The sequence below is a fragment of the Malaclemys terrapin genome, chromosome 24 (assembly GCF_027887155.1).
Source record: "Malaclemys terrapin pileata isolate rMalTer1 chromosome 24, rMalTer1.hap1, whole genome shotgun sequence".
NCBI lineage: Eukaryota > Metazoa > Chordata > Testudines > Emydidae > Malaclemys > Malaclemys terrapin.
The window spans coordinates 11,326,280-11,397,089 of NC_071528.1; the positions used below are offsets into that span (position 1 = coordinate 11,326,280).

The window sequence follows — 70,810 nt, forward strand, 5'->3', positions numbered from 1 at the left end:
GCCTGCGCCCACGCGTAGCCCCTGCTCTGATCGCTGCTTCATTCCTGCCTTGTTGCTGCGTTACCGGATTGTCCCGAGCATGAAAAATAAACTCTCCGCTGCGTTTCAGAGTCCTTCTCTGGTCCGAGTCTCATTGCCTGGGGGTTTCTGGACATTGCTCGGAGAACGTGAGACGAAGCGATTAGTTCCAGACCCGGGAATCGCTCGGAGTCTCATTCACAGCTAGAAAGTTTGGGGCTTAGTTTACACGACAAAATTTGGCCAGCAGCTGTAAATGGGCTAGGAGCATGAAAAGAATGACACCGCCAACGGGCAGCAAGGCTGGTAACTACATCCCTACCCCATTATAACGCTGTCCTCGGGAGCCAAAAAATCTCACCGCGTTATAGGTGAAACTGCGTTGTATCGAACTTGCTTTGATCCGCCGGAGTGCACAGCCCCGCCCCCCCGGAGCGCTGCTTTACCGCGTTATATCCGAATTCGTGTTATATCGGGTCGCGTTCTATCGGGGTAGAGGGGTGTGGCGACAGCCGAATGCTGCTGGCGACCCAGCTACTGTGGTTCAAAGAGGCGGGGTTACTACAGTGGCAGAAAAACTCTTCACCAGCCTACACTAGGGGAGCTCTACCAGTTTAGCTAGACCACGTAGACAAGCCCTGGCTCAGGGAAACCCTAATCCCCTCCCTCCTTCCCCCACAATCTGTCTCTCCTCCTGTTCCCCAAACCCCAAGCAGAACTTAAGTTTTTCGGGTCAGGGCTTCTGTTTTTATCTCCGGATCTCATTCAGCAGCGAGGACATCAGCGATGCTGAAAAACCAGTAACCTGACCTCTTCTGGCAGAAGCCAGCAGTTAGAGGTAAGAGACTGCAGCTTCCCCTAAGAACTTACGTAAGGAATGTTACAGATGTCAGGGGGCTGGTCCAATGTGAAAGGGGAAGTACGTGACACAACTGGAGAATGAACCTAGCTCAAGTGCCAGTCCAGGGCTTTCCCCGCAAGATCAGCCTTCTTCCGTGTCAGAGAGACAGCCCCGCAGAGTTCAGGACCACACACACGGGGTGAAACCCCTTCCCTATTAAATTCAATGGGAGTTTTGCTCTTGACGTCTGGAGCCCTGCAAATCTGCAAACATCCGCGGACCATTTTTGCAGATTGGATGCAGATAAAAATTTTGTATCTGCTCAGGGTTCTATTGATGTCAATGGAGCCAGGACGCCCTTATATGCCTTTTCTGTCCTCAAAACACCTTTCATTGCATCAGTGATTCGGTGCCTCACTTATTACCTGACCAATGACGACCAGCTCATCACCATGCCAGGCTGACAGTGTAGAATTCAGACCTAGGGCAGCTCTGTCCCCACCCAGTTAACCAAATATCCCTGATAAAAGAAGCCGGGGTTTCCGTACAAGCAAGTGCAAACAGACCACACCACAAAAAAACCCCGCCCAGGTTCATATGCGCCCTCGCTGAAGGTTCTTCCAAACTGGCTTCTCATTTTGGGTGCCCAGCTTAAGACACGTTGGGCCTGGTTTCAAGCAGGCTGGTCACTCGGCTCTCGGGGGAGCAGCAGCTGCCCAGCCCCAGGGGTCCCCACAGATGGCCATTCCCCAAATCCAAGAACCAAAAGTCAGTGGGGCCCTTTTTGAAAATGACTCAACAGCACTGGCCCTTTTAACTCCAAGTCGGAAAAGCAATGGAAAGGCATTTTCCAGCTGTCCCTGTTATCCCAATATATGGTCTCCCAGGTGTCCCCATTAAAGGGACTGGAAAAATCTAGTAAACACATGCCATGAAATCAATTCCTGATTTCCTGTGTAAGTGGTGCAAGGCTGTAGTTAAGTTCCAAAACTAGAGGGGGAGACATACGCCCAGGGATCAAACCCTCTGATCCCAAGTTATATTAGCATTTGGGAACTTTGATTGGGAATCCCCAGCTCTTATCTAGCACTTTACAAAGGAGGGATGCACAATTATCCCCATTGTACAGACGGGGAAACTGAGGCATGGGGCGGAGCCGTAACTTGCCCAGGTTCACTCAGATGGCCAGAGGCAGAACCAGGAACAGAACTCTGGTTTCTTGAATCCCAGTTCACGGCCTCTTTTCAATCACAGATCACTTCACGGCACAGTCGGGGCGCTAAGAAACAACCAGAATAAATTTATCTCAACATGATCCACCAACGAGCTGATTCATAGATTTTTAAGACCAGAACAAACTATAAGAAGATCATTTAGTCTAACCTCCTGCGTACCCCTCCCCACCATAGAGTTTCACCCAGTTACCCCTGTATTGAGCCAGACGTGTGTTGGACTAAAGAATATCTTCCAGGAAGGCATCCAGTCTTGATCTGCAGACATCTAGGGATGGAGAATCCACCACTTCCCTGGGGAGTTTGGTCCGATGGTTAAATGCCCTGACCGTTAGATTTACGCCACCACATTTTTAACTACAATCATCAATTGTCATTTATAAAAGCACCTACACTCCAGCAAGACATTAAACCCAACTGCTCTTCTGCGGGAGGGAAGTATCATATGTCCCCATCATTTTGCAAATGGGGAAACTGAGGCCCAGACTGGCAACATGACTTGCCCACAGTCACATAGCAAGTCAGTGGCAGAGTCTGGAAGAGAACCCAGGAGTCCTGCTCCAGAGAGGAATAAACAGTTTGTACCAGAATATATGCAAAGGAATTAAAACATCAGATAAGGTCAGCTCCTCTTTATTTCACATTTCAGCAGAAAGCCCGTATCAATGCAAACATATGAACTAGACAGAGGTTCTCAAACTGGGGGTTGTGTCCCCTCCAGGGGTCGTGAGGTTATTCCGTGGCGGGGTCGCGAGCTGTCGGCCTCCACCCCCAAACCCCGCTTTGCCTCTAGCATTTATAATAGTGTTTAATATAAAAAAATGTGGTTTGAATTTATAAGGGGGGGGTCACACTCAGCGGCTTGCTGTCTGAAAGAGGTCACCCATACAAACGTTTGAGAACCGCTGAACTAGAAGGATCTTTAAGGAGGTGCTGTAGTGTGGTTTGCAGATACCAGAAGGAAGAGAACTGCAGACAACTATAAGAGAATTGATTGGGGGGTTAACGTAATTTCCCCCCAACCCCATAAAGATTGCTTCATAAATTGGCCTTCACAACAGTCCCTATTCAATTCACCCCTCCGCTCTGGCTGAATGCCCGTGCTCAGAGGCTCACGCTGGGTCTCCTGTCTGGGGAGATGGTTTTGCGGACGGTGGGACCAGACACCTGCTCCAGCTCCCTCTGGAGAAGTTCCCACTCCTTCTCCGGGAGGTGGTTGTCCTCCCGCCAGAAGAGACACTCGCTCACATCACTGCTCACGCCTTCCTCTGAGCATCAGAACATGAGGTGCCGTCCCCCATGATGCCTTGCTACGCTAGAGACTCCTGGGAACTGGAAGGATTACACACACACGGCAGCTTCCCGGCAGAGTCCAACCAGCAGTTGTGCCGTCTCGTCTCCCGCTGAGCTGGAGTCACTACCTATTTGCCCTGCAGGAAAGCAGAGGAGGCCAACGACTGAATGAGCCACGGTGGTCGAACTCCCCTCTCATCCTTAAAGATGACCCCGTAGGTCAGAGGGGCAGGACTTTGACTGGGCAGTGCTGGGGAAGGCTACCCCGGGCCTGTGGATCAACAGGGAAGTTTGGTGTCCAGGACTCTCAATCCAGCACCTATTCCTAGGGCTAAATCCACATGAAAAAAAAAACCCTGACAATAAAAACAAAGCTGGGCCCAGCGTCCCGGCAAGAAGCAGCCCCTCCACCAGCACGAAGGGATGGAGAAAACAGCCCTTGAAGAAGCTACACGCCATCATAGGAGCCAATCCCCAGTCAGTGCTGGGCCCATCTCCCACAGAAAGGGGTAAAACTGACCCCTGAGAAAGGCCTGAGATGGCGCTTTGCAGGCAGCCTCGCAGGGACTCTGGCAGGACGCCGTGAGAAAGGCAGCTTCACAGATCTCTGAGCCGAGGCGGCATTAAGTGAGACCGTTCCCCTCACACGCTCCCAGCACCAGGCCGGCGCCCATCCAAACACAGCCTCAGGGAACATTCCACGTGTGTTTTACGAGCAGCAGCAGCCAACGTCCGCTGATTCGTCTCCTTGTGAACTGGCAACGCCAAGCACTGATATGTTACTGCCGGGCACGAACCTGGCCTGAGCCCTTCCCATCACAGCAGGTTGATCTCGTCCAAATAGCCGACCAAGACCACATCCCTGACGTCCTTGAAAACCTTGCGGATGTTCTGCGTATCCGTGGCACAGGTGTAGTGGCGGTAGAGGCACCTGGATTTGGAGGCCATCATGGAGGGTCTCTGCCCTGCGTCGCAGTGGACAGCGGAGCATCGCTTGTAGGTGTCCACGTACATCTCCAGAATGAACTTCTTCGCCGCCTCCGCATCTCGCTTGGGTCCTGACGTGGAACAAGAACAGACCTCAGCAGGGCTTTGCCACTGAAAGCCAGGCCGGCTCCGTCACACCGGGCAGAACGGGAAGTCACGGTAGTGGCCATCACGGCATTCTCTGCACGAGTGACTGTGGACGGGGCATTCCCCATTCGGTCTGTGGCAACAAAACCTTGATTATTCATTTTAAGCCAGCGCTGGGCAACCCCAGGCAAAGAGCAGCATCGCATTGGGCTAGTTGCTGTGCCAATAAACAAACAGCCTGTGCCCCCGAGAGCGTACAGAGCCGTCCCCCCCCCCCCCCCCCCACAGAGTTAGTGAGAGACGTTTACGTGTTACCTGCGGGAGCCTAGGCTATTGTGGACCAGAGCAAGGGCAGAGAATACACACAGGGTCATTCCCCGCCCCGCCCCGCCCCATTTCTCTGCATGCCAAGAAAGCAAATAACCCAGTAACAAAGCAGAGAATGGCATGATGGTGCAGGGAGCATTCTCTGCGATGGCTTGAGTGCGGGAGGAGCACCGGGGAGATGTTTGCTTGTGGCTCTTTCCGTAACAGACAGCGGGGGCGATCTGCTCCAGAGCTGCTCTCTGCGGGCACGGGCTCTGCTTCCGGAGAGCCCCCAAGCATCGGTCTTCATGCAGCAGGGTTTGGCGGGAGTTACCTGGGAAGCTAGGGAAGTAGGCAGCCAGGTCCGAGTGGGTGATCTTGTCCTCCAGGAGGTCGGTTTTGTTGAGGAAGAGGATCACGGAGGCACTCTGGAACCAGGGCAGTTCCAGGATGGTTCTGAACAGGGCCAGGCTCTCCCTCATCCGATTCTGCACCCAGGGGGTGGGAGACAAAGACAACACCCATCAGCCCCCCTTCCTCAGCCCCCTTCACTCCCAGAATGCCCGGTGTGAGTCAGAGAGGACTCAGACAAGGAACACAGCAGCCCAGATGCAGGGAGGGAGCCAGACATCTGAGTAGAGAGCGGAGCCCCTCCAGACCTGCTTGCTAGTGAGATATATACACCCAGGTCTTGTGGCAGGGAAGGGCCTGGCTCATCTCCTTAGGGCTCCTTACCTCCTCGCTATTCTCCTCCAGGCACTGGTCGTACTCGCTGAGGGAAGCCAGGTAGATCAGGGCAATAACGTTTTCGAAACAGTGTATCCACTTCTTGCGCTCCGACTTCTGCCCACCCACATCCACAATCCTACAGGGAGCCGGGAGGACAGGGGCGTTAGCGGGCACCTGTCACGCTGCTGGGGTGGAGCTGCCTTTGAGAGGGATTTACTCCTAGTATGCAGCATTTCCAGGACTCCCTTTGCCCCCAGAAGGGTGCAGCACCAGCGGCAAGCAGCCAGCTGTGGGGTGGAGGATAGCAATTCCACAGCACACAGCAACACCCGGGGTGGGATTCACCTGCCCGAAGCTGGAGGGGGTAGGAGACATGACTGTGAGGAAGGCAGACTAGAGATACCTGCTGGGCTCTTTGTCCTGGGCTATCAGGTTCTGTTACCACCCAGCCTGATTGGAACCAGGAGCTCCTAACCTAGCTGCCTACACGACACTCCACTCGCATGTAGAGGACGTGGCCTGTATTGAATCTGGGCAGAGACAGCAGCAAAGACAAGGTGGGGAATCCCATGAACTCTGACTGATCTGCAGTAACTTCACCTTAAGATCATCTCCTGCATGGAGAAGCAGTATTCACTGATGCCGGTCGTCGGCATGCGGCTCCTCAGGACATCCTGAGCTGTGGGGATGTAACTGTCCTCTGCGATACGCTCCAGGCTGGACAGAAAACTGCAAAACAGCCATGAAACGAGGAGGAAGTCAGTCCCTTTGGCACCTCATCCGAGAGGATCTCAAAGGGCTTTACAGAACACGCAGCCCTACAGTAAGCCAGTGATCGTGTCCCCGGTTCCACAGATGGGAGGGGAAGCTAAGCCAGACGTGAAGAGAGGCAGTGCAGGGAAGAGAACGCTCAAGTCCTGACTCCCAGACCTGTGCTCGAACCACACAACCGTTACCCCTTCCTATTAAGGCATAACCCGCTGGGCGGAGCTTGCGGCAGCCTGGAGCCATTTATCACTGATGGGCAAACCCCAGAGAACGTCAGTTCAGAGAAGACACCTGAGAGGTTTCTGCATCTGGTTGGACTCAGGAGACTCACGATTCGTTGCTACTTCAGGCCATGGACCAAGCACAAAACCAAAAATGTGTTTAAATATTTAAAGGAAAAGTTAAAATACCCATTCAAATATAATGGGGCTTATTGTGTGTATTACCGCAGCATCCAGAGTGCCCAGCAGACACTGAGATCTGTTGTGCAAGGTGCTGTACATACACATCGTAAGAGGCAGCCTCTGCCCTGACTCTTACAGGCTAAAAGAAACAGGCTAGGTGGAAGAGGAGACAGGCACAGAGAGGGGAAGTAACTTGCTCAAGGTCATAGAGCAGGTCAGGCTGAGAATAACCCAGGTCACCAGACTCCCAGCCCAGTGCCCTACGCAGCGGGTCACACCGCCTCTTCCAGCAAACCCCTTTTCGTCCCGGAAACCTCGACCGCTAGGCAAATTGAAACCCTGGGAAAGCTGTTTGACGTGCCACCCAGCAGGGGGCAGCCATGGTCTCACGCGCCCGTTACAGCCTGCAGGGGTGACTCACTACGGGGCCGAGTCCAGTAAGTGATACTCCCGCCGTCTCTCGTAGCAGGTCCGGATCCCCGCGTCCCTCCATAGGCTTTCAATGGCGTTTGCGTACGGCCTGATCAAGGCCGCCACCTTCGAAGCGTTCACCCCCATGACCAGCTTGGCGTTTTCCTAGAAGCAGGAAAAATGGGGGTGGGGGTGGGGGGGGTTACATAAAGAAGGAGCAGCTGCCTTCTTGGAAACTTCCTGAAGAAAATTCTCTCCCCTCCCTGCAAGGACAAATCCAAACAGCGCAAGCCTGGGGGTTATATGAAGAGAGGGAGCACGGCCTAGTGCACTGAGCATGAGACAAGGGGCTAGGACTCCTGGGTTCTAGTCAGGGCCCTGCCTCTGATTCGCTGTCTAGCCCTAGCCATGTAACCTAGGGCTCGGTTTTCCATCCACACGCACAGCCCGCATTACTGTAGGATCTGAGCAACTCCCCATCCTTAATGCATGTATCCTCACCGGCCCCCTGGGAGGGAGGGCAATGCTACTATTCCCATTTCACAAAAGGGAAACCGAGGCACGGGTTTCAGAGTAGCAGCCATGTTAGTCTGTATCCGCAAAAAGAAAGCTTATGCTCTAATAAATTTGTTAGTCTCTAAGGTGCCACAAGTACTCCTGTTCTTTTTGAGGCACGGGGCGGCCTGCTCCGGGTCACACGAAGTCAGGAAGCAGGAAAATTCTTTACTAGTCTCCTCAGCCTTGAGGGGGGAGCGTGCGCCTCTTTTCCCTGGACAAGGAGCCATTGCTCCTGCCGTGGAGCGAACAGGGGCCGCTCGCTCAACCTCCAGCTCTTGACAGACCAGCTCTGGAATACGCTGGCCTGTTGCGACACCTCCCTTTGCTTTGCACCGATGGCCCTTGGCTCTCCTGTGCGGACTGGCGGGGCTCCTCCCTGGACAAAGAGGGGGGTGTTGCTGCATTCTAGTAGGCTCCAGCCTTCCAGGCAGGTGGAGCTCAGATCCTCAGCTGGTGTCAACCAGCACCGCTCCATTATCTGCAATGGTGCTATGTCGGTTTATACCCAGGGAGCGCGTCTGGCTTGGGGCATCCCGCTGCCTCCACTCCCCATCCGGGGCAACTGCCGGCAGGGGTCTCCCTGTCTGGCCCGCCCGCCCTCCGAACTTACCACATTCTCTGGCTGGGCATAAGGGATCTGCAAAGTCTCCATGGCTCCGATCATGGCCTGCATGGAGGCGAAGATGTTCTGATACACCAGCTTGGCAAAGCCTTTGCGATCCTCTTCTGAATAGCCCGCCCCGTGGATTATCCGCAGCTGTTTGATGAACGTGCTCTTCCCGCTTTCCCCAGTGCCTGTTGGCCTCAGACAGGAGAGAGACCTTAGACTTCCTCGGGGAGATGGGGTCATGAACCTAGTGGGGAACCTGAGGCTCGTTCACCATCGAGAGTCAAGGGGCAGGTAATTCATAGCCCACAGACTGTTTGACGATAGGAGGTGGCAACAGGAAATGGTCTGTGACATAAATGCCTCCATCAAGGAGGGGGAGAGGGGGATCACGTGCCCCTTCCCCATTTTAACTACCCTATTGCTGTCTCTCCATGAGGCTGCAGGAGACGTGCATTTCCCTTCTGGGGAGCCTCCCAATTCTCTTCCATGTGGAAAAGCCTCAGCAGAGAGGACAAGGATTGCAGGGGTTCTGAAGCCTGAGCTCTCCTGCCAGCCCTGGAGATGCCTGGAGACTTCAGATTCTGGGACTGTCTGGCCAATTCTTCCTTTCTCCGGCACTGAAGGGCACACCAGCGGGGAATGCCAGCCAGCTCTGTCCTATTACACAAGGGATCTGAGACCAAGGCTGGTTCCATAGGCTGGAAGGGGCCTCCTGGCCACCAGTCCAGTCCCCTGCTAATCCCATGTCACCCCATCAAAGAATCTCATTCATAGACTCATCAAGCTCTGTCTTCAAGCTAGTTCGGTTGTTTGCCCGCATTACTCCCCTCGGGAGGCTGTTCTAGAAGCTTCCTCCCCCGATGGTTAGAAACCTCCTTCTCATCTCCAGACTATGTTGATTCATGGCCAGTTTACCCCATTTGTCCTTTGGCTAATATTCTCCTTTAGCTTAAATACCTCCCTGGCTTTTACACAAACACACACCCGCCCCCTGATGTATTTAGGGAGAGCAATCCAATCCCCGCTCAGCCTTTGTTTTGCTGGTTAAACAAGCCAAGCTCTCTTAATCTCCTCTCATAAGACAGGCCGTCCAGTCCCCTGACCATCCTGGTAGCCCTTCTCTGAACCTGTTCCCGTTTGAAATCCTCTTTCTTGAACAGCAGGGACTGGTGAAGGCCGTATGCTCCTCTTGGAGCAAGCCCGGTAGTCATCTGCAACAATTCTCCCATAGGACGGCAAAAGCAGTTTCTGCAATGCAGGCCTGACGAGGGATGGAGAGCAGGAGTGAAGGAAACCTTTGGACAACAGAGATTTGGGGGAGACCCATCTTCCTTCCTCCCCTTTGGCTAAAATGCATAAATCCCTCATTATGGCTCTGCTCCCCTCCCCCACGTTCTCCACCAAACGGTCATCCGGTGTAAACAAAGCTGTGTGGGCCACAGAGTAACTCACCTAGTAGAAGTAACTTCAGCTCCATCCTGTCTCGCTTTTTCTGGTCTCTTAGTATTTTGTTGATTTCTTTATCTAACACAACAGCAGCTTTATCTTCTTCCGACAGGAAATAGGGGCACTTCCGACAACAGCAGAAGCACCAAGCCATGGTGTGGGAAAGATCGGATCCCCGATGGGGAAAGCAGAGAGAAACGCCACAGTTTATAGCACAGAGGGGTGACTGGACACTGCCTCCCAATAGGGAGCAAGGCAGACTGTACCCACCACAGTGCCCTCTTAAATTGGGCTTGGGAATGCTTGGTGAGCACTTAATCACACATGCTCCAACGTCCGTGGCTGTGGTCTCTGCCACTCAGTTGCTCGGAGAACTGCGGTAGCAAAGGTTTCTGGTGCGGGGATTACTCATCCCCGGACATTAATTCAATTCATGCACGCCTCTTTTCCTGCCTTTTCAGGCAAAGATCCATCTCTATACCTCTCCCTCCCCCACCCCCCGCAGAAAATCAGAACGTTCTACAGCTCTCCAAAGTTACTGGTGATGAAGGGAAATCAGAACCTCTCGGCGTAGCAGGTGTTTCAAATTTCATAAGAAAAACAAATGAAACCAGAAAGGACGGGGTGAGGGTGGGGGTGGAATCTCTCTTCCAAGAAGTGTTCAGATGATCTTGATTTAAAATTCCCCCAGGATGACGATTAAAATATCCTTCTCAAAGCAAAATTCTGCCTCTCTGAAACATGCCTTGGCTTGTCCTTCCTTAGACAAATCCAGTTTCCAAGACAGAGATATTTAGGTTGCCTCTTGCTTAAACCGTAAGGGAGCTCTCTGTGTCAGGAACAGTGATGAATAAGAAACCCTTCCATTCTGAGAAACACACCAGCTACCCCACCCTCCTTCTCAGGCCTGGGCAACAGGTCTGGACTAACACAGAGAAGTACTGAAACTCCCACTCCCTGCTCACATAAGACAGCTTGATGGGGGAAAAAATCCCCTATGCACAAACAGCTCTCTCCTTCCTCAATGTACATCACAGATCCTCTGGCCAAGGAGGGGAGCGGAACGGAATCTCAGACATCTAAAGTGTTGAGTTCTTCAAACTACAGGCCACCACGCCCATGCGGTGAGCATTCTCTTCTGCATTGTGTCAACTGTCTTTCAATTTCTACCGCACGTTCCATCCCAGCTCATTGGCTGATAGAGCATGAAAATTTTGCAGAAAGATCATTCTTTGCATTGCACAGCACCTTGCACCCAAGGATCTCAGTGTGCTGCAGAAACATCAGCAACTGAAGCCTCTCGACTGCTCTGTTTGAAGTGATCGAGGTTAAGTGACTTCCCCATGAATCTCACAGGAAGTCCATGACAGAATCAGCAACAGAACTAGGAATCCAGTCACTGTCCCTAGGCACTTGGGGCTAATTGTGTTAGCTGAGAACTATCTGACTCTGCGAGTATCCCTAATAGACTCAATGGGACTCGGGACAGAGTAAGGTACCACTTGATTTGAGTAAGAATGGTACCAGCAGCCCATAAACCAGCCATCCCTTGGTTTCTACTAGCAGCGAGAGTCCATGAAATCAGTGGTGATGATTCATGCACGCCTGGGCAGGGCAAGGCTAGTTTGGGTTCTGCTTGTTCACAATGGAAGTGAAACACACTCAGTGGGGAATTAAATGAGAAGCGAGTCAAGAAACTGTGTCAAAAACTTGAAATGAAAAAATACAAATGCAAGAGTCTTGAAGTTACACGTTCAGATAATAAGCGTGGGAACTTCCTGCCAGTAAATGGGGCTGGTTTGACGGCTCTGTCCTCTACATAACCCCAAGACAAGCACTGGCAGTCAGAGGGGAAGCTTTCAATCCCCCCTTGTGCACCAGTGAGGTTCTTCAGCACTGAACCAGAGAAGTGAGAAGGAGATTAAGTCTGCATGAACCCATTAGCCAACAGCTGCTCCAGCAAAAGAGTGAACATTCAGTGCCGATAGTCTGCAGGCGGTTTGAAACGAGGGCACCTGTCCTCTTGGACTCGACATGAACAGAACCAGCTCGATTTGGGTTTTATTTTTCCAGGTGCACAACTCAGCATCCTGGATTTGCCGAGAACTGGAGAGAAGATCCATTACGAAAGCCTGTCCTATTTCCAATGCCAGTGGAAATAATTTTTTTTTAAAAAGGGAAGAAATCAGACCCATCCTGGGATGCCCCGTTGAAGGACTTTGTCATCATGAGATCTCCAGGCCAAAATTTTGGCAAAGATTCGAACAAGCATCCACAAGAGTGTTTCTCTTATTCAGCCCCGATCACAATTAACTCTGCACCGCATCAGCCTATAACTGACAGTTGCAGTGATCCGTGAGAAAAACCACCACCCCAGAAGGAAAGGATTAAAGTTTGGGCCTTCAGGGATGCCACAAATCTGACAGGATGTCTGGACTGCTGATGCATGAAGCGTGATTCATGCCCAAGGAATGAGGATGGGCCCGTGGCAGAGGAGGCAGACAGGCAGGTGAGAAAACAAGGGGATGGCTACACTAGGATGCTACAGCCCTACCGCTGTAGCACGGCCAGGTGGAGGCTTCCTGCAGGGGTGGTACATCCCATCCGTCAGTCTAAGAAGTGGTAGCTGGGTCAGTGGAAAAATGTATCTGTTAAAGTAGCAGTGGCTGGAGAGGGGACACGGGTGGATGGGAGGTGTTAGGTTGACCTAAGTACATTGCACAGGGTGCAAAAAATGTTCACAGCCTTGAGTGATGTAGCTAGATCGACCTGAATTGTAGGCACAGAACAGAGTACAAGGGGTCGTTGTAGCAATGAAAGGATGACCATAAGAACCGTCCCACTCTTGGCCCTTTGGTTTTGTAGCTTATTAATTCTTGAATTTTACTACACAAGTGTTCTGTCAGCAGCGTGTAGAGAGAGGAGACGGTCAAATTTACAACAGAGAAAATCCAACACAAGTAGATTGTTAGAAAACCCTAGAATTAGGGAAGGGCAGTTACAGAAAAAGGGACCAGATTTACAAAGAAGCAGAAAAAGACCACAAGGCTCTAAGGGAGTTGGGTGTCTAAATACCTTTGTAAATCTGACCCACGGCTGCAACCAGCTTCCATTCTAAACCCCCATTTTAACCCCGCTCTATTATTTTGGGTTTGGAAAATTCACTTGATCTGAAAGTTGCCAGATTACAGACAAAAATAAACAAACGTTCTCCGTTGTCTTCTGAGTTAAAGTTTTGAAGAGTATTTGTCAATTGACTTTGTCAAGTTACAAGGTGATAAAAATGAGTCCGATCTGAAATTTTACTTTCGTCTAATGTTCATCTCCCCATTGCGTAAGAACAGCCTTTATGATCCCAGGACTGTATGCACGCAGAAAGGAAACGTAATCCCTGCCTCAAGACGTTTACCATCTGAAGTAATTTCAAGCTTTTCACATAAACAACAAGGAGTCCGGTGGTACCTTAAAGACTAACAGATTTATTTGGGCATAAGCTTTCGTGGGTAAAAAACCTACTTCTTCAGATGCACCTAAAAAAGTGAGTTTTTTATCCATGAAAGCTTATGCCTAAATAAATGTTAGTCTTTAAAGGCGCCACCGGACTCCTTGTTGTTTTTGTGGATACAGACTAACACAGCTACCCCCTGAAGCTTTTCACATGTTTCAAACTCCTTAAAGAGCCTTGTGAGCCGACCTGATTGGAGGAAAATAGGCTGTAATCAAAGTTATTGGCGGTTTTTGTTGTGGACAGTGCTGGGACCAATCCCACTTTCACAGACTTCAACTAGGACATTTTTTTGAGATTGGCTTCAATTGGGCTGGAGAGTTGGTGAGCACGTGCTGCCCTCTTTTGGCCAGTAGCAGCTTATGTTCTTCCAACCGGTCTTTCTAAAACAGACTGTTAAATTAGTACGTGTATCTAAAGCGCTTTCCTAACGAAGGCTGAATTAGCAACATACTAAGCGGAACAAGTGAGCTGCTCAGTTGAGACAGGCACTCCTATTTGTTAAGGTTTCTTTAAAACCTTTAATCTCAGTTCTTGACAGAGAACTGCAAAGCAAAACCGGAGTTAAACCCAGATTTCTAAACTGGCTGTTAAGAGGTATTATTCAGAAAAGTCCAGTAAGCCAACTCGGATAGATTGGAAGCTCTTGGGTAGCAACTGCCTTGTTGTTTTCTGTTTACATGGCATCTAGCACAATTAGGTCTTAGTCCATAATGGGGGCTCCTAAGCGTTACCATAATACAAATAATTTCTAGCCAGGCTGTTTGTAAGATGCAACTTGTTCTGCTGAAAACTTCCGTCTCCTCCTGTCTCTCTTACCTCACATGAGTAGCTTCACTGAGGTTAACAGGACCATTTCCATGGATAGAGGTTTCCAGGATTAGGTCACAGCCTTGTGTTATTTTCTTCCTTGGAAAGTCACTTGGTGCTGAAGATGGTGTAGCATGAACTGTTTGAAGGTAGCAAATGCATGAGAGACGGTACAGGTCTCCATGAGCCAGCTACTGTTTGGAGGCGTAAACTCTTCAGGGCAAGGAATGTGACTTCCTGCTAACTGTGGTAGATAACTTAAGTGAAACCGTGTCAAAGGGATTCCATAGAAGAAAAAATGAACAATTTTTAAAATGTTAATGTTAGTGGGGTATTGAGCACAGAAGTTCTCCCCACCCCAGAAACCCTCCATTTTCACTTTGCAGTTCTGTTAAGAAGGGTTCCTCTGGCTTTCATAAAATACAGTGAAATGGCCCTTTCAAAGTAACACAGAGAGGGGAGGGAGGGAGGGTTGGAACACTGGACTTCATTAGTTTACACCGTTGCTTCTGTTAATAGTAGTAATTGGAGCTGTCAAGCAATTAAAAAAATGATCGCCATTAATTGCACTGTTAAACAATAATAGAATACCATTTAAGTTTTTCACATATATTGATTTTAGTTACAATACAATGCTCACTTTATATTTCTTTTTTATTACAAATAGTTGTGCTGTAAAAACAAAAGCAAGAGTATTTTTCAATTCATCTCATACAAGTTCTGTAATGCAATCTCTTTATCATGAAAGTTGAACTTACAAATGTAGAATTACGTAAAAAAACTGCATTAAAAACTAAAACAATATAAAACTTTAGAGCCTACAAGTCCACTCAGTCCTACTTCTTGTTCAGCCAATTGCTCGAACAAGTTAGTTTACATTTGTAGGAGATAATGCTGCCTGCTTCTTGTTTACAATGCCATCTGAAAGTGAGAACAGGCATTCGCGTGGCACTGTTGGAGCTGACGTCATAAGATATTTACATGCCAGATATGCTAAAGATTCATATGTCCCTTCATGCTTCAACCACCATTCTAGAGGACATGCGTTCATGCTGATAATGGGTCCTGGTCAATAACAATCCAAAGCAGTGCGGACCAACACATGTTTATTTTCACTATTGTATCTGAGTCAGATGCCACCAGCAGAAGGTTGATTTTCTTTTTTGGTGGTTCGGATTCTGTAGTTTCTACATCGGAGCGTTGCTCTTTTAAGACTGCTGAAAGCATGCTCCACACCTCGTCCCTCTCACATTTTGGATGGCACTTCAGATTCTTAAACCTTGGGTCAAGTGCTGAAGCTATCCTTAGAAATCTCACATTGGTACCTTCTTTGCATGTTGTCAAATCTGCAGTGGAAGCATTCTTAAAAACAAACAACGTGCTGGGTCACCATGCGAGACGGCTATAATGTGAAATACATGGCAAAATGCGGGTAAAAGAGAGCAGGAGACATTATTCTCCCCCAAGGAGTTCAGTCAAAATTTAATTAATGCATTTTTTTTTTAAACGAGCACCATCAACATGGAAGCACGACCTCTGGAATGGTGGCAGAAGCATGAAGGGGCATATGAATGTTTAGCGCATCTGGCATGTAAATACCTTGTAACGCCGGCTACAAAAGTGCCATGTGAATGCCTGTTCTTATCTACAATGTCATCTGAAAATGAGAAGCCGGCAGTATTATCTCCCATAAATGTAAATAAACGTGTTTGTCTTAGCAATTGGCTGAACAAGAAGTAGGACTGAGTGGACTTGTAGGCTCTAAAGTTTTACATTGTTTTGTTTACGAGTGCAGTTATGTAACAAAAAAAGTCTAGTACTTGTATGAGGTGAATTGAAAAAATACTATTTATCATTTTTACAGTGCAAATTTTTGAATAATAATATAAAGTGAGCACTGTACATTTTGTATTCTGTGTTGTAATTGAAATCAATCTGAAAATGTAGAAAAACATCCAAAATATTTAATAAATTTCAGTTGGTATTCCATTGTTTAATAGTGCGATTAAAACTGATTAATCATGATGAATTTTTTTTTGAATATCAGAGGGGTAGCCGTGTTCGTCTGGATCTGTAAAAAGCGACAGAGTCTATAAGGTACCACAGGACTCTGTCGAATTTTTTTGAGTTAATCGCGTGAGTTTACTGCGATTAAATCAACAGCGCTAATAGCAATGTCATCACAGCACCCAGGAATTCCACTCAACGACCAGGATCCCATTGCACTAGGCACTGTACTAAGAACAGTTGCTGCCCCAAAGAGCACTTTTGTCTAACTTTGTTCATTGGAAGAAATATTCCATAACCATGTTTTAAAGGCCTTTCTCCGCCTGTGACCAATTGCCTTAAGTGCAAGAGACCAGTACGTGTCTTCAAAAGCCAACTGTTCCACGTACCCCTGATCTTGATGCATCATTCTTGATAGCAGCAATCTGGTGAGATGTTACATTGCTAATCAGCAGAGATACCGGACCTGGTGAAGCATCTTGGATTGGATTACACTCTGAAGAGCAGGCTTCATAGTAAGCCTCTCCAAAATAAACTTCCGTTCCTAGCTACGCCAGCCAGGAAGCCATGGTAACCCCATTCTATGGAATGTTTAAAGCAATCTTCTTGCTAGAGCAGAGGTGGGCAAACTACGGCCAATCTGCCTGGCCCCGGAGCTCCTGGCCCGGGAGGCTTGCCCCCGGCCTCTCCCCCTTCACCGCAGCCTCAGCTCACTGTGCCGCAGGCTCATGCTCTGGGCAGCGAGCTCCTGGGATAGTGCAGCTGCAGAGCCCGGCCTGACCCGGTCTCTGCGCTGCACGATGCGGGGCTGGCTGCAGCCGGACAGCACAGTTGCCTGTCCTGGTGCAGCCACGCCGCCAGCCACTGGTGCTCCAGGCAGTACGGTGGCGGCCGGGCCACACCTGACTGTTTAGGGAGGCACAGCCGATGTGGCCCTCAGGCCAAAAAGTTTGCCCGCCGCCCCTATGCTAGAGAGTGTAACATAGTGACCATGAGCAATAACAGTCTAAAAGAAAAGCTTCTCCCCATAACAAGGGGTAATTTTGCTTCCCCACTGAACGCATACATGTCCCTTACAGGCCAAAAGTGAAAGTTAAGGCCGAAGTAACAAAGTTCCCTTTCTCTACAGTAATGTACCTGATGGTACAAAAAAGAGTTACGTTACCTACCTTGTCTATTTCCTCTCCTCACACCTTCACCCCAACAGTGTGTGTGGGGGTGGGAATTCTTAACAAGTGGCTCACCAACATTTCTAGATACAGAAGCGAAGCAGCTGCCTGAGTGTTACTAGTGACATCTGGTGGGCACCTAGAAAACACACTCAAAAGCCTTGGCCAATGCATCTCCCCAGAGCAAGTAGCAAGAAATCAACCCACCAGGTTTAGTTTATATTTTGTGGATTGTAGTAGTCCCGCTGCAAAAAGGCAGAGAGCATAACCCAGACGGGGAACTCTGGGAAATGCATTTCACTCAACATGGATAGAACATTTCACGCTAAACACACCTGATGAGAACATCAAGGTGCGAAGACAAGGACAGCTAGGGTCTGAGGCCCAAGACATTGTTGTATAAAGCTTAACTAAGTCCAGGACTTCTTCAGTTAATAAGTGGCCATGAAATTACAGCTCCTAGCACTCAACCCTCCATGTTTACATGAGTGACCAGTTCACGATAGAGCAGTGCATGCCAGGCCTTGTACAGGTGAAGCTTGCAGAGACGACAATTCTTCTGTCAACAAATGCGGTCTACACCAGGGATTAGGTTGGCATGACAACGTCTCTCAGGGGTGTGGATTTTTCACACCCCTGAGAGATATAGCTAAACCAATGTAAGGTTTCAGTGTAGACCAGCCCTTACTTGAGATTACTAAAATCCAAAAATACAGGTAACTCCCTCTTTCCCTGAGGAGGGACTGTTTCATAGTTCAGGCAGAGGAGAGTTCAGGCACTGGGGTTCTAGTCACATTTCCAAAGGCTTAGGTTGCACCTGGCAAGTCACTTTACCTTTTGTGCCTCAGAGTCCCCAGCTGTAAAATGGGGATAACTATGTCTCCTGCAGATAAATGGTGCTACAGAAGGTCAGAACATTCAAGCGGCTCCTTCACCGATATGAGGCAGCTCCCACCTGCTGGAGAAGTTACTTAGCCAACTGGGGGTGGGAGGAGGGGAGTAGCAAACACACATATCACCAGAACAGGTTTTAGGAACAAAATTTATTCCAATTTCAAACAGAGAATTTATTTCAGGAGAAAGATATGAAAATCAATTTCCATCAGGTATTTCTGCCCAGGAGCCAGAGCAGGACTGTTCCAAGAAATCGTCACACTCCTAGACTGGAAAAGAGAGTCTGGAGCCTGGAACTCAGAGTCAGAAACTCCTTTCCCCTCCCCCATCCCCCCCCCCCCCCCAACACGCACAACAATACATGCATTTCAAATGACAAGGTTTAAAAACAGCATTTTATATAGCATCTTTTTAAATAGGATGTTTAAATTGTTTAAATCAGGATCCTATAATATACAAGTATAACCAAATAATTTCCACCACATTGGCACTTGTAAAGAGTCTCTGGCACTACTAAAGAAGGGGCATTGGCACAAACCATACTTTTAAAACTGGGTGCTGCATTACAGACTTTACCTCGGCTGGACTCTAACAACCTGGGTTTGTATAGTACAATACGATGGTCAGCACACGCCGAAAGCACATTTTAAAAAGTTACCAAGTAATAAAACACGTGGGGGAAAAAAAAAAAAAAAAAAAGAAAGAAACCACCCCGTAGCTGAAGGTAATGCCAACATCACTAGGAAGTAACAACAGCAGACCGAAGAATCCGATTCCAGGAGAAAGGGAAACAGGGAGGGGCAGTTGCTCACCATATGATTGATCCTTATGGAATGATGCAAGGAAACCGGACGCCAATGCAAGGAAAATCAGGACGAACTTCTCCACACCTCCCTCCCCCCATGGGTCTCTCCACTGTAAAGTTTAGGATGACTCGGAGTAGACCTGTTTCAGAAAGTGCACTATGAACAGAGCTTGGCCAAGAGGCTGTTTCCTCAGCCTAAGATTCGGGATTCTTACATGTGAATCTCAACAGACTTCTGTCCTGAGCTTCAATCCCTTGTTCCTGGGAAATCCTGACCAGCCCTATCACCAAAGAGGATGAGATAGGCAAGTTTGGTTTTTGATTTGGCACTTTCACTAGAGCACGCATCTGTTGTGGGGTTTGCCCCCAGAGATGCAGAGCAGCACTGGTTCTGCAAGAATGCTTCACGATCTAAGAAGAAGGCAAACAAAACATCTCTCGCCACGCAGGGGCGGCTAATCCCCCTGCCTTCTCTTCTATGCTACAACCCACAGACAGCTCTGGATTCTGTGCACAACTCTGACCTGTACCTTCTCTAGGTCAGATGAGATTTCAGAAACATGTTGTGGGACAGCCCTAACATGTGATATCCCCACCCAATTACCCTCAAGCCCAACTGGTGACCAGGCCAATAGCTATGCCAAGCAACGGAGCAGGAGGGTAAACAGCATGTGCTCCAATCTTTAGTAAAGCCCAAAATCCTTCCAGAATTCATCACAGCTAGACAAATGCACTCTGTTCCACACAATGGATGACGCAAGATCCTTCCTTCTGTGCCAGATCAACATCTCTTCTCTTGGCAGGTAGAGGGACGATACCCACAAAGATTCAAGTGGGAAGTGCCACCATCATTAACCTTGGAAAGAAACCTCTGGGACATTTGTTCCAAGAATCTGAATCCCTTAGCGCCAAGTCCACTGCCGGCAATTGGATGCAGCGCAAACCACTCATAAGATCAGGGAAGCAGGAGAACTGGCACACCGTATGTTCCAGAAGAACGGCATTTAGAATAGACCGAAGACGATTATAAAATCCTCTTCATAGAACACTTTCGAGAAAAAGGATCATTTTGGCATAAAGACAAAAACGCGGTAAAATTGGTGCAAAGCTGTCTGGCATACGAGAGAATCCCTCCCTTGTTTCTCCTAAACATTAGGCAGGATCAGGAATGTAGTGATTCTACAAGCAGCTGCTACCCTACTCTCAGCCAGACCTGGGTTCTCTACTTGTTGGTCCCAAGGCTATTACTCCAATACCTGCTCCCTGATACCTGGCTGTATCACCTCCAAGAGCTTTCTTTCTTCTGTAGTGCTCGGTGAAATACAGCAGTCTTCCCTCTCCTGTTTTGGAAAACACGAGGGAGCCCTAAAACAGAACGACTGGAAAGTAGTGTGAACTCCAGATTTAGTGTTACACATCAAAGGCATCTGGGGCAGTTCAATTTCATTACATTTTGTGCAAAACACCGATGTAGTGCTCAGTCTACAAATGAGACAACAAAATATTGGACACCCCCTTCAACCATGCAGCTTGGGAGATTAGGGCCTTTGTTAGCCTTAAGCGACCAACAGCAGTCTAGAAGCAACTGAAGCCGTGTCTGGTTTATCCAGAGAATTTGGACCCAATGCTACTCGTTGGAATTGTAATAGAACCATTAGTGTTGCCCATATTTCACAGATGTCCAGAGGTGGGACAGATGCCACTGTTCCTTACTCACTGCTTGCCTTGCCACTGCAGTCTTCCTCTAGGCAGATACAAGAGGAAGCAGAGCTTTGGTACATTTGCTCACTCACCTGCGCTTCTGGAAGCCTATAAAACGAGACAGAAGGGCTTGAAGCCCTCAGTTGAGTGGAATTCAATATGGCACCTAGAATCCATTCCGAGTAACACCTGTATCAACAAACCCAGCTGCCTTCCCCTGTACTAGCCTGCTGTCCATCCCACCACAGGATTCTCACTTCAGCAACACACTCCAAAAGTGGCTGCTGTACTCTCAATTATCAGGCACCCCGCACCTCTGGAGCAAATATCTGTGCAAGTGCTCCAAAGAGAATCCATGCTCCTCTAAAGAAAAACCACAGCAGCATCTGTCTCAGGGAGAGCACAGACAGGAAAATAGTAATAGAACTCCCCAACTCCTCCTAAAACTTTTCACAATCTTTTCAAGCAGTAAGAATCCTCCCCACACCCCAGAATCCGTGTCACCCAACTCTGGTCCTTTCTAGGCAATTTGCGAGCTGGGCAGGAATGAAGCACCCTTACAAATGCACACAGCTGGCACAAGATGTGATGAGGATTTCCTTGCTGTTCACAGCACGCAAGAGAACCAAAGCGTGGCACGTGACATCTCAGGTCTTCAATCCGGAAAAATTTGGTGTTTAAATGCCACAAAATTACGCAGTGAGCTTCTGATCTTCGCTGCATAGAGAAGTCGCTCACTTTGATGCCTTACACTTCACTCAGAGTGAAAGTTTCTTTCCATAAATTGAGCCTACTTTTAAAAATAATAATAATACAGTCAGGCACTTCTCCCCAGGCTCAGCAGCTATTGCTCCAAGAGCGCCCATCATTTAAAGTCCATGAACAAAATACAGCAATATGTAGCAAACTATGTATAGAACATCAATAATTTAAAAAAAAATAATAATAATAATCACAGTCTCCATACCTTTTATAATTGATAAGAAAAAAAAGTAACCCAGACTAAACCGTACAAAGAATGGAAAAGTGATGGCTTTTTTTGTTGTTGTGGGTTTTTTGCTATAGATGGAGAGCAATTGTTCCTCCCCAACATTTCATCACAGTGAACCATGGGGCGTGTCCTTGGGGAGGGCAGGGTGGGAACAAAAAGCAAGCAGGATTAATAATTACACCAGAGGCACCCTATGGCACAAGGCAAAGGGACCAGTAGCATTCCACACTCCCACAGTCCAGTGAATTTACAATCTTGGCCAGAAAAGTTATAGATCTCTATATATACCACGGGAATGAAAAGGAAAATAAAAGCGGCTAAGCGACAAAGTAAAGCCCAAGATGAGGCTGCCTTGGCAAAAATTAAGAGGTGAACAAGGTGCCGAAGAGTGAGGTGTATCCCCCCACCTCCCCCCATTAACTGTGAAATAAAAGCAATTTGTTAAAAATATGAAATCAACTACTCTGTGGACAGAGACATGAGACTCCAGGATAACACTGAGCAAATTCGCCACTCCACAGATCAGACAATTTGCAATCATTACATCATTAAAAATTAAGATTTTTTTCCTGTAATTTTTAAATTTTTCTTTTTGTCTTTTCTTCACAAGGAGGCCTCCAAGGGGGCGAGGGGCAGAGCAGGTCAGACCAGGTTGTACTCCTTCAGGTTGAGTTGTAGGATGGTGTCCTTGACGGCAGCAAAGACAAAACGGATGTTTTCCGTGTCTGTGGCACATGTGAAGTGAGAGTAGATGATTTTGTCGCTGTCTGGGTTTAAATCCACAAACATCTTGAGAATGAACTCCCGGGCTGCCTGAGCATCTCTCTGCGGGCCTGCAGCAAACAAAGGCAACAGTAAACAGCACTGCGCACAGTCCATTACTTGGTTTGAACCCCCAGAATTGCCAGCTTGATTTCTCTCCACCCCCCACCCCAAGGGGAGGAGGTTATGTGACCAAACGGGAGAAGAAATGTAGCACCCTCGGTCGTGGAAGCTGGAACATCTTATGCCGAATACTAACTGGTCAAATCCTAGGGGGTGCGTTTTAAGCTTCAGAATACCAAGCTCTGACAGGCTGCTTTGGACTCTGATCTATGAAACAGAGAATTTGACATAGCCTGCCAGAAGAACAGTCCATCTGGACCACTATACTGAAATGGCAAATAGTAAATGTAACTGAATCTCTCCTGTAACATACCTAGTCAATTGTAAAATAATGCAGATCTTGAGGATTGTAGATTTCTTCCTGATCCCTGTAGTAATCATCTCATGCCCTGAAGCACAAGATCTAGTTCCCATTATTTCTGCATGCCTAACAAAATCAGCTTCGAATCAAGAAACAACCCTAAGACAACTATAGCATTTCCTCTCTGACCAGCCAGTTTATAGAGCTATGAACTGAGCTGCAGTCAGCGGTCACTTTATGCCACTACTAGCTCCTTAGACAGACACCTGGTGATGCTCTATCGTCTATCTGAAGTGCTTGGTGTTCTCATATTGCTTCCATAGCACGGACCACACCTTGAGAGAGAGCATCATCGACCACCTCGCAGTCAAAATCACACAGCATCCTTTGGCAGCTACAGCAATTGGTTATACGGAAAAGTAATATTAGGAAAACATTTCATATATTTTTCTGCTACCTTCTACTGTGATTTAGCAGCTGAAGATATGAATTCACCATGGACCACCAATGATCTCCAGACTAGTGTGAGAACCTCTAACAGTTACCACAAGTAAAGACTTCAGAGATGTCTGTACTTCCTGACACCAGGGGGCAGAAGACTCCAGGGCTGGAAAGAAGACTAATTAGGACCTGTTTTGTTACAAGCCCATAGTGAGGCAAGCAGCTTGCCTGGAAGACCAAATAGATAGAAATTTCTTCAGGGGGAAAGAGGATTCTCCAACTGCCGCCAGTGAACTATGGCCAAAAACAAAAGAAGATGGCTTTCCCTTTACCCAGACAGCAGTTTTCAGCTGCCTCAAAAAGGCTAAGAGTTGGTAGGAGAGGGCTTAGAAAAAAAGCTTGCCTGACCTTATTCTCCTGTCCCACATATACCTTCAATCTCATACAGAGTTGGCATCATCCAATTTAGTGGGAGACTGATCTGCAGATCAGAGGTTACAGAAAACACTGTTTATGCTGAAGAGCTTAACCCCAAATGGGAGCTTCCCTGCATCATGAAGATATTATCAGCCCAAAATTGGGAAGGGCAGATTGACAGGGATTTTACCCTGCCTGAAGCTTTTCAACACCAACATCAAAAAGACTTGGATGATTTGACCAGTCCACACATTAGCCTATGTGAAGGGACTGCACCCTGATCTGGCAGAAGGAGGGGTTTGATGGTCTAATTGGTGTTTTCCCATCTCTTCTACCACTATATTCTTGCATGTCTATAAAGTTCTACACCAGTATGTATATTTCAAGTATGGAAATTAATACTCTGAAATCAAAATAATCGCAGCTCAACTGAGATCCATGCACAGATCTACGGAAAGCAGAGTTTCTGGTGACATTTGGCAGCTTCTTTAAATTGTTGATCTATGAAAAGTTTGCAGCTGTTTTTTCTGTCAGAATCCACAAGTTACATGAAGATCAAGATATTCAAATTTACTCGCCACTTTTGCTTTTTATTAAAAGTATTTCCACCCAATGAAGGGTTTGTCTCCTCCCAATGCCACTCGATCCTACAACAAATTCAGCCCTGAATCTGTAAAATACTAATTTTTATAGCATCATGATTTCACTTTAAATCAAACAGAAGAAAGCAGGAAACAGAAGCCCGCTCACATATGAATTAAATACCTAATTAAAAAAATCTCACAGGTGAAATATTTTTGTTGTTGTTTTCTTCCCCCTCCCCTTATTTAGAAGGTTCATTCTAGTTTGAAAGATCCTCTTTAAAAATCACTTACCATCAAACTCTGGGAAATAGTCAACAAGGTGGGAGTACAGGATCTTGTCTTCCAACAAATCTTTCTTGTTGAGGAAGAGGATGACTGAAGAATTCTGGAACCACGGGTAGGTGATAATGGTCCGAAAAAGGGCTTTACTCTCTTCCATCCGGTTCTGATGCAAGAAATAAACTACATCAACACACCAAAAACCCTCATTTGTGAAAACCTGGCTATCTCTGATCCTAGACACATGAACTCATCCACATCACCCCAGATCTCTCAGATGTCTTGTGTGGAACACCTTTGTCCCATTTCAGTTTTGGTCCAGTGGAGTGTGTACGTAGGAAACAAGTGCAACATCTGTGACTGACTTGAATTTAATTTGACTGGTTTTAATGACATGCCAGTCAACATGCTCTTATTGGCCCAAGTCATTTTATGACTTTAATTTTCATGTGGTAGATCTGGGATCAACTTCTGGTCATGAAGATTTGTTCCCAGCACAGGTATGTGTTGGCTCACAAGAAGGAGTGCCTGCTGCTGCTTAGCAGCCGCTCTTCTAGATGGTCAAGGCACTAGAACGATGTTCGCAAAGAGACTAGCCATTATTTGGCAAGATGGTTGCCATGATACAAGGTATCTAGGGGGGGACATTTAACATGGAAGGGAAAAAAGGAGTGTGTGCAAGATCTTGAGGGCTTTTCATCAGGGACGCAGAGAATCTAAGATGTGGGACATCAGAATGTTTCTGCACTGTGCATTTCAAACTATCTTGTACCCTGCTTCCAGAAGGGTCGTGACCCATTTAGCCCCAGGTTCTCTCTTTGTAGTGGGAAAAGCTGAAGGCCAAAAACAACAGTTACTACTAATTCAAGTTCCAGTTCTCTTGGCACCAAGCAGTTTAGTACCAACCTCTAAGAAAATCAGAAAGACCCTCCCCACTTTCCCCTCATCATTAGGGCCTACTCCTGCTCAGGCTTACCTCATTATCAGACTCCACTAGAACTTGGTCATATTCACTAAGGGCTACTAAAAACATGATGGAGGTCACGTTTTCAAAGCAATGGATCCACTTCCTTCGTTCTGACCTCTGACCTCCAACATCCACCATTCTAAGGAAGAGAAAGACATACAATCTGTCAAAGCAATAGCCTGTCAAGGATCAATAAGAGCGTCTCTACCTGCACCCAAAGCACTAGGATATGAATGAGAGAAACACAACTTTCTCCCCCCAAGTGAAGCAGGCATCAGGATACAGTAACATGCGTCCTCTACGAGCAGTTGTGCTCAGACAGCGTAACAGGAAGTTCTCTGAATGCTAATTCCATGGCCACCTCCATGTTTGACCCACTTCTTTTTTTCTGGGAGACTGACAGCAAAATATAAGCATCCTCATTCCTGTTTGCATCCTGGCCTCATTTACTGAGCAGAGCTTCTGGAACCAGGCTCATCCATCACCCTGAACTATGGAGACTGAAAAGAAACGATGGCAAATCCATTCAAATCCTGTTCTACCAAAAGCCAAAGCTATTTACATTTTGATATTAAGGCTTCATATTAAAACTTCTGATTGGGAGCGAAAGTTTGAGGTTAAGGACTTCCTTTGGCTATTGGGCTTTCCCCAGGACATTATGCTGAATGGAGTCATGCTAATCCATAGGCAAAAGCATGAAACCCAGTCAACCACACATTCACACCACATGCCTAAGAAAAACCATCAGGATACTGGGTCCATAATTCGAACCACTATATTACACCTGCATCTCACTTCTATTGCACCTTTTATACATGGATCTCAAATTATAAAACAAAGCCAACCAAGTCCAAAACCTTTATCTCAATGGAGCATTATTCCCATTTCACAGATGGGGAATACAAATCAGAGACAGTGACTTGCTCAGAGTATGGCAAAGCAAAGAACTGAACCTCAAGTCCAGGTTTCTAGTCTCTCTTTTTACCACTTGTTCACTCTTCTCCCATCTACAACATTAGAAGCTATGACAGCATGGACCAAATAAGTATCTAGATAGAATAAAGGAGAATGCCTGTTGCAAAGTAGCAAACATGTTATCATGCCTCTGTATTTTCTGTCTATTTGGAGATCGTATAAAGGCACAGTTAAACCTACAGATACACACACGATGCAGAAGTGAGTCAAATCCTGATGGCACAAGCTATTTCTAGGAGACCACCTTTGGAAGACACACACTGGAGAACGCACATAAAAGAATCAGTACAGAGAAAGCAGGATCTCTCATCAAAGTTAAAGACATACAGATCAAAGAACCTCAACACTGCATGAAGACAGAAGAACTTCTTGCAAGGGGTTATGTTTCAAATCAGTGTTGCCAGAAGAAGACTTAGTTTTTCCTTTGGTGGATTAAGCTACCAACAGTTTGTCCAATGGGCTGGTGAGCTGTTATGTACTCAGCAGATGCCAGCATGTTAACATATAACAGGAGGAGCCACAATTCCAGCTGTACACCCACCTCAGGTTCTCTGGATAGAATCAGCGAGACTAGTACCAAAACTATGCCATTTAACCAACACCCTCCTCAATTTCCAGAAGCCATTGGTTTCAACTCCTCTCACTCAGATGCCCTTAATAAACTTTGGGTACGTCTATATCAGGGGTCGGAAACGTTCGGCACGCAGCTTGCCAGGGTAAGCACCCTGGCGGGCCGGGCCAGTTTTATTTACCTGCTGACGCGGCAGGTTCGGCCGATCGCGGCCCCCGCTGGCCACAGTTCGCCGATCCGGGCCAATGGGGGCGGCGAGAAGCAGCGCGGGCGAGCGATGTGCTGGCTGCGGCTTCTCGCCGCCCCCATTGGCCTGGGATGGCGAACCGCGGCCAGCGGGGGCCGCGATTGGCCGAACCTGCCGCGTCAGCAGGTAAATAAAACTGGCCCGGCCCACCAGGGTGCTTACCCTGGCGAGCCGTGTGCCGAACGTTTCCGACCCCTGGTCTATACTTACCGCCGGGTTCGGCAGTAAGCAATCAATCTTCTGGGATTGATTTATCGCGTCTTGTCTAGACGCAATAATCGATCCCAGAAGTGCTCGCCGTCGACACCGGTACTCCTGCTCCACGAGAGGAGTACGCGGAGTTGACGGGGGAGCCTGCCTGCCGCGTGTGGACCCGCAGTAAGTACCTTGCAGTTCGAACTAAGATACTTCGACTTCAGCTATGTTATTCACGTAGCTGAAGTCGCGTATCTTCGTTCGAACTGGGGCATTAGTGTGGACCAGCCCTTAAAAAAAATCATACCATGTTTAGGGACCACACCGAATATTCCCCCCCTTCCCAAACACACTCTTAAGTCCTCCCTAGCTAAGAACATGGATACTCTTGATCAGTAGTTTAAAGAGCCAAGAGTAGTGCTCCCCCAGTTCAGTCCCACTTGAAAGAACAAGTATAACCTGGGCTACAGCTTCAGTACCTGAAGATAATATTCTCTAGGTCGAAGGGGTATTCTATTATTCCGGTTGTAGGAACTCTAACCCGTAGCACATCTTGCTGGGTTGGTAGATATCCTGGGGTTGCGATTCGATCCACGTCACTAAGGTAGCTGTGAGAGGCATATGAAGAAAAAAAGCACCTTAGACTGTAGCTCACACTCATGGGGGTTTCAACACATTATAGCCATAGATTCCTCTCTCCCCCCGCACACGTTAAGGAGACCAAAAGAAATCTGACTGCTAGCAGCATCACTAGGATCATTTAAAATGGGACAGGACCAAGTACTGGAACTCATACTTCAGGGAACAACCTTTAACTGAATCCCAAGATTCACATGTACATTTCTATGACTGTCTTCTATCAATTGACAGCAATTCCCCAGAATCTCTTCTGACGTAGTAACTGCCATGTGTTACAGCTCACAAAGTTACAGCCAAACATTCAATATCTCTCTCAATCAAGGGAAGAGAGGAGGCCATGTGCAAAGCAGCAGAGACAAGCAGCTCTTCTCATACTTGTTGCTTCAAATGAGAAGCAGGAAGGCAACAGATGTAGGAAACAGTTACCATCTCCTAGGTCTCTGGAAATCGATGCTGTAGCAAGTCCTTGCTATAGGATGGATTTGGGCATTTCCAATGTTTACTGCAGAATTCAGTTTAATTTAAAATAAACTACCTAGCCCTTCTGGTTATAAAAAAAAAATCTCTATGACCCAACGCGCTGCCATCTTCCAGAGTCTCTATGCGCTCAGACATTCTGCAGCAGCTCCAAATGTCAAATCCTGATCCCCCTCAACCCATGGCTCCATAAGACTAAGTCAACAGGGGAAAGCGGCATTTCTGCTGTGCAGGAACCAGGAACAGGGTACAGAGATGGTCTGGGTGGACACTCCATAGCCACCTGCGCATCCTGGGACAGAGGTGTGAATAGCTCCATTTATCACCCAACAGAACTCGTGGAAAGCAGCTGGTGGTGCTACAAGAGTGTATGGATCTTCCAGACATTCCAGTACTAAAAACTGTATCCCATCCCATCCTCTGCTCCCAAACTCTGTGTGTAACAACTGAAGCCACAAAACCAGAATCAAAAAAGTACAGTGATAAGAGTTGTTTGGAACCAGAGTTACTGAAAAGGCAGGGAGGCATATGCTTACTGTTCAAACTCAGAAGCATACACCCACATTGCCTAGATTACCCCACCAGACTAAATCATTAGCAGATAGATACACCTATAACATGGGGTGAAGTAATAGGAGGAAAGAGGATAATCTACAAAAACTAAAAGAAAGACAGCAGGGCCAGTTTGCAGTGTGATAACCATATTCAGGCATCTGTAGACCTCAGTTAAGTTTTAGGAAGCTTTTGTTTAGCTAATGTGGCCCTGATATCCAGCAGCACACCAGAGTGCTTATGTACTTACTACTTAGCCGAGTCAGAGAGCTGATATTCTCGCCTCCTGTCATAACACTCTTGGATTCCAGGGTCAGTCCACAATGTCTTAATTGCACTTACATATGGCTGCTCAAAGGTTGAGACTTTTTCTACGTCCACTTCCCGAATCAGCAGTGCATTGGTCTGAGGACAGAAGGGTGAAAGACAAGTGAGCATACATTAACCTAGATCCTCTTGCAAGGGCTCCAGGAATGCTACCTCTTGGATGCTGGTCAAGCTGCTTACATCACCTGCAACAGGACAGCAATGGGCAGACTAGACATCTAAAAATTATCCATTCCATTTGTACTTAGACCTCCAACAGGTTAAAAGGAAAAACACCAATTTTATATTCTCGGTACCAGCCACATCTGTAAAAGCTCCTGCAAGCATCACATGATCCTTAACAGAAATTATTTAAACAGAAATGGCAACAGACTCTCTGAATTTAACTTACCAAGTTGTGCTAGAGCATAAGTCACCCACTGTTTAGAAACACCAAAACCCAAGCACAGATCTGAGAGTGTGGCGTCCCAGACTGCCGGATTGGGGAGTGCAGTCAGTTTTATTACCGGAACGTAGCTGCCTAGTGTTTCATTGTAAGCCTTTAATTGATTTTAGCTTACATTTTTAAGAGTGTGGGAGATCTTACTGCAGTCTGCTATAATCCAGGCCTCTTCTTTTATGGAGGAGGAAAAAGAGAATTGGAACAAAACTGACACCACAAAGTGGAGCAGGACTGAAGTCATCACCGCAGCCTGTTGTATTAATACAACTACTACACACACCAATACTGCAATTCCTAAGGGTTTTCTGGATGCAATGAGAAGCAATTTCTGTTCACCCACACTATACTTTTCTTCAAAGAGAGAATTTAATCTAGTTTGCTTTCCTATGTACATTAAGCGTTAGTGGAAGGTGACAGATTATAGCCCCTAGAGTCCTTTAACCACACCCCAGAGAAAACATGGGTAATGCAAGCATCCTCATACCACGCCCATGCCTCAGCATTGACCCCGACAGACAGACTTTTTCTAAAGGCCAAAGGGGAGTTAAGCCTTGAAGAACCATTCAATCCTTGGCCCCTCTGTTGAGAATGCAAACAAGAGGGCCAGTTAGAGGCAGCTGTGATGTGGATACCTGGTTATTAAGAACTCATCTGAGCCCTTCAACTCTTCTTCCATTTACCACTTAATAGTGGTATTTTCAAGTCTATACTGACTTGGGCCTCAATTTGGACCAATGATCTAGAGAAGAAAGGTGCCACATCCTATTACTAATCCCCTAAAGCCTCCCAGTCCCTATGTGGCTATTAAAAAAAGTTAAAATACAGCAACTACAATACACCTGGTATAACTTTTGCACAATTTCATTTTGAAAAATAAATCCACTAAGTGTTAAGACAGCAGAGCATACTAACATCTACGTTCTTGACATTCACACACTTAAAATCATCTGCACTCATATACCTTACAGCCAGCTGAACGAATGTAAACCATATTTGGCCCAAAAGTTTCCAAAATCTTGTAAACCAAGCTTCATCCCAGAATAAATGTTTGTGTTGAGTTACAAATCCTTAAAAAAAGGTTAATAAAAGGAAAATTGACAGATCTCCATCTGCAGCTGTTAGTAGGTGTCACTCCAATAGTGCAATCTTCTGGGCTCTACAACAGCTCCCTTATGCATCTTCCGGCATTCGGTAATGACACTTGTCATACAGTGGAAGGCCCAGCACATTTGAAATGCTTCGGTCTTTGTGAGGTGGGTGCAGATCAGTTCCCACCCCTAGAAATTTTTATGTGGGACAATTCACAGAAGTAGAACACACGTGTCTAGTCAAATGAAAACTGTTATACTCCCTATTGACACCCCTATTAATAAAGCCACAGAGCGGCATCATACCACAGCAACAGTGGAGGATACAACTGCCATACGGGGCCAATTATCAGGAAGTTTGAACAGGCAGCGGAGATAGTACAAAAGGCAGCACAAATACAGGGCAAGAACCTACAGCTGTGCCCTAAAAAAAACCCCTCAGACAAACATGAACTGGTGAAGCAAATCCACCAAGCGACGAAACGATGGCTCGATGTAGCTCTGCAATTCGGCTCACCTTATTCTGTTCGTACTTGTATAGGATCTTCAGGGTCTCCATGGCCCTGATCATGGACTGCATGGCAGTGAAGATGTTTTGGTACACCAGCTTGGTGAAGCCCCTTTTGTCCTCTTCGGAGTAGCCGGAGCCATGAATTATCCTCATCTGTTTGATAAATGTGCTCTTCCCACTTTCCCCAGTGCCTGCAAATGAAGAGACCAAACAAAGGGAAAAAGTCAATAGAGATCACAAATGAGGTTCAGTACAGAGGGAGTAAAGCTATTATTGCATCCTACTCCACTGCACCTATTAATGTATCCAAGTGGATCTACTCCACTGATTATTACTTCTCCAGTTCCTTTTTGGAAGTCTATAGAGTGGTCCCGGTGGGCCCATCCCATACCAACCATAAGCCTAACTGACCATGATGGAAAGAGCACTTGTTCTTTTTGACAGGCTTAAAGCAATTCTGGTACTCACTCCAAATCTTACATTACAGCCACTCCCACATATCCTGCCTCAAAAAGCCCCCTCCCTCCGTCACACCTGACCTATTACCATGCAATCCAGCTTGATGCTATAATCACAATTCCAGCTAAACTCCCTGATATATTCCTAAATCAGTACATTATACAAACTGGGGTGCCAAAGGGTGTGGGGGAAGGCTGTTAGATCATGACAGCTCCAGAACAATTCTCATTTTAGTACAATCACTCTTTTCCTACCCAATCTAGATGCCTCCTTACTAGATATGAACTTGATATATTAGAAAGAGCAGCTCTGAAAGAAAGAAGGGATCAAAAGACTACCTGCACCACATATTTTTCTTCTCAGTGGCCTGAAACCACTGAAATATTTAAAAAAAAAAAAAAATCGTCATGTGAAGTGGTAATCCTTTTTGGATTAGTTTGTGATCACTATCTTCAGAAGTTCAGATGAGAAACAACTTGTGAAGGGGACAAGGAAAGGAAATCTCAAATCTCTACTGTTGAGCAGAGTTTTAAAAGGAAAACAGACCAGCAGGCCAAACAGCAGGAATTAGTAAATAAAGAGTCCAGACACAGTTGAGATGCCGCAAACATCTGAACTCACAATCTCTATCCCTGCTGAAATGGACAAAGTCATCCTTTATCAGTTAGGGGCTAAGTAAGAGGGACACAACTGGTATCAAGCAGATAGGTGGCTTATGTTAATTTTGGCAAGAGGACTGCTAAAGTTTTAGGGAAAGTTACTCTTTTGCCTAAAAGCTTTTACCTACTATTGTTCCAAGTAACATTGAAGATTACTTTAACCCACAGATTTGAGAGTCTTCCTTGTTTCTTCTGTTTGTTACACTGTGGCATTCAACCGTACTTTGCCTAGTCAGTCTCCCCCGTTTGTATGAGTCTCTTGCACAGCAGCAAAGGCTCTGCAGACTCTGTGCTAGGTGCAATACCTTAAACTATAGACTTTAAAATTAACTAGATTTCAAGTGAGTGTTGCTTCAACACAGCCAAGCACAAATGGCGAACATCTCCAATAAAAGAAAAGGGATGGCAAGAATGTGCTCTGAAACCAAAAAGGCTGTGCTGCACGTGCTGCTTGGGCAAAGTACAATGCAGACAACGCACCACTCATCACATGGTACAAGCCTCCCTCATTACACTGCTTTAATACCTGTTGGCGAAGGCCAGGTAGATTTGCACTGGTTGGATGTTTCATACATCCCTAACCCTATCAAAGCCTGCATTCTGTACATGCAGTCAGGTGGGCAGATCAACATTCCTGCCATTAGGGGCTTAGGAAGATGTAAGCTGCATCAGGTGACAGTCCAGTGATGAAAATAAAGCGCGGGAAAGGGACAAAGTGAAAACTTTCTTATCTTGAGGGAGAAAGGGTAGGCAAAGAAAGGCTTCACACAGCCCTGTCACAATCAGGACCCAACTAGCGTTGGGGGAGAACAGGGTTTTCTCCAGTGGCCTCTTCTGCACATATTCATTTATATGGCTACTGATCAGCTGTAAGGATTGACCATATACTCCTTCCACAGACTGCCCCCCCCCATAGCCACCTTACACAGTCTGCAGCTAATTCCTTCACACAGCAATAGCTCAACCGTACGCTGTCCAATCTCCAGAAATACGGATGTTCATTCTACAGAATGCTCTTGTGGAAGTTTTCCCAGATTTGCAGTTGATGTGCATTTAACGAAAAGCTGCCTCAATATGGAGTTTTGCTGATTATATTGGCCCGTGTATTACTTAGATTACAAGGGTAATGAACCCAGGCGCAAGCTCATCTTGAGATATATTAGGAAGGTAACAAATCCTTCAACTCTCCAGATTCAGGGACACAATCTATGGAAAAATCCCTGGCTTCACAACGTGAACCATCAGATCTCCAACTAGAAATCAGGGGGGTTCTGCGTATAAAGACAGAGGCTCATTTATCACAAATGCACATAACAACTCCTTATGAGTAGATTCTGAAGTTCCTATGTCTATTCTGCAGGGCAATAAACAAATACCCAAGCAGAAAAAAGAAAACCAAACACCAAACCAGAAACAGCAAGAAAAGTCTAAAGAGCATAGCAGAATTTTTAACATCTCAGCTTACTGAACATTAAAATAAATTATGTAACTGCCACTAACTAGCTATCTTGGTCTCCTCTAGAAAGTTACACCACACACACAAAAAAAAATAAAATAAAAAAAAAAAATCAGAAAGTGAAATCTTTTGCGGTTGAGTACACTGTGGTGAGAAACACTTCCTCGTGCTTTTACCACAGTAACCAACAAAGAGTAGAGGCGCCTCAAAGCACTTTGATGATGTAACTGTGATACAAACTTCAGCACCAGATCACTAACTTAGGTTCACTTATTCTACCACACAAGAGATCAAATGCACAAGTCCCGACCTTCCATTTTTAAATACATGCCTCCTGCTTGTCTTCGGTCCCTCAACAATATACACACCATCACCGTTATGGAACACCAAAAACACCAGCGAGGATAGTCTCCTGTTGTCATAAGAACATAATAACCTTTTTTATATGATAATGTTGAGATAAGGGAATAATCTGAGCTCACCATTCCTTCAGTCAACCCATAAAAGCCACATAGTTTATAAGTGTTGCTGATGACAAATGCATTTGAAAACGAACTCATGTGTTGGGTCAATGGCACCCATTGCTTACTTTCCTATTATTCTGGGACCAAAGTAACTTTACACAAGAAAAATAATCTCATTTTCTTCATTAAAAAGATTAATGTATGCCCAGTATCAGTGGGCAGTAACTGAAGCACTGAAACAGCACTATTTATTAGCATTCCAACTCATAACAGCACTTCTATTTTTCACTCAATATTTCTGGTTCAGGCTTCAATATAAACCAACTGTCACCACACTGGCCAGCGAAGCAGTGTGGAAGAAATTACCTCTGCTTACCCTACGTTCTTATTGATACTCTACTGTTTATATGATTTCTCTTAAAATATATCCTGCCCTCCCCAAAATTCTTCACCAAGAAAATGCCTCTCTCTAACTAATATGATCTGCATTTATGCTGCACCATAGGATTCCGAATGACTTTATGAACCAGAGGAAATTAACTTCACCCACCACTAGAACTACCCCCTTTACGGGCTAATGTGACTCCTGCTTAAAAGTGCACAATACTTCGTAACAGTTTAGGAGAGGCAGTGAAGAGTACCATATCCTCTTGAAAGTGAAAATGGAATATAAGGAGGCAGAATGCAGTTATTAGGGCTAACGCTGTTACTCTTAGGCCTTGTCTAAACGATGGATGTCTGCCCCCAAATCCTAACTAGTTTTTTAAAAAGTTTAGCCGGACTGATTTTAAAACAGGTTGGAGCCAGTTGTAGACCAGGGTCCAGGCAGCTTGAGGTTTTTTGTTTTTAAATGAATCAGTGTTCAAACTAGTTGAGTCAAGGAATGGTTCAGACCTCCTAGAGCTTACTCTAACCATAGTACAACCAGTTTTAAAATTGGTTCACATTAACGGTTTTAAAGCCAATTAGATTTGGGGGAAGGAAAGTTCTCTAGTATAGACTCAGCCTTAAGAAAATGGACAAGTGATCAGAAACCTGGTTTTACATTTCACCTGGACAGCAGCACCTCCAACATGCTTTTAACATGCTGCTCGGATACTAGGAAGAAAGTGCGCCATTTACTCAATGAGTAACACCACTATGCATCAACCTAGATATTCCTATTCAGCCATTCCTGGCCAGACCCAGCCTCACTTAGCTTGTGAAAGCGGATGCAGACATACCCACATGCGGATTTGGAACTGGACCACCTTACATCTTCAAACATCCCTGACTGGCATGCCAGTTCAGTACACATACCAAATTAACAGCCTTATTTAATCAGACCTGCTTCCCATTTTGATCTGAAATCACAGACAATAGATGACAAGGCCCATGACAGAATGTATAAGAGAGCAGCAATAACTTAGTGTTTTCATAGGTCTCATGGTTTAAGAGTAGCTTATGGGCTACCTGCACCCCAGCATCACATTTCCTGCTAACATTAAACTCTGTAATCTCTTAATTTTTGAAAAACGTATGATGGCAGCGCTCCGAAAACCATGTAGAAGAACCGATTCCCTATCCACTAGGAACCTCGGTGGTACTATGAGACACCTTAGTATGCTGATGGAGATAGGAACATAGACAAAATTTTGTTTACATACTTAAATGACACTCTCACCCCACCAGTGTGGTATCTGAACAGGTATGTCCTTATCCTAGTACAGTGGAGCCCCACTCCTAGAGCTAGTCCTGACTATTTTCCTTTCCAGTACTAATCCTGCTCCATTCTTATGACTCCATTTGACTTCAGATTTACTTTGCCTTATCTTTATTTCTTCTTGCCCGCCCGCCCTCCCTCCCTGTAGGCTGGTTTAGAGATGTGGCCTGCTGGAGAAGAGAATGTGAGGAAAAGAATGGTACCCAGGGACCTTGGGAGCTGTAGCTGGATAAATTCCCCTGTTTAACAAAGGAGGGAGAAGACCATAGAAACCACCAGACTAGGTGGAGATGACTCCTTCATTAAAGACCCAGAAGCCTGCCAACAATATATAATTACACCAGTTTTAGTAATGAAAATTCTCATGCACAAATAAGGCAGTAGGTCCAACTCCCCTATAAAAAGAGTTCTCCAAGAGGATTTTTTTTTTTAAGACAGAGTCATTTCAATTTTGAAGTTTCTGCTTATGTCAAAAGCAAATTTAACACAACATCCACTATGATAGAAAACAAATAAACCAGTCAACCCCCAGATTGAATATTAAAATTACTCCAAATGTAGAATGAATAAGGAAGACAACTGTTTAGACATTACCATGCCCTTCTTTTTAAATTTCCCAAACTCTTTTTCCTCACGAGTTATATTTTGGACAACAGCAAAGTGCCTGACAGTTGTCAACTCTGATAAGTAGAAAAAGGTGTGCGGAGTTGGGGGTCTGAGCAGCATAGATGTGCCTCCAGAGAGTCGCTAGAGGTTAACATGTGGGTTCTAAGATGGGGGAAGGAAGGATGGCTACTACCGAGTAGTTAGTATAGTGCCTAGCACAATAGGGCCCCATTCTTTGTTGGGCCTCAGGCACTAGTGTAACAAACACAATGATTACGGTCAACAACAAATACACGTAGAGCTTACAAGGCACATAGTTTTTAAGCATACAGAGGGTCCTGTGGCACCTTTGAGACTAACAGAAGTACTGGGAGCATAAGCTTTCGTGGGTAAGAACCTCACTTCTTCAGATGCAAGTTTTTAAGCATGGGATGGGTGCAAAAAAAAAAATCCCTATTTTAACATAGGCCGGGGGCTGCCCATAGAGCCACAAGGGACGTGCTCACAGCAATCAGCCCTGGGGAAGAAGGTAACTGAGGCAGGGGAGTGAAAGCCAGCTTCAGGGTGGGCACGATGGGGAGAGGGGCGGAGATCCAGGGATGGGGGGGGGGGGAAAGGAGAGAAAAGAATGGGATCTAGGGCAGGTGCTGGGCTGGGGCGGGAGGGCAGGTGCTGGGGCGGGAGGGCAGGGGAAGAAGAGGAGAAGAGCCAGAGCAGGGCGAGAAGAACAGGGGGTCGGGGTGGGAAGGGATCCAGAGGGGGGGGGTGCTAAGGGGTGGGGGCCAGCAGAGCCCCCAGAAGAGGAAGAGATCCAGGGCGGGGGGGGAGGGGCGAAGGGGGGGATCCAGGGCGGGGGGGGGGGAGGGGCGAAGGGGGGGATCCAGGGCGGGGGGGGGAGGGGCGAAGGGGGGGATCCAGGGCGGGGGGGGGAGGGGCGAAGGGGGGGATCCAGGGCGGGGGGGGGAGGGGCGAAGGGGGGATCCAGGGCGGGGGGGGGAGGGGAAGGATGGGGGGGCTGCCCGGCGCGGGGGAGGGGCGCGGGGGGGCTCCTCACCCAGCAGCAGCAGCTTGAGCTCCCGGCGCGCGTCGCGCTTGTCCCTCCGCAGCTGCTTCTCGATCTCGGCGTTGATGCGCTTCGACTCCTTCACCTCGTCGCTCAGGCAACAGGCCATCATGGACTCCAGAGTCATGGCTCCGCCGCCGGGACCCCCGGCCCGGCCTCCTCAGCCCGGGACCCCGCCGGCCCGGCCCGGCCTCGGCCTCGCCCCCGAGCCCGGGACCCTCCGCCCCCTCCTGCCAGGCCGTGCGCCGCCGCCGCCCGCTCCCTCCTTCCCCCTCAGCCCCGCCGAGCGAGCGACAAGCGCGCACAGCCTACCCCGCTGCCGCTGAAAACAAGGCCTGACTGACTGCGGCCGCCACCAATGGGGAGCTCTTCTTGGCCGGGAGGGGCGGGGTTCGTAACGGCCCGGGGCGGGGCCCGCAGGGTGCAAGTTTGGTTGGGCGAGCAGGAAGGGAGGAGGGAGCTGGACGCGCGTTCAGGAGCCGGGGCGTGGGGCCGCTGGGCATTGTGGGATGGTGGAGGACTGTGGGAAAGGGGGGGGCTAGGTGAGGGAGGGAGTGGGAGGAGGCTGAACAGCTGGGGAGAGGGGGGCGCTGCTGGACAAGCTGGGCTGTGGGGAGGAGCAGGACAAAGAGGGAGCAGAGAAGGTGGGGGCTTCCTTCCAGTTGGGGCATATGTGGGGGGGGGAGTTGGGCCTTGCTTCCACCAGCTGGGCCATGTGGGGGTGTGGGGGGGAGCTGGGCTTGCTTCCACCAGCTGGGCCATGTGGGGGTGTGGGGGGGAGCTGGGCTTGCTTCCACCAGCTGGGCCATGTGGGGGTGTGGGGGGGAGCTGGGCTTGCTTCCACCAGCTGGGCCATGTGGGGGTGTGGGGGGGAGCTGGGCCTTGCTTCCACCAGCTGGGGCATATTGGCGGGAGGGAAAGTAGGAGGGATGGCCAAGCACCTAGCCCAGAGGTCCCATCAGACGGTTGTGGGAAGGAAAGGGTTAATGTAGACGGACACCTAGGGGGAAGCGCTCCTTTGCAGTAGCCAAGGAAAATGGGGGAGCTCTGTGGGAGCAGTGCTGACCCCAGCCAGGCAGAGGAAGGGGAGCGTTCCTTATTTTGAACTCCTATTGAAAGACTGCATGGCTTTCCCCACAGGAGGGAAACAATAGCAGCAGTTATGAGAACGGTCAGGCCTCACGCCTTTAGACTCCCTCGTGGCAGATTCGTTTGTAGGCTGACTTCAGAGCCTGCCCTTTCTGCGAGAGAGGTGTTTGTTGGGTGTGTTTCGGGGACCTGCTTCAGTCCATTCCACTCGATGGTCCCAGGCTGACAGACCCAAGAAACATGGCTTGTTTTGGAGGGATGGGAGTTGGGTGGCGAATATGTGCCTAAGGGCAGGGAGGGTTGTGGAGACGTCCTTGGCTCTGGTAGAGTAATCCACCCACTCCCTGGCTAACCATCCCCGCCAGAGATAAAATGAGTTCTGGTAGCACCAGAGGTTTACCTGCTGCTTCACACAAAGATAAGCGAATTACAATGGAATTACATACAGGGCCTGTGATCCTCGCAGAACTTTAACAAACTCGTCTTCCCTGCCATCCCTGTGTGGTAGGTAAACATTGTTTTACCCTTGATTTACAGAGAGGGAAACTGAGGCATGTATAATTTAAGTAACTTCCCTGGTGCCTCAGAGCTGGAAATTCCTGGCTCTTCGGCCTGTTCTTATTTCACACCTCTCTGTGCCATGGGTTTTATCCCTTGGCTCTTAAAGATGTTTCAGAAGAGCGTTTGTTTATGCCTTTGCAGATATAATCAACAAAACTTCCTGCAGAAGGTACCCCTCAGAGCCTCTTGGGTGCATAAAAACCTAGATATGTAGATCCTCCTACAATAGTTCATTCCTCCTCCATAAATTATTCAACTCAAGTGGTGGGGAGGGGGTTACATACATATTTGGGGCACATGAAAAGAAGACTGCGGTGGCATTACCATAAGCAGGGATGAGCCTTGGGGAATACCGTTCCCCAAACAATCTCCTTGAATGTAGAGACTGTCATTCGTCAGAAGGAGAGCGGGTCACTACTACCCATTCCATTTTCCTTCCCTCCCTGCAAGATTGTCCCAATTTTAATGGATGATATCTTGTCCCGCAAATCTTGTTTGGAAGATGTTAATAAGACTCTAAGGGTACGTCTAGACTGAAAAAAAACAAGCCCACAGCAGCAAGTCTCAGAGTCCAGGTCTACAGACTCTGGCCCGCACTACGGCACTAAAAATAGCTGTATGCTGTAGACGTTCCCACTTGGGCTCCAAAACCCGGTGGGGCAGTCGGCCTCAGAGCCAGTGTGGGAACATCTACATGGCTATTTTTAGCAGAAGCCCTGCAAGCCCAAGTCTGTAGACCTGGGCTCTGAGACACACTGATGCAAGGTTTGTTGGTTATTATTTTAATTTTTTTTTTTTACAATATAGATGTACCTGCTGTAACTCTTGGTCCAACTTTGTAGCATCAGTCCCACGGTCGGTTAGTGTTTCAAGGCATTGTCATTGCATCGTGATGTGCCAGCATGCCACAAACTTTATGAGGGTGAGATGCATGAGTTGTCTCATTGCCCAAACTTGCACAAGTGGCAGGCAGAGGTTAAGGGATAGATTTGACCTATGTCCTGCTTGTGATTACAGATCCTTCTCTCTGCTATCCCCACTTGATCTCAGGGAAGCATCCAATTTAGACTGTCACTGCACTTTTGGAGTGCCCCAGCCAAGGAAACAGTGCCTCCAGCATGCTTCCTTCGGGGGTCGATATCTCCCCCCGTGCCCTCTTCTTCCTGTTAAGAGCCCTTACAGCTTTGTCCTTGGTACTTTTCTCTGTCCCACAGAGACATCTCATAGGTAGCTTTCAACCTTGAACATCAGTCCTGTGCTGGTGACCCCCAACTCTACTGCTTCTCTTTATCAATCTCTGATTGCTCTCTGCCAGTCTTGATTGTCACCTTATGACTAGGTCACGTTACTGATAAATGGATCCGAAACTGTAGTGCACGTTCCTGGTGAAAAGTCCTCTTGATTCCATATCTCTGATTTCACTGGTGCTCTCCTGAACCTTGACTTTCCCCCCCAGGGCCAGAAATCTTGGAGCAATCCTAGATCTTGGGCTCTAATTGCCTTCCCTTCTAAGTCTCCCTATTTTCCCATCGTGGTTTTCTCAAACCCTTCCTGTCTAGTCTGACCTCTTCTCTAGTCTTGACTTCCTCTTTGTCTCTTCCTGATGGGGGACTCTTCACACGAGTCGCTTTTTGTACTGCTCCCCTTTCCTTCCAAGCCACCTCCTTTCTTTTCCACCATCTTCCTTTTCTCTTTCACTCATACAATGCACCCCAGTGTGATAGATGCTGTGATACTCCGTGTGCACTAGCTCCCACCTACCACACCTATTAATTAGGAACGAGAGAGACCAGGACCTGACAAGATCCACACATTGTTATAAGCTACACTCTTCCTGTTGTAACCAGGGTTGGGCATTTATTCCACTTCGTCGGGAACCCACAAGCCCCATTGATTTGCATAAATAATAAGGGGACTAGTCCTGCTTAATCCTATTTTCCTCTCCCGGTGGCATCACTTTCATTTCTCTTCTCCTGAACTTTATCCAGCTTCCTATTCACTTTTCTTTCCTGCCTGTTCTTCGTTTCTTTCCTCCAAGGTGGGTTCTGCTGGGGTTTCTCTCCCCCCCCCCCCCCCCGATGCTGATTATCTAATTGTCCTTCCCTTACTTGCTCGGTTCCATCCATTCAAAGTGCCATTCCCAGGGTAAAATCCCGCTCCTGTCACTCTCTGGTGTAACCAGGCACAATAAACACCCTTTTCCAGCTGTTGCTCCCACAAAGGATCCGATTCTGGTATCTTCCCAGTTCTGATTATCGTTCCCTTAACTGCCTGGTGTTCTAGCCATTACTGCCCGAAGGCCTAGCCTCCAACATCTTCCTAGCTCTCAAATGTGCCCAGTTCCCACTGTCAAGCCCCAAACTGCCTGGCTCCAGTGGTTACCCCCAGTGACCGATTGTTACTCTCCTGTCTGAGCTGCCGCTTCTATAAATGCCCCGCTCCAACTGTTGTTAGTCCCTGGTTCAAACCGTCATACCCATGGCAGGCTGGTTCCGTTGTGCGTCTCATTCCAACTGTCCCTCCAATATCTGTCCCACTCCAATTACCATGACTCAGTTTCCAAAGGCCATTCCCATAACTCTTTGTTTCCAACGATCCCTTGTTGGTCCTGGTGGCCACGGCCTTTCTTGGTACGTCCACACTGCAGCTGGGAGTGAACCGTGCCGCCCAGCAGACAGATTCATGCTAGCGCCGCTGAAGCTACCTCGCTAAACATAGCCATGTGGCTGTTGCACCATTAGCGGTGGCTCTGGTGGACCCAGCGTGTGGGGCAGGCTTGGACCTGGGTGGCTTACCAAAGGCTACAATGCCCACACTATTGTTTTTAGTAGTCTAGCCAGCACAAGGCTCACTCCCAGCTGCAGTGTAGACATTCCCCCGGCGTTCTCTCTTCCCCGCTCATAGGGAGATCATCACAAACCTCCTTGGGCCAGAGAGGCGAAGAATACGCCTTGGTCGACACTTAAAAATTAGGTTGATGTAGCTATATTGGTCATGGGTGTGAAAAATCAGCCTTCCCCCCCCCCCCCTTGACTGACATGGCTACGCCAACCTACCCCCCCAGTGTAGACGCAGCTATGTCAATGGAAGAATGCTTCTATCGCTATAGCAACTGTTGTTAGGGGAGGTGCTGTTCCTACAGAAAGGGAAAACCGCCATTTTGGAAAATGGAGGAACGGCTGTGTCTACACGACGGAGTTCTGCCGCCACAGCTACGGCGCTAGCGTCTCTATCGTGTGGCTGTGGGCTGAGTCAAGGTGAGAGCACAGTTCTGATTTCGCAGCCAGGAGCACTTCCACGGGGTAGAAATGCCCTGGGACTTCCTGGTCACAGGGGCTGGAGCTGGCTTTTGACCTGTGCACTTCACCTGGCTGTTGGGAGCCTATGCAGAGTTCACTGCGTGGCCTTAGCATGGGCTGAAGGCGTGACAAGGAGGCACTCCCACCTCCCCCTGTGACCTCAGGCAAGTTACTTAACCTCGTTGCATCCCCCCCCCCCCCCGCTGTAAAATGGGGGAGTGGAGAAATATTTTTTTCTCCCAGGGGTGTTGGGAGACTTGGCTATGTAGTTAATGTTTCTACATTGCTTTGAAGTTGCGAAGTGCGATGTAAGTTCTAAAACTGATTAAAATGACTATTATCTCTTATGCACAGGTCCGAAATCCGAAGTTCAGGAGATAGCGAACACAAAAGGAACTTCCACAACCCCAACCCTGGTAAGAAAAGAAGGAAAAATTCAAATTTGCCCTTGTCCTATGACCTCTTGGGGCCGTTTGCTTGTCTCTCAATGATAGGCATCTGCTTTAATGGTTCCTGCTAGACTATAAACTGCTAAAACAATAGAAGCATACATTCTTCAAGCAATTATATTCCTCCCACTTTCTCTTTTGCTATCGCTGTCCTAGTGCAGCATGGTCTCGTCAGTAGGGCACTGAATGAGGAGCCTGGAGATCCGGACTCTGTTCCCCGATCTGCTGGGTGACCTTGAACAAGTCAATGCCCCCCTCTGTGCCTCAGTTTCCCCTCCAACCCTTTGTCTGTCTAGTCAGGTTTGATTGTAAGCTGTTTTGGAGTATGGTACAATGGCACTCCAATCTCAGTTATGGCAGCTAAGCAATATAATGCAAATAACAATAGGGCTGCTGTCCTTTAATTTATTTGTCTTCTCTGTTTTCTATGTCCCTCTCACCTCATCCTCTACAACTACTTTCCAACCCTTCCTCTTCACTTGCCTCTCTTCACTCCAGAATGTATCTTCCTTCTGGCTTCTTTTCTAATCATCTTCCCGGTCTCTTTAATTTATCTGACTTTCTCTCTCCCATCTCAAGGTCCTGTCTTGCCCCCAGTTGGCCCTAACGGCCACTATCAGCAAATGCCACTAACCATGCACTTCGGTCTCGCTGTCTCTTGCTGGATGCTCTCTAAAAATACCACCTTCTGTTTGCCAACTCCGTTAGCCCATGCAGTGTTGGCCCCTCAAGGCTGTTCTGCTTGCTCCAAGTGTAATTTCCCAACATTTTGTTTGTGGGGTGACTCTTTCTCAAGTGTGTTGTGTGAAGGGCGCCCCCTGCAAATAAATGAGAATGTGCTGCCCATAAACATGATCTCAAACGTGCAGGCAAATTCAGAGCAATAGCAGTTGTCATCACAGCCTATATCCTTAGTGGCTAATTAGCATGGAGGCCCAGCACAGCATCTGTCTTCCCTCGCAGAAAGTGAATGCCCATGCCCAGGACCCAAAGATGGCCAGTGATTTGCTGTTGCCAAGCCCTTGTAAGAGATCCTCACTCACACTTTCACTGGGCCCATCAAGATGTTGACAGACCTTTCTGGCTAACTGGGCAGTCTGGCTACTGTCACCTTTCTCAACCTTCCTCCATTTTTGACCCTTGCTTTGTGTGTCTGAGCAGTTTAGATTTGTATTCCCTGCTCTGAAGAGCTACTGGGTCTCCTGCTCCTCTGGGAGAGGAGCCGAGCTCATTTTTGCCCTCTCAGAAAACAACTAATAACACCGCGTTTTAGAAATTTTGCTGTTTGTATCTTGTTGCAGCTGTCTGCCCGAGACTAGCATGGAGAATGTCTCACCGTTTGAAGCCAAGGTCAGACTTTCAGTGCATTACAGCTGCTTTCAACTGGACTGGAAACATTTTTCTCCTTAAACAAGGAGTGAATGTGATCTAGTAGTCTGGGCACAGAAACCCTAATTCCGCAAACCACTTAATCACAGGCTTAAATCAGTGGGATTTAAGCATGTTCTTAAAGGTAAGCAGCTGCTTAAGTGATCTGTTGAATCAGGGCAGGGTGGGGAGTCAGGACTCCTGGGTCCTATCCATAGCTTGGCCACTGACTTGTAGCTTGGGCAAATACGTCCCTGACCCATTGTAAAATGAGCACATTAAAGCTACGCCTTATGTGTTACTTGCTTTGAGATCTACAGATGAAAAATCCTCTGTAACTGAGGAATGCTCGATATCTTTTTAAAAACTATCTTTTAAACAACACATCTGTTCAGTAAGATGGAAGAGCCAGTTGAAATTATAATCCCGTCTAGCTATTTTGAACTACAGTGTGTTTTTTCACTCCTCGGTGTCTAACCGGGAATTGGAGCTGAGGTAGAATATAATTATCCAAGTTCGGATGCGGCCAGGACACCAGAGTTAACTCTTACCAAAAAGCGCCACGGGATCATTAAAGCCACAAGTAGCCCGGACCTTCATTTAAAGTCTTGTCTGATAAGCAGAAGCACCCTTTTGGCTAGACGTGACGAGGAAACAGACTGAAAGTTGGAAAGGAGACCACAAGGAATACTCAGGCCAGAATGAGCAGGAAAGGAGAGGAAGGGAGGAGGGAATAAGGAATAAAAGGAGAGTTGGCCTGCGAAGTGAGAGAGGGAGGGGGAATAGAAAATAGAGACAGCTGGTATGTTATGATCACAAAGTCCTTGCCAGGAGCAACCTATCAGGGGAAAATTCAGCCTTCTGGCAGAACTACAGCAGCTAACTTGAATGTCTGTTTTAAGTGTCTTCGTTTAAGTGAAATCCCTTCTTCCAGACAGCCTAGAAAAGAACCCTATGCTAACTGTTTTACAGCAGTGCCCGAAGGTCCCGTTCAAGACCAGGATAAGAGACCATCTCTGCCCTGAAGAACTTACAATCTAAGTAGACCAAGCGTGGGAAAGGGGCACAGACTGTATATCTACAGTGCAAAAAAACCCCAAAACAACCCTGCCGCAGAGCATCTCCGAGCCCAGGTCTGCAGACTTGGGTTTGCAGGGCTAAAAATAACCGTGCGGACATTCCCGTTCGGGCTGGGAGCTTGGGCTCTGAAATTTGGGGTGGGGGGTGGTGAGGATGAGACTTGCTGCCATGTAGACATACCTAGATAGGGGAAGGGACTTGCTTGAAGTCTGTCAGCCGATCAGTGGCAGAGTTGGGACTTGAACAAAGTCTCCTGACTCTCAGTCCAGCATCCTAACTACTGAACCCTCCTGCCTCTGGCCGGCCCCAGGTCTCCAAGGCACCCAGGTAACACTGCTGCAAACCATGATCAGGTGGAGTGTTGTGGGGACGCGGGAGGGCACTTTAGGTGCCACTCAGCCAGTCTTTGAATGCAGGCTGAAGGAAGTGGGGGCGTTTGGGTGAAGCAGGGCTCTTGGGGACGGCTCCATTGCGGGGCTGGTAGAGAGTGGATAATAAACGGGTTGGGGGAGCTAGGAAAGCAGAACGGGGAAGCAGGCTCGTGTTCTGGACCCTATATCGGAGGCTGCGAAGGGCTTGATGGAGCTGAAGGAGAGGGAGAGAAAAGGCAGGTCCATGGCTTGGGACTCCCCATGGAGAATTCTCCTGTTTCCCTCAGCTCCCTGCTGTGCCTCTGAGGTTGCTGGTCCCTCTTGCTGCGCTGGCTGGTTTTCAGCAGAGGGCAGTGTTGTAGTGCGTCTGGCCCACACGAGCGCCGGCTTCTCGGGTCCATCACAGGGAGAAACTCGTTCTAGGAATGGAAATAAAATGGCTTTTCTGCTGCCCCGGCCTCTCGTCTCACAAGGCTGCTGACCTGCTGTCCTTCGAGCTGGCGCACGCCCACCAAGCCTGCCAGGCAGCTCAGCGTCCTTAGCCCTGCATCCAGAGGATAAGCGGAGGCACCAAGAGGTGGAAGTCAGTGGCAGGGCTGGGAGCTAGCTGGGAAGAGAACCCAGGAGTCCTGAGAACTAGGCAATGCTCTCTGCATCCAGCAGCCGCCTTGTCCTGCTGGGGCTGTCAGCGGGGGGGTGGGGGGGGGAGGTGGGATGCTGCGAATTGTTAACTGATGCAACTGTTAGCCAGATGTGGCTCATGGGAGCCTCAGGGGCAAAAGTGGCAGCTTGATTCCAGCACTGTGTTGCGCCTAAAAATACAAGTCGGCTTAGAGCAGGGCTTAAAAAAAGAAGTAAGACATACGGGGAGCCAGGCTATCCTCTAGGGCCCCATGGCAAAGGCTGCAGAGGGTTTGAGAGTGAACAGGGAACTACTGCCTGGGTTAGCCTCATTTCTGCACTCTGCCTCCCTTCTGAGGGGACGTGGACACCCTGTCTGGGGCCCCGGGACCTGTTCCCTTCATGGTACGTAGTTGTCACTGGGCTGAGGGGACGTGGACACCCTGTCTGGGGCCCCGGGACCTGTTCCCTTCATGGTACGTAGCTGTCACTGGGCTGAGGGGACGTGGACACCCTGTCTGGGGTCCCAGGGCCTGTTCCCTTCATGGTACGTAGCTGTCACTGGGCTGAGGGGACGTGCACACCCTGTCTGGGGCTCCGGGACCTGCTCCCTTCATGGTACGTAGCTGTCACTGGGCTGAGGGGACGTGCACACCCTGTCGGAGACCCCGGGGTCTGCTCCCTTCAGGGTACGTAGTTTTCACGGGGCTAACAAGAAACTGGCCCCTCTTTGCGTGGTAGATTTTACCCTGAAGGGCAGGTGTTTCCATAACTACCCTCTACATGGTTCTTCAACCTTCTTCTGAAGCAGCTGGTGCTGGCCACTGCCAGAGACCAGATACTGGGCGAGAAGGACCTTGGATCTGATCCAGTCTGGCCATTCCTAAGGGCCAGATCCTCAAAGGTATTTTGATTTCAGTGGGAGTCGCCTAAATACCTTTGGGGATCTAGGCCTAAGTTCCTGCGGTTCGCTGGCCATTCTTGGGGGATGTCTCCTCACATCATGGCTGGAGGTGCTCATCTCTGGAGGGCAGAGAGCAATGTCAGGATAATCCCAGTGTTACGCTTGGGCCCAGGAAACTGCATTGGCCTGCACCCTTTGCAACGTGTAACGACAGGGAACACGTGCTGGTGACACGACTTCGAACTCCGAGACCAAAGGCTGCCAGCCTTCGCCAGCAAAATCCCTGCGGCGACATGCCGTTGAGCCCCGCTTACGGGGCTGCACAGGACACATACCTCGGGCTGTGCCCCAAGGCGCCTGCCGCTGTCATCAGCCTAATCAGTGTGACTGACTCACCTGGCAGCAGGGAGGCGGGACAGCGCATCAAAAGCGTACGGCGCCGCTCTCGGAGGTAAGATACCTTTTGAATTCCGCACAGCAGCTGTGCTCCCTGCTGCGCTTTGTGCCGGGATGCAACGGTGTCATTCTAGGGGCAGATCTCTCTTCTCTTTGATCCAGGCACCACGCTGCTCGCCCATTTCCATTTAAAATAACACATTTTGAAAAGCCCCTCCCGAGTGTTTCTGATGCTCCAGCCCCAGCTTTTTTGCAAGTCCTGGATGTGAGCATCTCCGTCACGCCAAGTCTTTCGGGGGAATTGTTATAAACGCTACCGTGGGCTGTGATCAGGCCTAACCAGAGAGCAGGAGGAGACAGGGCTTGGGATCAATGGAAGCAGCCTCCGGCGGAGAGCCATGCTGAGACATTTCAGCAGCCTCAGGGACGTCCCTTCATCCCACCCGTAGCACAGCAGAAACGCGAGGCCCATGGAGGGATGTTGATGTTGACAGCCCGAAAGCTGCTCCTGCCCCATCCCGAGCTGGGCTCGCTCAGCCCAGCTACAGACACAGAATATTTCCGGATAAGCCAAAGAAAGTCTCTCGCGTCTCTAGAGCCGGAGGTACAAACCCGAACTGCATGATGGAGAGGGGAAACCAGGGGGCTGAAAAAGCAATGGAGAAATGAAATCCTATATTTGTGGGAGTGTGTTTGAAAGGAGCAACAAGGAGTCTGGCGGCACCTTAAAGACTAACAGATTTATTTGGGCATAAGCTTTCGTGGGTAAAAACCTCACTTCTTCAGTTTTTACCCACGAAAGCTTATGCCCAAATAAATCTGTTAGTCTTTAAGGTGCCACCAGACGCCTTGTTGTTTTTGTAGATACAGACTAACACGGCTACCCCCTGATGTTTGAAAGGAGACGTCTTTTAAAAAACTCATGCGTGTTTATGAAAAACGTCGTTTTTCATGCACTGAAATGGCAGTTCAATGGAAAATGTGGATAACTGCTTCAAAAGTTTTTGTTGGGTTGGTGTTGTTTTTGGAAGAGGTCGGGTGGTGGTTATTTTTTGGGAGCTTTTTTGCAAAAAAAGGAAAAATTCCACCGTCAATGATGTTTTTTGTGGGAAACATTCATTTTTGATAAATTTGATTTATTAAGTATCGGGGGTAGCCATGTTAGTCTGTATCTACAAAAACAACAAGGAGTCTGGTGGCACCTTAAAGACTAACAGATTTATTTGGGCATAAGCTTTCGTGAGTAAAAACCTCACTTCTTCGGATGCAAGAAGTGAGGTTTTTACTCACGAAAGCTTATGCCCAAATAAATCTGTTAGTCTTTAAGGTGCCACCAGACTCCTTGTTGTTGATTTATTAATTCATTTTTACCAAAACCACCTCATTCTGCAAATTTCACCCAGCTGTCGAGGGGAGATGTGTTCTCTCACTAGCGGTTACAGCGGAGGCTGCTCGAGGTCAAGTAGAGGAGTCAAGTTCAAAGTCTCGGTCCTTACCTTCAGTGGCCTGGACTCAGGGTATCTAAAAGAGCCTAGAGTTCTGGGCTGAAGATCTTGGTTGACAGCTCCACTCAGGCATCCTGGGACTTTCTGGAATAAGGGTAAAGCTCGTCTGAGCAGAAGCCAGAGCTTTCTCGGGGGCCAGCCCGAGCCTTTGCAGGTCCCCACCTTCTACTCCAAGTGCAAAGTAGCACCGAGAGTGGAAATGATTTGCCCAATGCAACTCAGCAAGTAAGTGGCAGATCTGGGAGCAGAACCCAGGAATCCTGATGCCCCGCATCAGTGCTTGGTGTGTTTCCATGCTCCACTGTGGCCCCTTTGATCTGGATTGACCTTCACTGCCAGCCGTTCCCTTCTCTCCTCTGTCGCCTCCACTCTCCTGCCCTTTTCCCTGCCATTCTGCCTTTACACCAGCCTCCCCTCTGAGTTGTTTTTCCTCCTCTATCCTCTGCCAGCATTCTGTGCATTTCTGTGGGCCCAGGAGGCACCATCCCTGACACGGTGTTCTATACCAAGGGGGACTATATATAGGTGACAATTACAGCTTTCAAAGGGCATGTGTTGCGCTCACATTGAAGCCTCAGCCCTTCCTGAGGAGCCGTTTATAGTAGCAGACTAAAGAGCCGTCAATTTCAAACGCGTGCACCAATCAATTTGCAGCAATATTTAGCGCACATGGGCAGGCAAGCATTTTTCCGGTCCCTCGTGGCCGTGCAAGCATTGACACACAGGCAGAGGGAACTACCGCAGCCATATAAATTAAAGCCTGGTGCCACCTTGCAGAGTTTGTGACTGTATGGCAGTGAGGGTAGGGGCCCGGGCATCTGGATTCCTGGGTTCTATTCCCAACTTCGCCACTGAGCGCTTGGCCACACACACAAGTTGTACTGTGTGGGACAGGATTGTGGTGCATAAATACCTTCCAGGGGAGAAAATCCAGGGACTAAAGGACTTAATTTACCAGAGAAAAGCAGAAGAACCAAGGGCCAGGAATTGGGCTCAGTACTGGGAGAAATTCCATGATTTGTGTCATCCAGGAAGTCAGATGAGATGATGTAATGATCCCTTCCGGCCTTAAACCTATGAATGAATGAACTATACAGAGATAGTTAAAGTGATGCAACCCTCTTCACGTGGGTGCAGTTCTGTCAGCATTAAGGTGCCGTATACTCGTATAGATATTCTCATATGGGAAGGGGCATCAGCTATATTGGTATAGGACACCTTTATAACTGATATAGTTCTACCAGCACAAAACCTGTGTGTAGACCAGGCCCGATTGACTGTGTAATGGTGGGCAAGCCACTTCCCTACACTGTGCCTCAGTTTCCCCTTCTGAAAAATAAATGCTGCCTAGCAGTATCATGGGGCTTAATTAATATTTGCAAAGAGCTTGAAATCTCAGCTCTGGAGGTACAAAGTGTCTTTATTGTTATGATGCAGCGTTACCATAGGTGCCAAACGACAATAAATGTTTTGGAATCGTTTTTTAAAAGGATTCTCAGTTACTGCATCGTAGCAAAATGTCACAAGAAGGCTCCAGCTCTCTGAAAATAGAGGCAAGTGTTCAGATCAAAAACACTGAGACAGATAGAATGCGACATCAATTGTTGGATTAAAATTTTAAACCCTACACTTTGTGTCTGTCGTCGGAGTATTATAAATAATAACCGTCTTACACTTATGTCGTTCCTTTCATCCCAAAGGATCCCAAAGCACATAATTAGACTGCACTCACATGGCATGTAGATTTCAAAATAAATGTATTTACGCCAGGATTGGAAATAAAAATCTCAAGGCACAATCATTCCATCCTCATGCTCCAAGGCTTAAGAGGAGCATTAGCTGAGGTCAGGAAGAAATGTTAGTTCTTCCTTGATAGATAGAGCTGCTAAACTAACCAGGTGCAGTGAGAGGACTGTGGACTTAATGCTTTGCTTTTCCCCCAAGAATCTCAGAGAACTTTGTAAACATTAGCCTCCCAGCCATCCTCCATAGTAGGTCTCAATAGTGCTTTAATTCCACCCATAAGCTCCATGCAGCAGTTACTGGGTGAAATCCTCTGGCCTTTGTAATAGAGGAATTCAGGCTGGCTGCTCGTAATGGTCCTGCTGACAATCTGTGAGTCATAACCTCCATTTTACAGATGGAGCAACGGAGGCACAGACAGGAGAAATGGCTTGCCCAAGTCATTCCTCCCTCCGGTGGCTCCCTATTTTCTCTCGTGTCAGAAATAAGCTTTTTGTCTTCACTGGCAAGGCTCTTTTTGGCCGATCCCCACCATACGGGTTATTGCTCATTCAGCAAGGCTGCCTCTGCCTCTGTTCAGCCCAGGATGGCAGCCTCCATTCCCCGCCTTGTGAAATTGTCAGTGACAGTCACCCTCCGGCGTTCTCCCACACTGCGATCAGCCGGGGAGCTCCTGTAAACACACACCAGACGAACCCCTTATCCTCTTTCGAATCCCTCCTGAAATCTCTCCTTTACCATGGGGGTTACTAAAGCTGTGACGGCGTGCCACCCCGTACTGTCTTCTCATTTCCTTTGTGCTCCTTTGTGCTCCTCCATCTGTCTGTCTCCACCTGCTGCCTCTCATTCTGAGGCTGTAAGCTGTTTGGGGCAGGGCCCCTATGTTTGTTCAGTGTTTGTACAGGACCACGCACTGAGCCCTGACTCGGGCTCCCAGGCGCCCACCCTACAAATCCTAAACGAGCGGTAGAGCTGGGAATGGAACCCAGGAGTCCTGCCCCCTCCTTCAGTCATTATGAGAGCACGCTGCCTCCTCTCCCCACCAAGTTGATTCCAAGATCGGGCCTGTCTGGATTTTCTCTGTTTAATGTGCAGCGCGGTTTAAGTGGCTGCTTCTGGGAATTAATCACGGCAGGCGGCATATCTGCGGTCAAAGGTTCCAACTGATTGAGTCATCCCATCCATCTTATCTCTTGAACCTCTCTTTATTACCTGGGCAGCACCTTAAAGGTGCTACTGATGTCTAGGGAAGGGGCTTTGTTTGGGGCCCATTGGCTGTGCCAGGCATGGGCAGCCGCAGGAAACCTCTGCCTTTTTTTTTTTTTTTTTTTTCTTCTTGGTCGGGTTCATCAGGGTGTCTGGGCTGTAAAATCTCTCTGCTGCTTTCTGCTGGGAGTGAGAAATGTTCCTTACACCTTAGCCGGTAACAGGGTGATAATTACCCTCTAATCAGTCTGCAGAGCAAAGACTGTACAGTGCAAAGGGGAGTGGGGAGGGAAATGCTGACACAAAGACTAATGGGTCCCAATTATTCCAAGTCAGTGATAAAGGGAAAGTGGGAAAGCAGGAAAGGAAAAGGGGGGGGAGGGGAGGGGCTGAACTGCAGAGTGGGTCTGTGCCAGCTGTGAACAGCTCTCTGCTGAAGGCTCTTGCCTGCTGATCTTATACCCTTGTGTTCCCAGGTGAAGGCTGCGCACCCCCTTCCCTCCCCCCCATGCTGTGCAATTTCTGATTTCCTTTGTGAGAGGACAGAAGGCGGAGGGGAGGGGGGAATTATCAGGTTGTTTGTTTCGATTGCAACCAACAAGGTGTTTTGTTTATAACAAAATGCTAATAATGCCCACTGCCTCTAGCAGCCTCCTCCTCCTCCTCCTCCTGCTGCGGATCTGAGAGCATTTTACTAATGAGTCATTAATTAAGCTTTGCCACAGGGCTGTACAATAGGAAAGCACTGTGATGAACTGGCTAGTGTGCGTGTGGCACCGCTGCCCTCCACTGGACGGTATTAAAACGGATCAGCTGTGTGCCATGAGCCCTGTACTGCTAATAGCTAGTGGAGATCTCCCTTTAGCTCCAGAGGTAGGGATGGGTGATTTTGGAGCAAGGTGATCTAAACCCTGTTTCCATAAGGTTGTGACTGGCTATGGAATAACAAAACAGTGACTGGGGATTGGTCCTGCTTTGAGCAGGGGGTTGGACTAGATGACCTGAGGTCCCTTCCAACCCTGAGAGTCTATGATTCTATGACTGTAGGTTAAATGTTTGACGACCTCAGATACTATGGTAATTGGGCATATAGATACCTAAAACGGATGCATGGAGACATGCAGAGTCCTGTGTAGCCATGGGTTTGTTACAGGATTATCCATCCCACTTTACCAGTGGGGAAACTGAGGCACTGAGCACCTGCTCTGAAGATGCGTGGAGCTCCTGCAACTCCTGTTGGTTTCTGGGGGAATTGGCAGGCCTCAGCACTTCCCAAGGCCCAAATTTTCAAAATGTCACTCATTGGGGATGCCTTAGACCAGGGGTCAGCAACCTTTCAGAAGTGGTGTGCCGAGTCTTCATTTATTCACTCTAATTCAATGGTTCCCGAACTTTAACAACCTGTGAACCCCTTTCACTAAAATATCAAGTCTCACGAACCCCCTCCTAAAAATGAATATTTCCAGAGATTTTCTCCTTTACCTGAGTATAAATTATAAAAGCAGTGATCGTGGAAATCTAAAATTTGTTTTTATGACATGCTTATTATACACTATTTATCATTACATGAAATCATTATGAAAATGGCAACACTCTTCCCAGATCTCACTTTCGTAGCTTGTATCAAGGCTCCTATGTTTCATCAAGGAGTATCAGATGTGAAACAGCATGAAGGTATTTAAGAACACAACTCAAAGAATTCCTCCTACACAAGCATTCAGTCTTGAGCAGTCCAGGCAAACAACGCACGTTACAACAAAGCTTAAACTTGTTCTTCATAATAATTTTATAAACAATACTAGCTGCCTATTTAATTTTAAAAACAGCAAAAAATATCCACCTCCCTTTCCATTTCTTATAAGGAGTCTTGAAGATTAAATCTCCTCAGCATGATAGATGTGCTTGCTTTGATCTGCTTAGCTCTTGGAAGTCCAGGGGCTCCAGGCTGCTGGCCCCGTGCTGTCCGGGGTCCCTAGGGATAGCTCTGGCCACCATTAGGGAATTTTTCCCCAAGAACCCCCTATCACATTTCATGAACCCCAGTTTGGGAACCACTGCTCTAATTTAAGGTTTCGCGTGCCAGTAATACATTGTAACATTTTTAGGTCTTTTTCTATAAGTCTATAATATGTAACTAAACTATTGTTGTATGTAAAGTAAATAAGGTTTTTAAAATGTTTAAGAAGCTTATTTAAAATTAAATTAAAATGCAGAGCCCCCCCCCGGACCGGTGGCCAAGACCAGAGCAGTGTGAGTGCCACTGAAAATCAGCTCGCGTGCCGCCTTCAGCACGCGTGCCATAGGTTGCCTACCCCTGCCTTAGCCTTTGCATGCCCCGTCTGAGACGCTGATTGATTTGGTAGGGCCACTCCACCTGAAATCGGGGCACGGAGGGCCGTGCAGGTGCTCAGCCTGTCCAAAATGTAGGCCCAAGATGTCACAGGTTGGGCACCCAATATCTGAGTCACTCCAAATTATTAGCCACTCTTCGAAGTTTGGGGCGAAGTGATTTCCCACTGGGCATGGAGTGAGTCAGCTGTAGCGCCAGGGAAGGGATAGTTCAGTGGTTTGAGCATTGGCCTGCTAAACCCAGGGTTGTGAGTTCAATCCTTGAGGGGGCCATTTAGGGATCTGGGGCAAAAATCTGTCTGGGGATTGGTCCTGCTTTGAGCAGGGGGTTGGACTAGATGACTTCCTGAGGTTCCTTCTAACCCTGATAGTCTATGATCACACCTTGCTCTGGGTTTTGTTAGGAACTCAAGCCCCAGGGAAAATTTCTCAACCTTTGGAGTGATCCTGGCCTGGTTTGATGCAAACCTGGGCCCAATTGCACAATTAGTGACTTTGCTCAGCATTGTCACAAAGTGCAATCAAGGGTCCTCCCTCCTCCATTGACCAAACACTCACATGGAGCACGGTGAAGCAAAACCACAGAGGCCTGCTGCACACCCCCACTGCTAGGTTCCTGCACTAACCGTTAGACACACATCCTTCCATTGCCCCATCCTGGGCACATCCTCAGCTTGAAGTCAATGAAGCTACATTGATTTACACCAGCTAAGAATCTGGCCCCTTGTATCTAACCGCTGGGATTTTTAGGGTTAGGATGGTGCATCAATCCAGCAGGGGAACTGTAGGTAAGGGGCAAAGCAAACCAACGAGGGTGAACTGTACCTACAGTAGTACAAACAGCAGCTGCTTTCTGGCTTGCTCTGTTCTGAGCTGAGAAGACACTGCCTCCCAATGGACGCAGCAGAAACTACAGTTTGAAATGGAGCTGCGTGCTGCTGAAACATGTGACGTTTCAATTTGGGCTTGGATACAGCCTCCTAATCCTGTTGCTTGTGCATGAGCTAGACGAGTGCCAAAAAAGAGAGAGAGAGAGAGAGAGATCCTGGCTTTGCATTTACTGATCTGGAATGTGTCCGGATTGCTTCTCAAGGCATTTTTTTATGCTCTCTGTTATTGTAATCAGGTTCCCTTTGGTGGAGTTTTAGCACCTTAGGGGGGGGCGGGGTGTGAGAGAGAGAGAGAACGAACACAGGAACTCCCACACACTGCATCAGATCAACAATTCATCTAGTTAGTCCAATACCCTGTCTCTGACAGCAGACAGGATCAGACGCGTTAGCGGAAGGTGCGAGAAACTAGATAATAGCAGGGCCGGGGCTACCATTAAGGCAAACTAGGCGGTTGCCTAGGGTGCCAAGATTTGGGGGCGCCAAAAAGCGGTGCCCCCAATTTTTTTTTTACAGCATTCCTATGCCCGCTCCCCGAGCGTGCGGTCGCCACTCCACTTCTCCCGCCTCCCAGGCTTGCAGCTAGGGTGACCAGACAGCAAGTGTGAAAAATCAGGACGGGGTTGGGGGGTAATAGGAGCCTATATAAGAAAAAGACCCAAAAATCGGGACTGTCCCTATAAAATCGGGACATTTGGTCACCCTACTTGCAGCGCCAATCAGCTGTTTGGCGCCGCAAGCCTGGGAGGGGAGGAGAATTAGAGTGGGGGCGGCGTGCTTGGGGAGGAGGCGGAGCAGAGGTGAACTGGGGTGGAGAGCTGCCGCACGGCTCCCCGGGGGGGAAACTGCCGCGGCGGGGGGGCCTCAGTGCGGGGGGGGGCAGGGAGCTGCCGCAGGGCTGGGGGCAGGTGCAAGGTGGAAGTTTCGCCTAGGGCGCAAAACTTCCTTGCACTGGCCCTGGATAATAGACAATATTGGACTAAGCTATTTATAGGGAAAGTTTCTTCCGAACCCTGGCCATTAGGTGGGTTTGTGCATGGAAGATCGCTAGCAGAGAGTGTGAGTATACGTGTGTGTGTGTGACTGCTAACAGAGTATGGCTGTGAGCGTATGTTTGCTAGCAGAGTGTACACGTGCACACACGTGATCACCCACAGAGTGTGTGGTTGTGAGTGTATGATCGCTAAGAGTGTACACATGTGGTTGCGTGTATGATCACTAACAGCGTGTACAAGTGTGTGATTACCTAGAGAGTGTGTGGTTGTGAGTGTATGATTGCTAAGAGTGTACATGCGTGTGTAATCACCAAGTGTGGCATTGAGTGCATGCGTGTATGCATGTGCACACATGTGTTAGATCACTAACAGCAGTCGAATGACAGTCCTAGGATTCTGCTTTCCAGCGTCATTTCTCAAAAAGCCTCCATTTTGGAATGATATTTTCCTGGCTTGATTTGAAAACAAACCCAGCGGCTGTCACCCAATTCTAGTGCCAAAGGAGGAACCTCTCGGTCTCATAAGCTGCAGCGAGATGGTCCCATCACACCTCATGCTCCAGGACAGCCTAACACAGGGCCCCTTGTCTCTCCTCTTCTCCTCAGCCCTCGCCTGCGCTGATGCTGCTGCAGAGAATTCGCCTTTTGTGACAATCCTCTCCCCTCCTCCTCCAGCAAAAGTGAAGCACTTAAAAGGCTCTCCAGATCCGTCCCTTGCTGTCAAGGACACTTCCCTGTGGCCCCTTAACAAGGGATGAAACCAGCCTATTCTGTTGCATTGTTTCCCAGCAGCTGTAGGTTCTGAATCTCCCTGCTCTAATTATTCCCATAGACACCCCGACTGAATCCCAATAATGCAATGGCTGGGAGGCGTGTGCAGAAGAGGGCTGGCTGGATGCTTGAGCAAAAGGAAAACCTGGGCCCTGCGAGTGTGCACTGTGCACTTGCACGCACACTCTTGCACATACCCACGCACACACGTACACTTCAGTATACACATCCCCAGCAGGTCAGATTCTCCGCTGCCTGCCAGCTGATGTGCACGCTTCATGCCAGGGCAAAGAGTTGCCAGTCTAATTTTGCCGTCTCTTTTACCCAGCTTGCTTGGGCGTAAATGCCCCAGGTGCAGGGCAGTCGAGCATTCGGCCCCGGGCGTGAACGTCTCTCCACCACACACACACTGGAAACCTACACCTTCCTGTCTGCTGTTTACAACAGATGCCTGTGCACACAGACATAGAACAACTGCACAATAGCCACATACCACATGTGCATATGTAAAAGAGTCGGTGCACGCGTCTATACTCCCGTACTGTATATGTGCGTGCACACGGGTCGGACAGCGTAGCCACGCTTGTGGCAGTACACCCCGGCACAGAGACAGAAGTAACAACATAAGCACGTGTGCTTTATACAACATGTAGAGACGCCCACCAATCCGCTCCAGAAATAACCCGCCGCAATCCATGCAGCGCCCCCCAGAGCCTGCTGAGAAGGAGCCCGGGTGAGCAGGATTTCCCCCATGTGCGTAGGCGGAGGGAAGCAATGAAAGGCCGTGTCTTGTGCCTAGCACAGGGTTTCCCAAATGGGTCAAGGGAAAGTTCTGGGCCTCGGGAGGGCTGGGGGGAAGGGATGGAGAATAAGCCTACCCCCCACTCGCCCCCACAGCAGCAGCTCCTGTCTCGGGTGAGGCTGGGCCAGGCTCCCTGCTCTGGACGTGGTGACCTGGTGCACAGGGCTGGCCAGCCCAAAGCTGAGAGGTGCTATGGATCCAGGCGCTCGGTCACAAGGCCCAGAGCAGGTTGCTGAGTCCAGCCCCGTGAGACAGGAGTTGCCCTTTCTGGGTTCTCCCCTCCCCTCCGCACCGGGCCGGGATGACGGTTACAGTGCCAGGGTGGAGGGTGCTGCTCCACGTGTTTGGTCCTCCCCCCCCCCCCCCGGCACAGCGGGGAGGAGGTGGCAGCGGAGAAGGACCCTGGTCTACGATTCCCCGTCCCCCTCCTGAATTTGGAACATGGGTGGCTCGTAAAAAAAAGACCAACTGCAGTTGGTGGGTCCCCTTAGCAGAAGGTTTGGGAACCACTGGCCTAGCAGACAGTGCCCTGCCTGGGTGGAGGGAAGCATAGGCGGGGAAGGCTGTGCCTCCCCAAACAGCCTGGCGTGGCCCCGCCTATGCTGTGCCCCCAGACACCCTTGTGCCTGCTTCCAGTCCGCTTCCCGAGCTCTTCCATGGCCGAGAGGCTGGGGCCGGTGCTCACAAGGCCCAGAGCTGGGGTCACGCTCCGGCTGCGCCGCCTGTCCGGCGTGGGGTGTGTGTGCTCTGGGAGGGGGGGAAAGGGGATGAGCGGGGCCTCAGGCACAGGGGATGGGGCCGGGGGCTAGCCTCCCCCAACAGCTCGTTCACCCACCGCCCATGGGGCCTGGAACTGCACGTCAGGAGCCTGGCGGGGTTCTGTTCTCGTCTTGCTTTTTCGGTGGCTCTGATCCCCACCCTGCCTCTTGCCTGTTGCGAGCTCTTTCGGATAAGGACCCTCTCACCCTGTGTGTCTGGGCAGCCAAGGCGGACACCTACCCCCCTGGGGGCGCCCTGCCTCGATTGGAAAAAACACTTGGCTGCAAGGCCTGCAGTCTGAGCACCCTGAAGGGTGGGACGCAGTAACAGGACTAGCCTGCTGGTGTGGCCAGGATTACAGACGCATCTGCTCAGGGCTGCGCTGATCCGCTTCGCCCCCTGCGGACTCTGGGTTAACCAACGGGCAGGGGCTGCTAGACCCTGGGGCCGGTTTGCAGCCTGGCTTCAGTTCCAGATGGCCCCGGCCAGGGGTGGGCGCAGGAAAGGAAACAAGGGTCACTTTGAACCAGAATGTGACCTGCACTCTGTACCGGGTGGGGGAGCCACCTCATTGCCACGCTGAGCAAACAGGGTGCAGCTCTCATTTAAAATCCCGGTTAGTGCAGGGCTGAGGAGTCAGGACTCCTGAGTGCTGTTGCCAGTTCTGGGAGGGGAGTGTGGGCTATTGGTTAGAGCAGGGGCAGTGGCGACAGCATACCTAGGTTCTATTCCCAGCTCTGGGGGAGGATTGGGGTCCAGTGGGCAGCGCAGAGGTGTGGGAATCAGGACTCCTGGGTTCCATTCCTGGCTCTTCCACCAACTCGCTGCGTTACCTGCACCCAATTGCTTTGTGTCTCAGTTTCCCATCTGTTAAAGGGGCTGATAACACTTACCCCCCCTAGGGAGGCTCTGAGGGAGAGGACTGATTAGCTAATGTTTGCAAAGCACTTGGGAGGGTTAGTGGGCCTCATAAATACCAACACCTATTTAAAAACGCCCCTATGCTGTCATTATTATCTGGATTACACTAGTGTCTGGCAGCTCCAGCTGAGATTGCTCCAGCACAGAGAGAGAGAGAGTCCCTGCCCCAAGAAGCTTCCAATCTAACTAGACAAGACAAAGTGGATACAGAACTACGGAGAGGGGAAAGCCACTTTCCCACGGTCGCACAGTCAGCCAGCAGCAGGACGCAGGGTAGACAAGCACCGGCTTTGTGCTGTTTATTCATACTCCCACTAGTATAATGGAGCCTTGATGCCGTTGTGAGCTACGTAGGTCCACCTCCTCAAAGGTATTTAGGCGCCTAACTCTCATTGACATCAAAGGGAGCTAGGTGCTCAAAAACCTTGGAGATCGTAGGCACTACTTTATTATTTCATTGTTGTTGTTGTTGTAACCTCGGCGTCAAATCAGCAGAGGTCGCTCTTGTGAACTTCTTCGCGTATTGATGCTTTTGAAATTGTGAATACGGTGCCCAGATACCACGGGGATGGGTTCAATAAAAGTGCATTGGAGAGACTGCTGGTTAGATAGACAGACAGAGATAGATATAAAACAGCCTGTGCTCTATTGGTAAAAGGTGCCATACAAAAGGCTTTCAGCCTTTGCAGTTTGTAACAGTCTATTCAACAATCGACACAAATAAACTTACATTTCTAAAGCAACTTTTACCCCAAAGGATGTTACCAATTTTGCATACCCATGAAGCACTGCCCTCGTCACTAAAACGCAGCCACTTCTGGGGTGAAACGCAGTGGCTGCGCAACCGCGCACAGCAACGCCGTGAAGCAGTTTAGGCCAGGAAACGACGACGAATGTCATATCTGCAGAGGGAACTTAGTGGGGAGCCCATTTCTACTTCTCTCTTTGAGTAGATTTGCATCCTGTCGGGCATTCATTTGTGGGGGGCGCCTCCTTCCCTGCAATGCTGGGGAAAGATTTTATTTTTAATAAAAATTGTGGCTGCGGGGAGGGGAAAAAGTCAGCTGGTATGCGTGAGTGAGAGAGAGACAATAGACAGGCTGCTTATAAATCAGTACTCAGCCCGACAAGCCTCTGCTAACCTTATTGCTGATTTCGTTATCCCATCTGGAGAGGGCTTAATATAAAAAGCCAATAATCCCAGCGATGAGGGAGAAGGATAAGGTGGCAGCGTTGCCTCTCGTTCAACGCGAGCCAGCCTTCTTGGCCTCTCTGTAAGGGGGGGAACAGGTGATTTCACTGGAAGGGGCCAGCTGAGATGGAATCCTAATGGGACACCGTAGCGCAATAGACAATGAAGACACCAGTCCTTTCCCTAGCCCCATCTGCTCAAGGCTCTCACACTGCTTCACACACGTGAGCGGATTTGACCTCACAACAGCCCCAGCCCCCGGGAGACCAGTTTTACGGAGGCTGGAGTGAGGCATGAAGACGTTAAAGCCCAGATCCTCAAAGGCATTGATTTCCGACGGATCCCGGCGTCTCGGTGCCTTTGAGGATCTGGGCCTAAATGACTTGACCAAGGGCTCCCAATGAATCAGTGGTGCCACTGGGCCTAGAACCCCTGTGACTTGGCCTCTTCTACAGTAGAAGTAAATAGCTTCATCTTATTGTTAATAGTTATATGACAGCACCTGGAGACCCTGATTGGAATTGAGGCCCTATGGTGCTAGGTTCTGTACATCTAAACGAGAGACAGCCCCTGCCCTGACGTTCTAACAGTCTAAACAGACCAAAAGAGTTATTTATCCCCATTGTACAGGTGGGGAACGGAAGCACAGAGAAGAGAAGTGACTTGGCCAGGGTCACCTAGGGAGTCGGTGGCAGAGGCGGGAACAAACCAGGCCCTTGCCTGAACCCGGCTTTCACTGCACCACAAGGCGAACTGCAGGTGTAGGGCTAGAATGAAAGGAGCACGGTGGTAGGATCTGGCTTTTGCTACGGCTGTATGTTTGTCCAAGGCCTGGTATATTTGGTAGAAATGGGGAGGGTGGTTTTTGAGCATCCTCTCACTTCCTGCAGGGCAGCAGGGCCAGAGGGTGGCACCTTACGTTCAGGAGGGCAGCGCTGCTGACCTGGAAGCGTTACCCCTAGCAACAATGTAGGGTCATTGGCGCTGGGGATGGGGCGGACACCTCTCCCCCCCAACAGGAGGAGAACAGGAATGGGAAGAGGAACCATTGGAGTGCATGAGGGGGTTAACCGGAGGACTGGTTTGCAGTGTCGCCGTGACAAGGTGTAACTCGGGTCCCCCCCAAATCATAAGATTGGCTTACAAAGCATGAGGTTTTTTTAAATAGGATCAACGTGGGGTTCGTGGTCGTTGTCCTTACGGGGCACTCGGGGCCCGTTTCCAAGCTGTTCTCCCCCATCGCCAGGGCTAGGAACGTTAAGCTGAGATTCTCCCCTAGTCCTGCGATTCCAGGCGCTGTAGCTTTAGGTGACCTCACAAGCGCTGGTAACACAGGGCTGGAGTTGTCTCTGGCTCCTCTGCGGGGGGTCACTGGGAATCGCCCAGCAGAGCCCTGCCAAATACTTAACCCGAGGAGGAAACGCAAACCAGCTCCTGCGTTTTGAGAGTTGCTGCAGCTTCCCCCACCAGGGCACAGCCAGTCAGGGCTCAAATCCCGGTGGTGCTGATTCAGCCCTGGCCTAGGGAAATAAAGCCAGCTCCATGCAGCTTGCTCTGCGCGGTTCTTTCCAACGAGACCTTAAAACCCTCCGCACGGCTTGGGCTTCCATGTTCCCAGTGACACTTCTAGTACAAGATCTGCCCTGGTGACTTAGCCCCAAATCTACTACCCTCCCCCCGTGGCCCTCTTTGCGTAGTGTGCTGCCTGTAGAGCACCTCCCCAGAAGCAGCTGCATTACAGTGGTGCTTGCGTGTATGTGACGAGTCTGGGATGAGAGGTGCTGCATAATGGTAACTTACAGGATGTGGAAACTGAGAAGGCAAGCGACCAGCTCCAGGACAGCAAGTCAGGGCTGGGGTTAGAATCTAGCAGCTCTGAGTCACAGCCCTCCTGCCCTGCCCTGCTGGGGCATGCCGCCGTTGTGAATTAGGAAGCCTCTGAGATAGAAACGTCAGTCAGGGATGATTGTGGGTGGCCGATGCCAAACTTGTGTCAGTTCCAAAATACCCTCCTGGGTGGGTGGGGGCAGCCAGGTAGGGGGCATGCGACTCTGGTGAGGTTGGACGGGGAGGGGCATTCTGAGGGTACGTCTAATATACTGTCAGCATGAGGTGTGATTACGGCTCCTGGAGCCGCACCAGAGCAGTGACTACCCAGCGGGGCTTGTACAATTCGCAGAGCCGCGGCCTTGCTGCTTTGGTACCCGCCTGGACTAGATTAAAGCTAGCTCAGGTATTGTCCAGCCACGCTGCGAGTGCAGTATGGACTTAGCCTCGGGTAGCGAGGGCAGCCTGCCCTGAGACTGAGGCCCAGAAGGAGGGGAATTATGAATGAGTCTGTATGCTGAGCCCTCGCATTGGAGAAGGGATGGGGGGAGGCTATGGGACCGCCCTGCTTTCCAGAACCCAGGGAGGAAGGGACGGGGCGAACGCCGCCCTCTGAATCCAGGCTGTAACTGCGTCACCCCCATCCAGGCTCTGAGTATAAATAAATCAAACTCATCCCAGCCACATCTGAGCCCTGTCCTGGTAAATCGATCCCTGTGCACGAAGAACTGCCCTGACCCCCCTGGGGTGAAGTCCGCTGCCAGTGTTAGAAAATCACTGACCCCAAGGAGCCGAAGATTAGATCAGCAGGGAAAGAAAGAAGTGGTCCTGGGAGACTGAAGCAAACCACCGGAATTTATCCCTGCAGCTTCAAAGCACTTTGAACCATGCGGTGCCCCATTAAAGCCCACGGGAACCTTCGCACGAGCCTTTTTCTGCTGTGTGAGAACGACCCCGGTCGGGGTGTACCAGCCAAAGAGGCGGGTGTCTGGAAGCCCCCAGCAGCAGCAGCAGCTCTGCGGAGCTTGGTGCCTGGACCAGAGTCAAGCTACAGAGCTCTGGGGGAGTTGTAACCTTCTGACCAGGCTCTTGCAGCTGGGGGAAGATGCGTTGGGAAAGCTGAGTGGGTGGGAGAGGCGACGGGTGCTGGAGTCGCTGTGGTACAGGGAGCGCTGCTGGGCCCACAATGGGGATTTACAACCAGCTGGGGAGGTAAGAGTCAGTCAAGAGAAGGCGGGGTTGGTTGGGGGCAGCAATGGATTAGGGACTCTTTCAAAGCCAGATCAGTGCTCTGAATCCAGGGCAATCAGTCCCAGCTGATGGCTGCTTGGTGGCCGACCCAAAATGAGTTTGAAGGGCCTCAGCATGGTTCCCAATGGGCCACCCACACCACACAAACCGCCAGCAGAGAGGCCCAGGACTGAATGAGCTACTGAGACTGGACTTGGTCAGTGCTTAATATGTGCCACGGCTTGCCAAGGCTGAGCCCCGGCACCTCTGGGCTTGGTAGTTCAGAGCCCCGGCACCTCTGGGCCTGGCAGTTCAGAGCTCCGGCACCTCCGGGCCTGGCAGTTCAGAGCTATGGCACCTCTGGGCCTGGCAGTTCAGAGCCCCGGCACTTCTGGGCCTGGCAGTTCCTAGACCTGGCACCTCTGGGCCTGGCAGTTCCTAGACCTGGCACCTCTGGGCCTGGCAGTTCAGAGCTCCGGCACCTCTGGGCCTGGCAGTTCAGAGCCCCGGCACCTCTGGGCCTGGCAGTTCAGAGCTCCGGCACTTCTGGGCTTGGTAGTTCAGAGCTCCGGCACCTCTGGGCCTGGCAGTTCAGAGCCCCGGCACTTCTGGGCTTGCTGTGTCAGGTATGAAAGTAAAATATTGCTTGAGTTCCAGCGCCTCTTTCATTACAAGTTGAGCACTGACCCAGGTCACCGCTAGCAGAGCTCTCTCCCTCTCAAGGGTGAGACACATGGGAGGGCAGTGTGTGTGCAGAGAGCCAGCATTTCTCTCCCTAACCCCCTTCCCTGTCTTTTCATTTCCGTTCAAGGTAACAAAGAGATGAGCTCACATTCTTGAGGATCTCCAAGCTAACAAAGATCTTGCAGGGACCGTGTGACATTCACCTTGCAACCGGCGCTTCAGAGAAGAACGGCTCTTTATAGCCTGTCTCCACGAGCCAGCGCCCAAGTGGGATATAATATCTGAATAATTTACAAAGGCTCTTCATTAAACAGATTTATTTTTGGCAGCTTTGTTAGAATGTTCCTTTTAGGAACAAAGAGGGAGACGCGCTGGCCTCACTGGCATGACTCTTCATCGGGGGCTGGACTGGGAATGGGACACGGCACCCGGAGGTCGCTGGGATAAATACAACACAGGGCCACTTGGACAACACACTTTGACGGCTTGTGCAAACTGAATGTTCCAAAGGGTGTGTCTACACTGCGCTCGCGGGTTGTGACGGCCGTTCGTGTAGATGTCCCCAAACTAGCTTTAATCTAGACTAAAGCTAGCTCGTGTCTGTCTACACATTCTGCAGTGGTACCTCGCGATTGCAGTATAAACACCCCCTAAAAGATCTGCTGTAGTTCTGACCCCAAGATGCAGGGATCACTTGTGTGACGCTCTCTGGCCTGTGTTAGGTAGGAGGCCGAAGTAGATGGTCATAATATTCCCTTAAAAACAACGAGGAGTCCGGTGGCAATTTAAGACTAACAGATTGATTTGGACATAAGCTTTCGTGGGTAAAAAACCCACTTCTTCAGATGCAGCTCCCTTCTGGCCTTCCAACTGGCGAGTTTGGTCATTCTCAGTCTAGCTCCTAATGGATAGGATTCCAGGTCCTGAAACCACCATGTGTGGCACTAATTGTGATTGGCACTAGCAGTAATTGTGTCTGTGTAGTGCCTAGGATAATGGGACCCGATTTCTCTATTGGGGCTTCTCGGCACTATCATAAAATATAATAACAATCAATTAATAAATCCCTTGTTGGTTCTCCCAGAGGAGAGGCCAAGGATTATGACAGGAAAGCCCTTAAGCATGTGCTTAAAGCCCCCTGCCTGTTCCTGAATGAGAACCTGAATAAGCCATGGAGACTTGCTTTCCTGCAAATGGTCCACTTCATGTGAGGATCAAGGCTTGTTAGCTGGCAGATGTGCAAGAAATGCGGGCTGGCGTTGCCCACGGCGCTGATAAACAGAGAACTTCCCTCTCCAGGACTGCCCACCCAGCCTTTAAAGCCGATATTATAATTCACCCGTCTTTAAATACGTGCACCTTGGCCTGCTTGTAACCCAGCTAATTAGAGCGTCATCCGGCTCAAGGCAATTGTATCCTCCTGAATTTAGCCTTGCCAAGATTATACCATAAATCATTGCAGTTACTGGAGAAAGCAAGGAAAGCCCCCACCCCGATAGATAATATTTTGTAACAAACATAAAAGCCAGCCAAATAATGTTTCATTTCCCATTTGAACGGAGCCACCGAAAACTGCTGCAAATACATAGGTTGAAACATAGTGAGGAAATGAAACCAAAGGGCTCAGGTTATACTGGAGACTGTAAAGACACAACATTACAAGGTTAAACAGCTGACTCAAACCCACAACAGCCAGGAAATCCAGTCAAGGTTAGAACTCTCTCCCTAACCCCCGCTTGCCTGTAGGGGCTGCCTCTCATACGCTATTGGAGAGCCAGGCTGGGACTCACAGAGGGTAGTTTTCACCTTGACTCTCTGCATGTTCTAGGTCAGATCCACCTCAGCGGGTGCAAACTGGCGTAGTTGCACTGAGGTCAATGGGAATCTTTCCAGTGACTTGGGGGCGGGGGGGTTGGAATAGTTCCTTAGCATGATCTCGTTGTGTGATTTCATCTTTTTACTGTTGTTTTTAACGTAGTATGTAAACCAAAAGTGAAATCTTGGCCACGTTCAAGCTGATGGCAAAACTCCCATTGATTTCAATGAGGCCAGGATATCACCCCAGATGTTAACCACATTTATCTACTTGTTTTAGGTTTTTACTTAGCAACAATTACTGTCCTGCCTAAGCGCCCTAACTCGTGCAGACAAGACACCATTAACCTTTAAACAATTAAAACAGACACAAAAAAGCCACTTACAAGTGAACAAGCATACACAGGGGGAAAGGGTGAAATGAAGAAAATCAAAAGAATAAAGGATGATAGATAGCTAGATTCAATAGATATTCATCTCAGAGGATACCAAAGCATTTCACAGATAATACTCACATAGGTTCACTGAAATGCAGCCACCTCTGGGGTAGAGACTTCAGCCAATAAAAAACATAACCAGGGATACAGAGGGCTACACACAGCTCTTTTAGAAAGTGATGGATGGGCATCTGCATAAAACCACCACAGTTCTTAAGGTCTCATTTCAAAGACACCTCTTCACACACACACAAAATGTCCCACATTGAAAGAAACATCTAGATAGCAGCCTCCCGGCCCACACACCTAGTACCTCTCCCACCCCCAAAATAATGATGCCAGTAAGCAGTGATGGAAGGAGCTCCCCTATCCCAGGAGGAACAAAATGGGACCCCAGCCTGGTGCAGTCAGATGATTTTATTCTGTACCTAACAGTAGATGGCGCTAATGCGAATAGTAAACTATCCAGAGTATTGACCAATGTGTGATCCCCACGAATGATGATTGGGATAAGCCAATCGCAGGTATGAAAAAATGTGGGTGGAGCCTGTTCAAAGCTGTACCTGTGTGGCCTTGAGCAAGTCACTTAGCCTCTCTTTGCCTCAGTTCCCCCATCTGTACAATGGGGATAATAATCCTGTCTTTGTCAGTCTTGCCTATTTAGATTGTGTGGCAGGGTCTATCTCTTACTATGCATGTGGACAGCGGCTTGCACAATGGGGCCCTGATCTTGGTTAGGTTCCCTGAGCGCTACTGTAAGATAAATAATGATAAAATAATCTTTTTTTTTATTCTAAACTTGCAGCAATGTGTGCCCCTCCGTCCCCACCGCCCTACGCGTGTCAACAGTCGCACAATTAAAAATAAAAAGAATTGTTACTCTAACAACACGTGAGCTTGTCACAGGGTGACCAGCCCCTTTGAAGGGAAAGGGGGACAGACCTTCCTGTGTCATAATTAGCTGCCTCCCAGCCTGAGGGGGGGCGGGACTAATGAGGTCAGGTGATAGCCTGATGATCACCTGGCCTCATAAAAAGGACTGAGCGAACTGGGAGATAGGAGTTTAGCTACAGGGAGTGGGCTGGGCTGGGCTTGGTTCAGCTTAGCTGCTGTGGAAGGCTCTGAAGTTGCTTCTGCAGGAAGCAGGAACTCCAGGGAGTGGTAGACTATGAGGGGGTCACCAGGAAAAGCAGCCTGGGAGTCGATGCTCTGTGACAAAGCAGGGCAAGACTTAAAGGTGCCCCGTACGGTGCTGAGACCCGAGCCCAGAAGGTGGGCGGAAGAGAAGCCCAAGAAGCTTTTGTTTGGACTCTCATTACTCTGGAAGAAGGGGTTACATTTGTTTAATGACTTGGGTGGAGGGCTGAACCATCTCACCGACCTGTGTGGGGAAGGGAGGGGACCCGCCTCAGAGAAGGAAACTGAGGCAGGGCGTGCTTGCAGCTCCATGTCTGACCGGAAGGAGATGTGATGGGAGGGTCATGCCCTCTGACAGAGCCCTTTTGAAAGTAAAAAAAGGAGTGGCTTAAACGGAATTAAATACACATAGGGGCTTTGCTGCCCCTGGAAGATTATCACTGTTAGGGATCATACACCCAGGAAACACCAGCTTGTGCTGCTGTTCGTGCTCTACCTGAAAAAAAAAAAAAAAAAAAAAAAAAAAGCAAAGAGGACATTAAAGTCAAGAGCTGTCAATCTGGTGCATTTTACCACCCTAAATCCACAGGGAAAAAATAAAAAAAAAATCAGGTTCACTTTATTTAAAAAATGCACTTCCTGACTTATTAGGAAGTATTAATAATTAAGGCTAAGATTTAGTCACGGGTATTTTGAGTAAAAGTCATGGACAGGTCACGGGTAGTAAACAAAAATTCACGGCCCATGACCTTTCCATGACTTGTATAATATACCCTGGACTAAATCCTGGGTGCTCTAGATCCGGGGGCACCATGGGTGCTCTGGGGCAGGGGGCAGCCTGGGGGTACTGCTGGTGCTCTGGGGCAAGGGGCAGCCCGGGACTGCTGCTGGTGCTGGGCAGAGGGACGCCGGTGCACAGCCCAAGACTGCCGCTGTTGCTGGAAGAGGTGGGGGGGGGCACGGTGGTCCGAGACTGCCTTAGCAGCAGCCGGTGCGGCTGGCTTGGGGGCTGCCTGAGCTGTTTGGGTGGCCCCCAGGCCAGCCTTACTGGCTGGTGCAGAAGTCACGGAGGTCCCAGAAAGTCACGGGACATTGATATTGTAGTACCTAGAGGCCAAGCAGGTTGGTCCCCCGTTGCACTAGGTGCCCATACACACATATCATAAATGACAGACAGTACCCCAAAGAGGTTCACCTCCTCAATCCAATACAGTGCTAGAAGCCCCCACTAAACTGTCCCTTGCTACTTGTACATAACTCCATACCAGCTCTCTGTGGTCTGTTGGTTAAGTGGTAAAGACTGAAAGGTAGGTCCCCTGTATTCAAGGCCTAGCTCTGCTCCTGGTTCATTTTGGGCCAGACAGGACCATTAGATCAACTAGTCTGACCTGTATAACTCAGGCCTTAGAATTTCATCCAGTTACTCCTGTACTGAGCCCAACTCTGTGTGCCTCAGTTTCTCCATCTGTGAAATGGGGGTAACGATACCACAAACTGGAAGGGGGTGGGGGTTGGGAGGCTTTGGGGGTTTGGAAAGAACTTTGTAATCCTTGGATGAAAGGTGCTACAGAGATGCAAAGACTCACAGTACTATTAATAATCCTTGACATGAAGCTGTCATACTGTTCATTAATATGGATAGGCCTAAGGGAATAGATGCTACAGCACAACGCACAGTAGCTGTCACAATAACTCAGGCATTTACATTGTTCTCTTTAAAAATAAATACCACAACAGCCTGGTCCAAGTTGCTGGAGCCATGACATCTAGCATTTTATTTTTATTCGGAAAATGCATTGATTTGCAAGACACATGCATAAGACAGCGCATGAAATTGACGGAAATTTCTCCCCCCCACACACACTTTGTATCTTATATATTATTATTATTATTCATTTGCATTCCTGTGTCACACACACACACACACACACACACACACACACACACACACACACACACAAACAAACACAAGAATATATTCCAAGTTGATACTAGAGCTGTGTGAAACTTGGCCATTTCTATTTCATGATCTTCAAATCATAGGGTCTGGTTCTCGTTCACACTAAGGCCCCTCATCATATTACCGGAGAAAATTACATTTTCACTCACTTTACATGTAAAAGGGGCATTCATGTAAATGAGAATCACACAAGCCTCACCCAGCGATTCCTGCATCGAGCCCAGAAGCTTGCGGTTGAAGTCGAGTGTATCTTTGAGGAGACGTCCAGCTTAGATTATAGACCCAAAGCATTATGTGGCGCATTGCATTATTCTAACAGTGGGATGTATGGCTCCTTTGAAATTGCAAAGACTTCTTACAATTGTGCTCTTTGCTAATTGCATTGACTTTCCTGCTGCCCGATTGGACTCTACGTGGTGATGGCTTGACCTGTGGTCCTTAAACTGATATATCAAAGAGAATTGCCCAAATGAGCCACTAGTGAACTGTAAGCCAGTTTATCATCTGTGTAGCTGGAATCCCACAATGTGCAAACTGTGTGACCACCCGGAGACTAAAGCACTGGCCTGGA

The 70,810-nt window shown here is 48.8% G+C and overlaps 3 protein-coding genes and 1 long non-coding RNA gene across 4 annotated transcripts in view; 2 read left to right on the forward strand and 2 right to left on the reverse strand.

Moving 5' to 3' along the window:
- Positions 1-56, forward strand: part of LOC128828829 (granzyme G-like) — a 9,024-nt gene extending 8,968 nt beyond the window's left edge. Inside the window, exon 5 of the mRNA XM_054013795.1 lies at positions 1-56. This exon is cut by the window's left edge and continues 1,073 nt beyond it. The gene's annotated coding sequence lies outside the window, so the exon portion shown is untranslated.
- A 3,704-nt stretch (positions 57-3,760) lies between these two features.
- On the reverse strand, positions 3,761-9,844 carry GNA15 (G protein subunit alpha 15). Its single transcript, XM_054013619.1, has 7 exons — positions 9,697-9,844; positions 8,245-8,429; positions 7,087-7,241; positions 6,094-6,222; positions 5,500-5,629; positions 5,099-5,252; positions 3,761-4,442 (listed from the first exon to the last, which is right to left on the reverse strand). The coding sequence occupies exons 1-7, from the start codon at positions 9,842-9,844 to the stop codon at positions 4,201-4,203; spliced, it is 1,143 nt and encodes a 380-aa protein (XP_053869594.1). The 3' UTR covers positions 3,761-4,200.
- Positions 9,845-18,205: 8,361 nt separating this feature from the next.
- GNA11 (G protein subunit alpha 11) lies at positions 18,206-38,122 on the reverse strand. Its single transcript, XM_054013384.1, has 7 exons — positions 37,871-38,122; positions 31,477-31,661; positions 29,353-29,507; positions 27,914-28,042; positions 25,456-25,585; positions 24,492-24,645; positions 18,206-22,405 (listed from the first exon to the last, which is right to left on the reverse strand). Exons 1-7 carry the CDS (start codon positions 38,004-38,006, stop codon positions 22,215-22,217), a joined length of 1,080 nt encoding a protein of 359 aa, XP_053869359.1. The 5' UTR covers positions 38,007-38,122; the 3' UTR covers positions 18,206-22,214.
- Positions 38,123-38,467: 345 nt separating this feature from the next.
- LOC128828821 (uncharacterized) lies at positions 38,468-45,401 on the forward strand. The gene is made up of 3 exons (XR_008443241.1): positions 38,468-38,523; positions 43,183-43,244; positions 44,579-45,401. It is a non-coding gene; the product is annotated as an uncharacterized LOC128828821 (long non-coding RNA).
- Positions 45,402-70,810: the final 25,409 nt, after the last annotated feature.

Coding starts and splice junctions, on each gene's coding strand:
- GNA15 (XM_054013619.1), bottom strand. CDS start 9,844: ATGGCTTGGTGCTTCTGCTGTTGTCGGAAGTGCCCCTATTTCCTGTCG. Junction 8,430..9,696: donor GCTGAAGTTACTTCTACTAG/GTGAGTTACTCT, acceptor TGAGGCCAACAG/GCACTGGGGAAAGCGGGAAG. Junction 5,253..5,499: donor TGGAGGAGAATAGCGAGGAG/GTAAGGAGCCCT, acceptor CCCTGGGTGCAG/AATCGGATGAGGGAGAGCCT.
- GNA11 (XM_054013384.1), bottom strand. CDS start 38,006: ATGACTCTGGAGTCCATGATGGCCTGTTGCCTGAGCGACGAGGTGAAG. Junction 25,586..27,913: donor CTAGAGAATATTATCTTCAG/GTACTGAAGCTG, acceptor TCTCTTCCTTAG/AATGGTGGATGTTGGAGGTC. Junction 22,406..24,491: donor CTATTTCCCAGAGTTTGATG/GTAAGTGATTTT, acceptor TGTTTGCTGCAG/GCCCGCAGAGAGATGCTCAG.